The 57320-nt window shown below is 49.2% G+C and overlaps 3 protein-coding genes across 3 annotated transcripts; 1 reads left to right on the top strand and 2 right to left on the bottom strand.

The window, feature by feature from the left end:
* Positions 1-971: 971 nt before the first annotated feature.
* LOC128063164 (carcinoembryonic antigen-related cell adhesion molecule 3-like) lies at positions 972-16588 on the bottom strand. Its single transcript, XM_052655778.1, has 9 exons — positions 16525-16588; positions 15276-15635; positions 13768-14046; positions 12612-12890; positions 3513-3624; positions 2292-2320; positions 1943-1974; positions 1283-1324; positions 972-1037 (listed from the first exon to the last, which is right to left on the bottom strand). The coding sequence occupies exons 1-9, from the start codon at positions 16586-16588 to the stop codon at positions 972-974; spliced, it is 1263 nt and encodes a 420-aa protein (XP_052511738.1).
* Positions 16589-27646: 11058 nt separating this feature from the next.
* On the top strand, positions 27647-35058 carry LOC128063968 (carcinoembryonic antigen-related cell adhesion molecule 8-like). Its single transcript, XM_052656792.1, is given in 8 exon segments — positions 27647-27710; positions 28659-29015; positions 30325-30603; positions 32368-32434; positions 33927-33979; positions 34275-34306; positions 34723-34764; positions 34993-35058. Coding segments are annotated over 8 exon segments (960 nt in total).
* Positions 35059-50067: 15009 nt separating this feature from the next.
* LYPD4 (LY6/PLAUR domain containing 4) lies at positions 50068-51712 on the bottom strand. The gene is made up of 4 exons (XM_052655789.1): positions 51646-51712; positions 51299-51442; positions 50520-50846; positions 50068-50270 (listed from the first exon to the last, which is right to left on the bottom strand). Exons 1-4 carry the CDS (start codon positions 51710-51712, stop codon positions 50068-50070), a joined length of 741 nt encoding a protein of 246 aa, XP_052511749.1.
* Positions 51713-57320: the final 5608 nt, after the last annotated feature.

Below are 57320 nucleotides of genomic sequence, written 5' to 3'. Positions count from 1 at the left end.
GAAACAATGGAAACCCATGGAGAGAAGGCATTCTGGATCCTAGATCTGGGGACAGACAAAAGTTCCTGTGCCATCGCTGACTCAGTGGACATTAGTTGAAGCAAATTCCGGGGGATAGTGAAGGACAGGGAAGCCTGGCGTGCTGTAGTCCATGGGGTCCCAAATACTCAGACACAACTTAGCAACTGAACAACAGAAATTCATTTGAGGCAGCACCAGTTGTGGCCAGCAGGGCCTGGACAGGAGGGCCAGAGGGCTCAGGACACCAAGAGGCTGCAAAGGGGCCTCACCCATAACAGCTGTCTCACCCACGACTCGTCCTTCCTGACTCGAGTTCTAGTGGGTCTCAGATGGTCCCATATTCTGTGCTCCAGAGACCCCATGCCAGGTGAGCAGGCACTGGGAGGTGCCTGGGACCCCAGGACAGTGTGAGGACTGCCGAGTGCCCACGTGGCTGCGAAGGGTCTGGTGACCCTCCTTTCCTGTTAGCATGCCCCCTCCCTCCATTCTCACATTCTTCCCCTTCCTTTCCCCCAGGGAATAGATGGGGAGGCCAGGTACCTAGAGCTATTGCGTTCCCTGAGGAACCATGGAGAGACCGGAGCAGAGATTCAGGTGAATTTCTTGCTGGACAGCACCCAAGGGCAGTACATTTTCCAGCCAGAGGAAAGTGCTCTTTATTCAGATCTCTCTAGTGGTCCGCAGTGGGTCACAGGCCCAGTGCTGCCCTGTTGGGACCCCCCCCCCCTTTGTGTGAATTGCAGCCTGAGTTCTGGTCCATCAGGGCTCAGGGCAGCCTGTCAGGGTGTCCAGGAATCCAGGAGGACCCTGAGCCTGGGCCCAGGCTCCCGAATAGCCTCAGGTCTCAGAGCTGGTTCTCTGCCTCAAGCTCTTCCTCTTGACCTCACTCGGGTCGTGGGTCTCAGGTAAGCTCTTTCCCACAGTCTGTTAAGGAGACGTGTCTGGAGGAACTAAGGACCCACATCTGCTTTGTGGCTGATATGACAGTAAACGTCTGTGTCAGGACGTAGTAATTCCTGCAAAAGAAAACCGACGCCTCCAAGCTCATGTAACCTTCTCAGATGGCTTCCCAGGGACTTCCCAGCCCCGGGTCACCCAGGCTCTGTTTGGGTCAGAGGTTTTTGGTCCAGACCCATCTCACCTTTGTCCCCTTTCCAACTTTCCTGCTATTTCTTGGACCTTCAAACACAGCCAGGTGTGCAGGGGGCATTTCCTATGCCCCTTGGGCTTATGGGACCAGAACCTGGATCCCCACACTCACCTGGTAGATGGGAGCTGGAGGCCTGGCATCAGGTAGGGAGGCCTGGGCATGGAGGAAGCAGGCATCAGAGGAGAGGGAAGGAGAGTCATTTCTACCAAGCAGCCATCTCCAAGCCTGCAGCCCCCACCCCAAATCCTGTCTGGCTCTGTTTCCCACCCTGGTTAGCCTGGCTCCCCTGGCTGATGATCCAGTGCCCACTCTCCTCCTGGCTCGACTCCAAGGTTCTCCTGAGGTCAAGTCAGGGGACCAGGGAAGGCTCTGGATAAGGTGGTGGGTGGTCACGTTCCTGAAGTGGATCCAGCTCCCAGCTTGGTGGGGCTTGCTATATCCTAACTACTCTTACGAGCTTCCCTGGTGGCTCAGAAGACAAAGAATCTGCCTGCAATGCAGGAGACCCCAGCTCGATCCCTGGGTCAGGGAGATCCCCTGGAGAAGGCAATGGGAACCCATTCCAGAATTCTTGCCTGGAGAAATCCATGGACAGAGGAGCCTGGCAGTCTACAGTCCATGGGGTCACAAAGGCTGGACACGACTGAGCGACTTTCAACTACCCTCGAGTGAAAGGGGTCTGCACAATGTGTCAGGGTTGGACAGTCCCCCTGCCCTGAGCCTGTGAAGCGGGGATGCTGGGAAGAAGAGACAAGGAAGGAATGTACTCACCTGGGAGACAGAGCTGCCAGAGGGACCACGTCCTGGGAGGAGACAGGAGTTACCACTGAGCATGTGAGGAAGCTTAGCCCATTCTCTCAGGAGAGGCTGAGAGTCTACCTTCTGGAGAACCATGGGAGAAAGAGCCCCACCAAGGGAGAGACACTGGCAATTTCAGGCCCCAGTGAGGGCGAGGGAGCCTCCCAGGATTATAAGCCACAGGACAAGCAGACTAGCCAGTTGGGGTCCCCTGTGCTGAAGCCCCAGAGAAAGGGCCAGAGACCCTGGGGGCGGCAGGCAGGAACAGACAGGGCAGGGCTTGCCCGGGCGGCCTGCTGTCCTGGGCTGAACAGACACTCACCTGAGGTGGACGCTGGGGGCCAGTTCCCTCTGTTGTGCAGGCAGCCGGGGTTAGGAAAGAAAAACATGCATATTTGTGAGGAGTGTAGGCTTTGGTGAGGTCAAGGCTTTGGTGTTAGAACATGGGAGAGGAGAATCCCCACATCCAAGCAGGGGCTGGACACCTCCTTTCTCCACCAAGGCCACTTAGAGGGGAGGGCCCAGCAAGGACGCTGAGGAAAGTCCTTAAGAAGCCGTATCTGCCCTGAGTCCAGAGGGACAGGACCATAGCCTAATAGGGTTCAGAAGAAAGTGGCAACCGAAGGGACCGGTGCTCTGGGAAAGGCATGCATCCATCCAGAGCTGTGTCTGAATGGACGCATCACGCTTATGGGGACAGCAGGGCCAGTGTGTGGGGAGGAAAGGGAAGCCAGCGACTCTGGGGTCTCACTGAGGGCAGTGTCGCTGCTGTGGGCCCCTGCCCTCACCCAGGAGATGCTGAAATGTGACAGCGGCCTTCTCCTTTCCCTCCATCACCTGGACCTGAAGTGTAAAGACATCCCACCACCTGCTGATCTGGCACGATGTTCTGTCTCATCATCCGGGGCTGTTGTTAACGCATCTGCCAGCTGGGGGCATTTGACCCCACCTGGCCTGTCCAGACTTCCACTCTCTGGCCAAGCGTGACCTTGGTCAGGATGCCCCTCAGATCCTGGCCCATTGACTGCCCCTCATAGAGTAGCTGGATTTAAATATACAGGAAGAGATACCTTTTTCTGAGTACTTACTACCTGCCAGCCTACATATAGGGAACTAGGACATGGAGGGGTCTTAATTCTGTTAACTGATAAATGAGGCTTCCTTGGTGGCTCAGAGGTAAAGAACCCGCTTGCCAATGCAGGAGACGCAGGTTCGATCCCTAGGTCAGTAAGATTCCCTGGAGAAGCAAATGGCAACCCACTCCAGTATTCCTGCCTGGAAATCCATGGACACAGGAGTCCATGCAGTGGCAAAAGAGATGGACCCAACTTCGCGACTAAATAACAAAATAAATGAGGACGGTGTTAAGGAAGCTGCCACAGGTCAATACCAGGTGAGGCAGGAACTGAAGGACGAGAGAGAATATCTGTGGGGAAGTGGGGAGGTCCTGGAGATCCAGGCCGGAAATTGGAGGATGGGGTGTCCTTCCTCTAGGACTAGGGTCAACCTGGGGCAGGAGCAGCATCTGGGAATGCCACTGTACCTGTGAAGGAAAATGAAACACCCCAGGCCAGCCAGCGGCGTCAGCACAAGCAGGACCCCAATCACGATGCCAGTTATGGCCCCCACACCGAGGGCTCGGCTGTTTTCTTGCCCTGAAAGCAGAAGAGGAAGAGAGAGGGGAAATGGGGTCCAAGTTCACTGGAGGCAACACCCGGAGGAGTCTGACGGTTGGGCCTGGTTAGTAGGAAGGAAATGCTCTGAGCCCCGTGTGGTTGTGTGTTTTGTCATCACGGTGTCCTCCTGACTCTCCCACCAAACGTGGTTGCATCATTTTCCTCTTATTCAGATTTGAAACCCTGGGCTTGCGCTAACTCTCCATTCTCTCACTGTAGCCATTTCCATGTCCTGTTCACTTTCCTCTGAAGGACTCTTTTCTTCTCACACTATGCCCCCGCCCTCTGATTTTTTCTTTCCATCACTATTGTGGGTGGTGGAGGGCAGGTCCTCGCCAGTCCACTAACACTGTCTGGTTAATCATATGAGCCAATGTTTCCAGCTCCTCCTGTGCGACTGGCACAGGGCGAAATCCTTCACACCCAGCTCTTTCCGTCCGCATGAGGGAGGGGCTGTCATCCCCACTGTACACACAGATCTGAGACACACAGTAGTTCAGTAGATCACCGGAAGCCACAGAACTAGTAGCGGGTGCAACAAAATGCAAGCAAGTTGTTCGGCTTTACAATCAAAAACCACCGTGTTGAAAACCAAAATATCACCAGTGAAAATGTTTCTTGCATGCTGACTCTGTGGAGGGACCCGGGGAAGGATTTTAATCTCATCAACTTCCTGGTGAACAGCCTGTAAACAGCCCTAACATCCAGGTTCTTCTCCAGGTTTACAGATGAGGAAACTGAGGCACAAGATCCAGTGTGCTGCCCACAGTCCAACAACTCTCACCAATAGTAACCAAACTACGACAAGATGAGCTAAGTTTTGAACAATTAATTGGACACATTGTTCTACAGGCTCTGAAAGGAGACCACAGCCTCATTATTTGCATTCATTACACACCCACTTCCTGTGAAATCACCAGGGAAGGTGTAGAGGTGCTGAGGGTCACTTAGAGTGCTCAGCTGAGGAGCTGGGGTCTCATCTGCAGACTCTGATGGTGGGGAGACTCTACACTGATGGGATCCTGCATCCTCTGTCCTGACACTGTTGATTGTGTGGGGCAGCATTGCCTTCTCAGTGAGCCGTAAACTCTGCTCATCAATTCACTGACCAGTGGATGCATGTCCCCATGTCACCTGATCTGTTTGCACCTGGACTGGAATGCTCATGGGATTTCTAAGAGGTAGGGACTGACTACCGAACAGCATGACCTTCGCCTGTGTTTCCAGATCTCTTGGACGGATGCCTATGTCCATGGAATTCTCCAGGTAAGAATACTGGAGTGAGTTGCCATTTCCTCCTCCAGGGGATCTTCCCGACCCAGGGATCGAACCTGCATCTCTTAGTCTCTGGGATTAGCACTGGCAGGCAGGTTCTTTGGTTCTTTACCACTAGCCCCACCTGCGAAGCCCCTAGAGAGGGAAGAGGGAACATCAAACTTGAGGACAAGTCCAGTTCCTTGGCTGATCCCACCTGAGAGCTCCGTGGGATGAGCCTTCCTTCTCAGGGTCCAAAACTAGCCTCCTCTCTATTCTGGTTTTCTATTCCTAATGTGCTTGTCTGACATTGACTCAGCTAGCTATATAATCAAGGTCCATGTCTAAAGTACTGGAGTCCTCAGTGTGAGGGGATGGCTGTCTCCATACTGGGCAGGTCTAAGGAGAACCTGCTTCTCAAGAAAGATGTTTTCTTCCTTGTTGTTAAATTATTTAAACAGGGTTGAAGAAAATTTGGAGCTGAAGTATAAGAAGTGAAAACAATAACTTGGAAGGGTGATTCCTCAGCACATTTGAGCAGGTAGAAGAAAGAATCCATGAACGTGTAGGAAAAAAAAAAAAAAAAAACAAAAGAAATTATTCAGACTGGGGATTAGAAAGGAAAAAAAAAATGAGGACTGGTGACTCCAGGCAAACTATTATGCAGAACTCCATCAAGTGGACAAACGTGCAGAATGGCAGTTTTTGAAGTAGAAGACAGAGAGAAAAGCAGTGAAAAAAATGTTTAAAATTAATGGCTTAAAACTTTCCAAGCTAGATGAGAGATTACCTATCAAGGGTGGTTTAGAACTCCACAAAAGAATCTTTCACGATACAGATGTTGTGACACAATTTAGTCAAATTGCTGAAATACTGAGGGAAAGAGGAAATGATTAAAGCTGCAAGAGAGAAGTGGCTCATCACTTACAATGGATCTTCAACAAGGTGAAAGCAAATTTCACATCAGAGACCGGGGGCCAGAAGATATTGGGATGACTGAATTAAGTCCTACATGGAAGATTTCAACCAGGAAAGCAATGTACAGAAAAAGTCTTCTTCAATGAAGCTCAAATTAAGACTGCCGTGGATAAACAATAGTCAAAGGAGTTTATTCCTTGGAGACGTGCCTCATATGAAACGTAAAGAGGATCCTTTAAGATGACTGTTCAAACACTGGACAGTAACTCAAAGCCATAGGAATGTATAAAGAACAGAGGTCAGGAGAAGACCAAGGTGGGGGACGTGGAGTACGTCTCTCTCCACAGATGCATCAGGAACACACCTTCAGAGACAGAAGTGCATGCAGAACACCAGCTGAGAGTGGAGAGGAGGACCTGACCAGCGGAAAAGAATATACAGATCCATGCAGAACACGGATGGCGGACAGCGAAACAGCTGATCGGTGGCAGCCCCAACCAAAAGACACACTGGCTGAATGGATACAAACACAAGACCCACATATACGCGGTCCACCAGAAACCCACTTCAGACCCCAAGACACAGGCAGACTGAAAGCGAGAGGATGGAAAAATACATTCCAGTGAGAGCTTTACTTCCTTTCCCATCTGGATTCCTTTTATTGCTTTCTCTTCTGTGATTGCTGTAGCTAGGACTTCTAGATCGATGCTGAATAATAGTGGTGGAAATGGACACCCTTGTCTTGGTTCTGATCTTAGGGGGAACGCTTTCAGTTTTTCACCATTGACAATAATGTTTGCTGTAGGCTTCTCATATATGGCCTTTACTATGTTGAGGTAGGTTCCTTCTATGCCCATTTTCTGAAGAGTTGTCTTCATAAATGGGTGCTGAATTTTGTCAAAGGCTTCTTCTGCATCTATTGAGATGATCATATGGTTTTTATCTTTCAATTTGTTAATATGATATATCACATGATTGCTTAGCGTATATTGAAGAATCCTTGCATCACTGGAATAAACCCAACCTGATCATGGCTTACGAACTTCTTGATGTGTTGCTGAATTCTGTTTGCTAAAATCTTGTTGAGGAATTCTGCATCTCTGTCCGTCAGTGATATTGGCCCATAGTGTTCTTTTTTAGTGTTGTCTTTGTCTGGTTTTGGTATCGGAGTAATGGTAGCCTCATAGAATGAGTTTGAAAGTGTTCCTTCCTCTGCAATTTTTTGAATAAGTTTTAGAAGGATAGGCATTAGCTCTTCTCTAAATGTTTGATAGAATGCTCTTGTGAAGCCATTTGGTCCTGGACTTTTCTTATTGGGGAGATTTTTGATCACAGCTTCAATTTCAGTGCTTGTAATGAGGTTGTTTGTGATTTCTATTTCTTCCTGGTTCAGTCCAAGACTGAACTTTTCTAAGAATCTGTCCATTTCTCCCAGGCTATCCATTTTATTGCCATATAGTTTTCATAATAGTCTCATAATCCAAAAGCTGTTCTCAGAGGGAAGTTTACAGCAATACAATCCTACCTCAAGAAACAAGAAAAACATTGAATAGACTACTTCACTTTACACCTAAAACAACTGGAAAAAGAAGAACAAAAAACCTCAAAATTAGTAGAAGGAAATAAATCAACAAGATCTGAGCAGAAATAAATGAAAAAGAAATGAAGGAAACAATAGTAAAGAAGAATAAAACTAAAAGGTAGTTCTTTGAGAAAATAAACAAAATTGACAAACCTTTATCCAGACTCATCAAGAAAAAAAGAGAAGACTCAAATCAACAAAATTAGAAATGAAAGAGGAGAGGTTAAAACAGACAATACAGATGGGAAAAGAAGTAAAGCTCTCACTGTTTGCAGATGACAGGATAATGTACATAGCAAACCCTAAAGACACTATCAGAAAATTACTAGAGTTAATTATGAATTTAGCAAAGTTTCAAATAAAAAATCAATACACAGAAACCACTTGCATTTCTATAAACTAACATTGAAAAATCAGAAAGAGAAATTAAGGAATCAATCCCTTTCATCTTAGTAACAAAAGGAATTAAATATCTAGGAATAAACTTACATAAGGAGAGAAAAGAACTGTACACAGAAAAGTATAAGACACTAATGAAGGAAATCAAAGATGACAGAAACAGATGGAGAGATACTCCATGTTCCTGGGTAGGAAGAACCAATACTGTGAAAATGACGAAACTACCAAATGCAATCTACAGATTCCATGTGATCCCTATCAAACTACCAATGACATTTTCCACAGAACTAGAACAAAAAAATTCACAATTCATATGGAAACACAAAAGACCCCAAATAGCCAAAGCAGTCTTGAGAAAGAAGAATGGAGCAGGAGGAATCAACCTTCCTGAATTCAGATTATACTACAAAGCTACAGTCATCAAGACACTATGGTACTGGCACAAAAACACATAATTTTTTGTGTGCCAGGACCATACACAGAAAGAAACATAGGCCAATGAAAGAAGACAGAAAGCCCCCAAATAAACCCAGGCACCCATGGGTACCCTTTTTTTTTTTTTTTTACAAAGAAGGAAAGAATATCGAATGGGGCAAAGACAGCCTCTTCAATAAACGCTGCTGGGAAAACTGGACAGCTACAGGTAAAAGAATGAAATTAGAACAATTCCCAACACCATACACAAACTCAAAATGGATTAAAGACCTTAATATAAGACCAGAAACTATAAAATTCTTAGAGTAAAATATAAGCAGAACACTCGATGACATAAACCAAAGCAAGATCCTCTATGACCCACCTCCTAGAGTCATGGAAATAAAAACAAAAGCAAAAAAGTGGGACCTGATTAAACTTAAAAGCTTTTACACAGCAAAGGAAACTATCAGTTCAGTTCAGTTCAGTTGCTCAGTCATGTCCGACTCTTTGCGACCCCATGAATCACAGCACGCCAGGCCTCCCTGTAAATCACCAACTCCCGGAGTTCACTTAGACTCACGTCCATCGAGTCTGTGATGCCATCCAGCCATCTCATCCTCTGTCGTCCCCTGTTCCTCCTGACCCCAATCCCTCCCAGCATCAGAGTCTTTTCCAATGAGTCAACTCTTCGCATGAGGTGGCCAAAGTACTGGAGTTTCAGCTTTAGCATCATTCCTTCCAAAGAAATCCCAGTTCTGATCTCCTTCAGAATGGACTGGTTGGATCTCCTTGCAGTCCAAGGGACCCTCAAGAAGTCTTCTCCAGCACCACAGTTCAAAAGCATCAATTCTTCAGCGCTCAGCCTTCTTCACAGTCCAACTCTCACATCCATACATGACCACTGGAAAAACCATAGCCTTGACTAGACGGACCTTTGATGGCAAGGTGAAAATACAGCTCTCAGAATGGGAGAAAATAATAGCAAATTAAATAACTGACAAAGGGTTAATTTCCAAAATATACAAGCAGCTCATACAACTCAATACCAGAAAAAAAAACAAACCCAACCCAATCAAAAAGTGGGAAAAAGACCCAAACAGACACTTCTCCAAAGAAGACATCAGTCAGTCAGTTCAGTTGCTCAGTCGTCTCCGACTCTTTGCGACCCCATGAATTGCAGCATGCCAGGCCTCCCTGTCCATCACCAACTCCTAGAGTTCACTCAGACTCACGCCCATCGAGTCGGTGTTGCCATCCAATCATCTCATCCTCTGTTGTCCCCTTCTCCTCCTGCCCCCAATCCCTCCCAGCATCAGAGTCTTTTCCAATGAGTCAACTCTTCTCATGAGGTGGCCAAAGTACTGGAGTTTCAGCTTTAGCATCATTTCTTCCAAAGAAATCCCAGGACTGATCTCCTTTAGAATGGACTGGTTGGATCTCCTTGCAGTCCAAGGGACTCTCAAGAGTCTTCTCCAGCACCATAGTTCAAAAGCATCAATTCTTCGGCGCTCAGCCTTCTTCACAGTCCAACTCTCACATCCATACATGACCACTGGAAAAACCATAGCCTTGACTAGATAGACCTTAGTCAGCAAGGTAATGTCCCTGCTTTTGAATATGCTATCTAGGTTGCATAGAGATGGCTAACAAACACATGAAAAGAAGCTCAACATGGCTCATTCTTAGAGAAATCCAAATCAAAACTACAATGAGATATCACTTCACACCAGTCAGAATGGCCATCATCAAAAAGTTGACAAACAATAAATGTTGGAGAGGGTGTGGAGAAAAGGGAATGCTCTTGTACTGTTGGTGGGAATGTAAATTGATACAGCCACTATGGAAAATAGAATGGAGACTCCTTAAAAAACTAGGAATAAAACCACCATATGACCCAATAATCCCACAGCTGGGCACATACCCCGAGGAAACCAAAACTGAAAAAGACACCGGTAACCCATTGTTCATTGCAGCACTATTTACAAGAGCTGGAACATGGAAGCAACCTAGATGTCCATTGACAGATGAATGGATAAAGAAATTGTGGTACATAGACACAATGGACTATTACTCAACCACAAAATGGAACGCCTTTGAGTCAGTTCTAATGAGGTGGATGAACCTAGAACCTATTATACAGAGTGATGTAACCCAGAAAAAGAAAGATAAATACCGTATTCTAACGCATATATACGGAATCTAGAAACATGGTCCTGAAGAATTTACTTACAGGGCAGCAATGGAGAAACAGACACAGAGAATCGACTTATGGACACGGGGAGAGAGGAGGAGAGGGTGAGATGCCTGGAAAGAGTAACATGGAAACTTACATTACCATATGTAAAACAGACAGCCAACGGGAAATTGCTGTATGGCTCAGGAAACTCAGACCGTGGCTGTGTATCAGCTTAGAGGGGATGGGGAGGGAGGTTCCAAAGGGAGGGGTAAATGTACGCCTACGGCTGATTCATATTGAGGTTTGACGGAAACAACAGAATTCTGTAAAGCGATTATCCTCCAATAAAAAATTAATTAAAGAAAAAAGGATAGTGCTAAGAGTGATCCAAGGTAGCTATCTCATTTAAGCCAATATTTCTGTCTTTCTTGCAATCACTTGCTTTTATTTCTCCTTTCAAAGGTATTTCTTGGAACAATGTTTATAAATCTATATAATGGACACACATTGTATAAGGATGACTGAAATTAATGAAAATAGGTGTATAATATCGGGGGGATGGAGATGTACAGGAGCACCTCATCTGTTTTATACATGATAGAATCTAGTTGATATTTCAACTAGATAGATACCTGTTTAAGATATTAATTGTATCTTCAAGTTAGCCCCTAAGAAAAGAACTGAAATATATGTGGAAAGGGAAAGATAGAATCAAAACGAAACCTAAGAAAGGAAATCACTTAACTACCAAAGAGGAAGAAATAGAGGAATTCATAGGACAAATACCAAGTAGCGAGATGGCAGAAGCTCTTTCCCGTCTGGAAGTATCTGACTCATAGATAGCCTCAACCTTGAAATTAAAGGCACAGAATCAAAGAATGGATTAAAATTATGACCCATCTCTATACTCTCTTCAAGGGACTCACTTTAGATACAAAGACATAGAAGGTTGAAGTCAGGTTGGAAAAAGATATTCTATGCAAATAGTAATAAAAAGAGAATTGTGGTGGCTGTATGAATGTCTGATACAATAATCTCTAAATCAAAAAAGCCTATAAGAGACAAAGTAAGACCTTACATATCGAGAAAAGTTTCATTCACCAAGGAACTAGAACAATCATAAGCATCATGCACCTAACACCACCAGATTTGTGAATCAAAATGGACAGTCGAGGGGAGAAACAGCTCGGTCACAACAGCGACACAACAACACCCAGCTTTCAGTGACGGATGCGGCAGTCAGAGGGAATTTCAGTGAGAAACTAGAGGCCGTGAGAGCACTGCAAACCAGAGACCTAACCGGCCAACAGACAACACACAGTCGTAGGCGTTTATGTTGCACAAATTACAGTCCTCAAGGCCCCCATCTCTCACCACACACGACCACCGCCCATCCTGGGGAGAAATGGCGCCACTTCCACTGTAGAGACGACAGCGCAACTAAGAAAGACAGGGGGAGGGACGTGGAGTCGAGTGTGCTGGCAAGCCGGCAATCACAGCATTGCCAGCTAGCATACAGACACTTCCTGCCTGAATGCGTCTGCTGTGATCCCACCTTCACTGGGGCGCGTATTCACAAAGCTCTATAGAGTGCATACCACACACCACGTGACACAAAAGATAAAGGAGATTTAGCCTTTGTGACTCACCGGGGCTTCCCAGCAGGCACTAGTGGTAAAGATCCACCTGCTAATCAGGAGACATAGGACACAGGGACCCAGTCCCCAGTGGGGAAGATCCCCTGGAGGAGGTCACGGCAACCTCTGCTGTGGAAGGTGGGGTCTTCACTGCTGGGCTGCCCAGGAAGTCCCAGCGACTGATTTTAGCGCTGCTTCCAGCGGTCTTGGCAACGAGGCTTCACAGCAGAGGGCCAGGAGAAATCAGGGGGTGAGGAGGGGAGAGACAGCACACGTTCCAATGGCTTGAAGTGAAGGAAATGAGATGATAGGCTAATTGTTGGTGGAATTAATAAAGGAAGGTTATCCAGGTTAAAATGGGCTTCCCTGGTGGCCTATACGGGAAGAGCGCCTGCAGTGCAGTAGACTCGGGCTTGATCCTTGGGTCAGGATGATCCCCTGGAGTAGCGAATGGCACCCCACTCCAGGACTCTTGCCTGGGAAATCCCATGGACAGAGTAGCCTAGGGAGCTCAAGTCCGTGGTGTCACAGAAAGTCGGACACCACTGAACGACTAAGACAGGAGGCGATGATGGCCACTCACAGGTCACACGCAGCCTGAGGGGGTCGCTTCTGCTGGAGTTGCCCCTGTTGAAGGCCTCACACTGATAATCCCCGGTGTCCTCTCTGCTGACGGGGTCTATGGTGAGGGTGCTCTTGTCTGAGGACAGTGTCATCCTCTCTGCGAGGAGGAGACTCTGACCTTTGAAGAACCAGCGTATGGAGACCCCAGTCTCATCTGCGAGGCAGGTCAGGACCACGGGGCCCTTGTGTTCTGTGACTGTGGCGTTGCTGGCTTGGAGGGAGGGTTTTGCCACAGGGGCTGTGGAGAGAGAGAGGGGTGACTGCTGAGAGTGGGTCACGGGCCTGGGCCATGCTCCCTCCGCAGTCTCGGGGCCCAGTGACCTCTGTAAAGGTGACTGTGAGGAAGGCCCTGGGTCTTTGTTCAGGTGACAATGGGAAAGAGACGAACGCACATCTCCTCTGACCCCCAGATCACGCCAGGGGGACCCTTGCCTGGTTGCTGGGACAACACTCTAGTACTGGACAGCTCTGTGCTATCAGCCCTGGGAACCTTGGTTTTCTGACTGTGGTGCTATCCAGGCCAGTCAGGGAATGTAGGACCTGAGAGTACATGTTGTGATTGGGGATAGAGAGCCTGGGGGCATTGCCGGGTCTCACACTGACAAGCCGGGAGCGCTGTGTGGCTGGGTGAGAGGCTGTGTGGCAGGAGAGCTTGAGGTTCCCCCTCTGGATGGTCAGAGGAGTCTGAGGGGAAGTGGTGGGGTGTCCGGACCATTTGGAGCAAAGAGCAGAAAGCCACACGGGGTGCAACCAGAGGGAAGGGAGGTTCCTGGTCTATACTGGGCCCCTGGGTCCTTCTGAGCTGTTCACACGCTTGTCTGAAAAATTTGCAATCATTAGCTTCATGCTCACTCACTGTGAGTCTGACATTAATTCGTTTCTCGCATCACATTCTGGTGATCCTCAGCCACCAACACAGAGCAGCCCATCCCCTCCCTGGCTTCATTCAAGGTGGACCTGCCTGGACTTGCCTGGGACAGGAAGTCATGTCCAGTCTGGGTGTCCAGGGGTGATGGCCCATGTACTCGGACCTGAGAGGGATGGGTGTCAATTGGCCTCTGGCAACATGCATTTGGGTGGGCAGCTCAGGTCACCTAGGAACAGAGGTTACTCACAGAGGACATCCAGGGTGAATGGGTCACTGCGGCTGACACTCACTGGGTTCCGGGCTTCACACACATAGGGTCCTGTGTCATTCCTTGTCACGGTGACTACTGTGAGAGTCCTCTTGTCCTCGGACAGTTCCAGCCTGGTGCTCTTGGGAAGGCTCTGACTGTTGATCCACCACATGTAGGAGGTGTTCTGGGTCTCAGATCCACATGTTAACACCACAGTGTCCTCGTGCTCCCTGGGGTTGGAGAGGTTGCTGGTGATGACGGGTGAGGGTAGCACCGCTGTGCAGATAACAGAGAGAACATTGCCCTGAGCCTCCCTGGCGGCTCAGAGAGTAAAGAATCTGCCTGCCAGTGTAGGAGCCCTGGGCTCAATCCCTGGGTTGGGAAGATCCCCTGGAGATGGGAATTGCTACCCAGTCAGCATTCTTGCCTGGAGAGTTCCAAGGACAGCGGAACTTGCTGGGCTATAGCACACGGGGTAGCAAAGAGTGGGACGTGATTGAGCGACTAACAGTTTCCCTTTCTTTATACCTTAGCCTCCTGTAGAAACACCTTTAACAAAACTGGCATCCTTCGCCTCTCAGCCAGACAGAGTCTTTAAAGATAAGGCATGTTGTGCATGGCAAGACAAATGCATGGGGACCTTAGCTCAGAGTGTGAGGCCACCTGCTCTATGTCTGGGAGAAGCACAGGCTTCCTCGGGGGTCTACTGTGCAGCAGCGTTTAGTGGTGGACAGACCTGGGTGGGATTCAGAGACCACCTGGTGTCTCTCCTGGTTTCATCAACCAGCCTGGGGAGAGAGCTCCCTGGGCGGCACCCTGGGGTCGAGGAGCTGCCAGGAGTGTCTTCCTTCCTCTGTTCCTCTCTGGGGGTGCTGAGATTTCTCTGGAGTCTCCAAGTCCCCCAGGGCATTTGGTTGATTCCTGGAGACCTTGTACCTGTGTGCTCTCCATGCCGAGTCTCAGGAGTAGGACCAGGCTGTGCCCCTGAGCGGACGTGGCTCTCAGGGCTGAGCCCTGGCTGGTGACCAGCTTAGGAGCCTAGGGATTTGTCACAGGCTTCCCAGTGTCACTGGAGGCAGGAGCCCTGGGACAGGGTCTGGGAGGGGCTTCCTGGGGCTGAGCTTCTCTGTGAGGATCCCTGGGGCCCTCAGGCCAGGGTCTTCCCTGAGTCCTGCACGGTCTTCCTCAGGGTCCTGGTCACAGGGAGGGGCCCAGAGGGCTGGACTGAGAGTGCTGTCCCTCTGCTGAGTCCCTCCATCAGCCCGCCCTTCTCTCTGCACAGTGTCTGCAGGGCTGGCTTCCTGGAAGCATTTCTGACCCTTTGGAGTTTGTCTCCACAGTGTGTGTCCTGCACTGAATGCTCAAACTGCAACCCGGGACATAGTGCAGAGGGGCATGGGGGCAACTTCCGGGGCTGTCAGTCCTTCGAGTGTGAACAGAATTCACCACCACCGTCACCCCTGCCCCGCCTGCCGAACACCCCAGGTCAGAGAGGAAGCACTCACGGTGCACGTGGAGGTGTCCAGCCTGTCTTTCTGTCTGTAAATCCTCCTTTGTAACGAGCAGGGTGTAGGATCCTGTGTCTTTCTGGGTGACGTTCCGGATCAGCAGGGTTCCGTTGGGGTAAAGTGTCTCCCGTCTGCTGTACACAGGCCCATTGGTAGTTGCATTATTACCTACCCTATACGATGCAATTAGCTGGGCATTGTCTACCCTTTCTCCTCTGTGCCAGGCATAGGCTAGAGGATTCTTTGTCACGTTGTGGGCAAGTAGAAGAACATCCAACCCTTCTGCAGCAAGAGAGGGCGCCGTTTCAACAGTGAGCTGGGCAGTGGTGGGCGGGGTCCAGAAAGTTAAGAGTGAGACTGGGAGGGAAGAGAGAGAAATCGTTAATATTGTGACCTGCGTGGGGGATGGGAAAATGGTGCTCTGGGTCCTGAGTTGGTCTCTTTATCCCTCAGCCTTAGTGTGGGTGTGTATGTGTGTATGTTTGTGTGTGTGTGGTTAAGGTCAGCAGCATGACCCCCGTCACATCTGCCCCTCTGGGCTGTATTTCCCTCTGCTCCCCCAGCTGTCCCTGGCTCACCCCCTCGCTGCCCTCACACGCCTGCTCACATTCAGGGCCTCTTGGGAGATGCCCCTCCCTCCGACCGGCTGCTGTAAAGACCCTCCGTGCTCACTGCTGACCCTTCCCCGCTCGGGTTCCTGCGTGACGCCTGGAGCACCCGCCAGCACACTCTCCATCTCTCTGCTTGTGTGTCTTCCTCCCCACAGAGCGCGGGCTCCGTGAGGGCAGGGGCTTGTCTGATCCTGCTTGAAACCCAGGGCCTGGACCAGGCTCCAGACATTAGTACCTGGGGATGAAGGAAGGAGAGTTCCCAGGAATTCCACAGCCTGCTTTTATTTGTCAGTTTCTAAGGGTGCCAGGTAAGGACAGTGTTTACTGTGCTGGTTATCTTTTTCTGTAGTGACACCCAGATATAAATTGTTATTATCATCATCAGTCTTCAACAGTTACTGCTCAGTGAAGAATTACACATAAAACCTACAGCTGTTGAGTCCTCCCGCCCCTCGCCAGCTCTAGCTCATGCAGAGTCCCCTGTGGCTGAGCCCCTCCCTCCCCGGTCCACTCCGCTCGGCCCTCAGTCTGAACAGAAGCCCCCTGTCCCCTCTCAGAGCCCCGTCTCCCCCAGGGACCAGCCAGTCTCTCGTTCTCCAGTCTCCGCCTCCTCCCTGAACACTGTCCCCTCTCACCTGCCAGCAGGAGCCTGCTCCAGGGGACATGCCGCCTGCTTGCAGGGCCTGACAGGGGCTCCATGGTGCCTGCGGTCTGCTGTGTCCCTCTCTCTGTGAGGAGAACTTCCTCTCCAGAAACGCTCACAAGCCCTGCAGTCCTTGCAGGAGCTCTGCTGTCCTTCCCGCTCTGTGCTCTGTGCTGGGCCTGCCCGGGAGCAGAAGAAGTTCGCTGGGTCACGTGCCCTGGGGGCGGGGTCTCTGCCCAGGCTCCGCCCCCTGCCTCCCCTCCCCTCCTTCCCTCCCTAGTGGCCCCCCTCCCCCTTCCCCCTCTGTCTGTATTTCTATTCCCTGAACTCTGCTGAGTCCTCTGCCTTCTAGAGCAGTGATTCTCCACCTACACACACACACACACACACACACACACCCCTACACACACACACCTCTACTCACACATACCTACACACACAGCTACATACAGATACCTAGATACCCACACATCTATACACACACACATGCACACACACACCCTTGTCTGGAAAAGCACAACCTTGGAGTGTCCGGGTCCGGGGTCCCCACTGGTCTGGATCAGATGCACACTCAGCTTCCCCGACGGCGCTCCCTCATCCTCTCTGTCTTTCCCTTCAGAGGAGGAGCCTGAGGGTGGGGGGTGCATTAGGAACGCTTGTCTCAGGGACGTCCTCCCCACGGTGTGTGGGAATCACCTGTGGAGCTTCATGAAGACTACGAACCCCCAGGTGACACCTTAGAAATGCTGTTTCAGCAGCCGCCAGGTCACACGCTTGCCCAGCCTGACTGAGACCCCAGAAGAGCGGTTAAGCCGCCCCACCCACCCCAGTGTTGGCCTCTGCTGTGTTTTGGTCTGGGGTCTCTCGGCACAGTCACAGATCCAGGGGTTTCCAAATTTTGGTGGTAATTGTTCCTGTGACACAGAAACCCAGCTCGATGCCCAGGGTCTTCCTGTTGTTCTCAAATATCTGAGAAGATTGCAGATATTTGACCCGCCTGAAGGTCACACTGACTCTGGAGGAGAGAAAGGGGTCACGTGAGTGATGCCTGGAGAGGGGACCAGATCTCTACCTTAGCTTGTCACCAGCCTGGCGTCTGTTCTCAGGGACTGCTGCTGTTGCTGCTGCTAAGACACTTCAGTCGTGTCTGACTCTGTGCGACCCCATAGACAGCAGCCCAGCAGGATCCTCCCTCCCTGGGACTCTCCAGGCAAGAGTACTGGAGTGGGTTGCCCTTTCCTTCTCCAATGCATGCATGTGTGCTAATTCTCTTCAGTTGTGTCCGACTCTGTGCGACCCTATGGGCAGCAGCCCACCAGGCTCCTCCGCCCACAGGAATCTCCAGGCAAGAATACTGAAGTGGGTTGCCATTGCCTTCTCCAGGAACAGAGACCCAGAACCGGGTGTCAGGAGGAGCTGCAGTTGGCAGGTGAGAAGGGAAAGGTTTCCTGTGTGTCCTGGGAAGAGAGGAACCTGGTGCTGAGGGTGGGCTGACTGTGGGCTCCCTGGTCCTGGGGTCAAGTTCTGGGAGACTCTCCCTCTGTGTGTCTGTTGCCTGAGCCTTGGTTCGGAAACTGTCCAGGTCCTCCTTGCCATTCCAGGGCCTCCTCTGTCAGCCTGGCTGATCTTTGTGAGGTCGCTGTGATCTTTCCCATGGGTGGCTGCAGGCAGGGATGGGAGCTGGCATGGGTGCCCATAGGCCCCTAGAAGGTTGGGCAGGGTAGTGTGGGCACCCAGGAGGGGCTCTGAGGGTCTGTTAGAGGAGGGGTCCCCTGGGGCCTAACACCTAATGACCCGAAGTGAAGCTGATGTAATAATAGGTATAAGTGCACAGTAATTGTAATGCACTTGAATTATCCCAAAATCATCTCCACCACTCCGCAATTGTCTTCCATGAGACCGGTCCCTGGTTCCCTTAAGGTTGGAGACCGCTATTTAGAAGGAGGGATGGAAATCAGGCTCCTTCTCCACTTCCTTAGGCAAAAGGATATTCACCTGTTAATTTCCTGTTAATTTTCTGTTTGGCCCAATGTTGCCCCCTGCAGGTCATGAACAGACCCAGGGACAATGTAACAGGCTGTACAGGGGTGCAAAGGCCAAAGGGTGTGAGCTGGCTGTGCGCCCTGGGCAGAGGTGGGCGCTGACCTCCAGACTAGAGGCTATCAGCCGGAGTTCAGGTCACTGTGGGTCCCCAGGCTTCCCGACCTCATCCCAGTGCAGGGTGAGCCCAGGGAGACGATGGGCATTGTTCAGTGGCAGGAGAACCATCCATCCAGGTGGACGTGTGCTCAGGAGGAGCTCTCAGTCCCTGCGGCTTCAAAGGAAGGGCCGGCGGGGGGTCTCTGAGGCTTTGGGGAGAGGGTGGCGGCCTGTGGGCTGGACCCCAGAAGGCCCTGTCCTCCGCCTCACGGCACTGGGCCTGCACCCTAGTTCTCTGTGTCCCCATCAGTGGTCGGCTCTCAGCCTCCCCACAGTGCCAGGACCTGGGGCAGCTCCACCTGGAGACGCTGTCAGGGGAGGGGAGACCCCCATGGGACCTCAGTCCCCCTGAGATGGAGCAACTGCAGAAGCTGGTTCCTCTGTTCTGGAAGTTCCCCTCGTTTCCCAGGACGCCTTAGGGGGAGGGGCTGAGATGTCTCCAGGGACCAGACCCAGGTGTCCCCAGAGATGAGGGGGCGTGGTATGAGGAGCTGCTCCCCAAATCCTTAGTTCAGCTGGGGCTCCCCCCTCCCCATGGCGACTCCCTTGGGATGGAGGATCGGGAGTCTGAGCCAGCTCAGGTCTCTGAGAGCAGGGGAAGGACTCAAGCTGCCAGCCTAGGCCCTCCAGGGAGACTACAAGATTCTCCTGAGAGGAGATGGGAGGGGGTGTGATTATCTGGGAATGAGCAGAGGTCTGACTCGTCACAGATAAGAGGCCCCTGTCCTCACTCCTGACTCCAGGAGAAATAACGTCCCGCCCTGGAGCAGCTGTGGGCTCTTCAAGGTCTCCCCCTAGTCTGAAGCCAGGGCCCCTGTGTCCACAAGGAATATTCTCTGACCCCTTGGTGGCACACTGGGTGGGGGGTGGGGTGGTTTCTGTTATGTAGATTCCCTTATCTATTTCAGTTCAGTTCAGTTCAGTTCAGTTGCTCAGTCGTGTCCGGCTCTTTGCAACCCCATAAACCGCAGCACGCCAGGTCTCCCTGTCCATCACCAACTCCCTGAGTTTACCCAAATGTCCATTGAGTTCGTGATGCTATCCAGTCATTTCATCCTCTGTTGTCCCCTTCTCCTCCTGCCCTCAATCTTTCCCAGCATTAGGGTCTTTTCAAATGAGTCAGCTCTTTGCATCAGGTGGTCAAAGTACTGGAGTTTCAGCTTCAAAATCAGTCCTTCCAATGAACACCCAGGACTGATTTCCTTTAGGATAGACTGGTTGGATCTCCTTGCAGTCCAAGGGACTCTCAAGAGTCTTCTCCAGCACCACAGTTCAAAAGCATCAATTCTTCGGCACTCAGCTTTCACAGTCCAACTCTCACATCCATACATGACTACTGGAAAAATCATAGCCTTGACGAGACAGACCTTTGTTGACAAAGTAATGTCTCTGCTTTTTAACATGCTGTCTCGGTTGGTCATAACTTTCCTTCCAAAGAGGGAGTGTCTTTTAATTTCATGGCTGCAATCACCATCTGCAGTGATTTTGGAGCCCCCGAAAATAAGGAGTATTTATTGAGCATGTGTGACCTGTCAGCCCTGGGTTGTGTCCTGGTCTCCAGAGAATAGGGTAGACTTGGACTCTGGCTCACACACCTGACCTTGTGACGGGGAGACAGACACTCAGAGAAAATTCTGGAAATAAGGAGCTGATTATCATGGAGGGATGGACTAAAGGGGCAGCGTCTGGTGCATCCGGAGTGTGTCACGGAATCTCAGCTGGACTGCGTGTCATGGAAGGCACCCCTGAGAAAGTGATCTTTTGACTGAGATGTGAAGGGTCAGCAGACCCTCAGCAGAGAGGGACAGGGGGCTCAGAGGGCAGAGCTACCTGAGGGGAGTCTGGCCTTCAGGTGGGCCTGGCTGGGAGGAGCGGCTGACAGAGACCAGTGTGGGGAACTGGGAGAGTGGGGAGGACTGTGGACGGAGTCGGTTGGTGAGGGTCAGAGGCTGCTGGGCGGTGGGCGCTGCTAAGTGGGAAAGAGGTGGGCAGCCCTGTGGAGGCTCCAGACTGTGGAGGAGCTCTGCCGCCCTCTGGTGGCCATGGCTGGGAGTGACGAAGGAAAAGTACCTCCAGGAGGTTTTCTCCTATGACAACTCAAGCATATGTCAAGAGTTTACATATGATTATACGAATCCCAGGGACAGAGGGTGCTGGCAGGTACAGACATGAGGTCGCGAAGGATCGTATACGACCTAGCGACTCACCCTTTCCACACTGCCTATCATTCGTGCTGAATCGTGTCCCACTCTGCATTTCCAATGCCTCTCATCCAAGATCTCCTCTTATACACCCCGCTCCAAGATTTCATCCGGTTGAGATCTGTGTTGACACCAGGCCTGTTTCTCTCTGTCGAAGAGGATCCAGATGCAACATTCTGAGTCCTTGGGCAGGACTGGAGCATCTGTGAGTAGGAGGAGGGTGCGGAATGTCCAGTGTCCTGCCTGTGCCGGAGGGTCCATGTGGACAGGAAAAGGCTGCATTTCCTTTCCTCCTGTGCCCCCTTATTGTCTTCATGGGGCAGGGCCAGATGGAATCGGAAGACCAGGGTGGTGCAGTGATTCTGAACCTCGTCTTCCCTCCTTCTCTGTCTCTGCCCCCATCAGGGGACCTGGCCTTCATGGAGGGAAGGAAGGTGGGGCGGCTCCATAGGCCCCTGATCAGAGATTCTTCCAGCAAAAGGGACACTAGGGTCAAGCCCGCTAGCTCTGCACTCAGTGTCCCTGACACCCCGTGACTGTAGGAACGGAATTATTAGGGTCTAATGGCCTCTTTTGTATTCTAATTTATTAGATTGCTTTTACTTCTTTTCACCTTTTGATATTGAAGTTTCAAAGGTGAATCTCCATCTTTCTTGAGCATGAGCAGGGTTGGTGCCAGGGCGGTTCAGTTGTCTTAAAGGTTATTTTTTATAGTAGCTTCAGTTTCACAGCAAAAGTGAGGGAAGGTACAGAGTTTTCCTAGATACCTGCCGCCCACAAGTGTAGGGCCTCCTCACTATTCAACATTCCACCCCCGAGGTGTGCATTTTATCAATTGATGAACCCACGTGAATACATGAACATGACCCAGCTTCCATAGCTTCCATTAGGCTCACACTTGGTACCGTAACTTGTGAGGTTTCAGCAAGTGATCATCAGCAGCATGGGCTTCCCGGTGGCGCCGTGGAAAAGAATCCTCCTGCCCGTTCAGGAGACCCAGGTGTGATTTCTGGCTCAGTAAGATCTCCTGGAGAAGAAATGGCAACCCACCCCAGTGTTCTTGCCTGGGAAATCCATGGATAGAGGAGCCTGGCGGGCTCCAGTCCATGGGGTCACGGAAGAGTTACACATGACTTAGCAACTAGAACAACCACAATGTCAGTAACAGTCCTGCTGGGCAAGTCACACCAGCAGGGCTAGTGAGCCCAGAGCAGGTGGTTGTGAGTCTGCAGGGCTAGTGAGCACAGAGCAGATGGTTGTGAGTCTGCAGGGCTGGTGAGCCCAGAGCAGGTGGTTGTGAGTCTGCAGGGCTGGTGAGCACAGAGCAGGTGGTGTGAGTCTGCAGGGCTAGTGAGCACAGAGCAGGTGGTTGTGAGTTAGCAGGGCTAGTGAGCGCAGAGCAGGTGGTTGTGTGTCTGTAAATTCAAAAAGGATGACACACATCGCTTGTTTATTTACCCATGCTCAAATATGGAAACCTCGTGTGTGCGGTGGCCGTGATGAACCAGTGGCTCCTACAAGTTCAGCATTGTTTAGAGGACTTTCCCGATGGCTCAGTGAATAGGAATCTGCCTACCAAAGCCCGGGACATGGGTTTCATCCCTTACCCTCACTTTTGATGTGAAACCGAAGGTACTATAAAAAGTAACCTTTAAGACAACTGAGCTACCCTGGCACCAATCCTGCTCAGGCTTAAGGAAGATGGAGATTCACCTTTGAAACTTCAGATATCAAAACATAAAAAGAAGTAAAAGCAATCTAATAAATCAGAAAACAAAAGAGGCCATTAGACCCTAATAATTCAGTTCCTACAGTCACACAGGGTGTCAGGGACACTGAGTGCAGAGCTAGCGGGCTTGACCCCTGTGTCCCTTTTGCTGAAAGAATCTCTGATAAGGGGCACACAGAGCCGCCCCACCTTCCTTCCCTCCATGAAGACCAGGTTCCCTGATGGGGACACAGACAGAGAAGGAAGGAAGACGAGGTTCAGAATCACTGCACCACCCTGGTCTTCCTGCCCCATGTGGAAGACACTGACGGGGCATGGGGGGAACAGAAATGCAGCCTTTTCCTGTCCACGTGGACCCTCCGGCACAGGCAGGACACACGGACGTTCCGCACCCTCCTCCTACTTACAGATGCTCCAGTCCTGCCCAAGGACTGAGAATGTTGCATCTGGATCTTCTTCGACAGAGAGAAACAGGCCTGGTGTCAACACAGATCTCAACCGGATGAAATCTTGGAGCGGGGTGTATAAGAGGAGATCTTGGATGAGAGGCATTGGAAATGCAGAGTGGGACACGATTCAGCATGAATGATATGCAGTTGGAAAGGGTGAGTCGCTAGGTCATATACGATCCTTCGCGACCTCATGTCTGTACCTGCCAGAATCCTCTGTCCCTGGGATTCGTAAAATCATATGTAAACTCTTGACTTATGCTTGAGTTGTCTTAGGAGAAAACCTCCTGGAGTACTTTCCCTTCGACACTCCCCTCCATGGCCACCAGAGGGCGGCAGAGCTCCTCCACAGTCTGGAGCCTCCACAGGGCTGCCCACCTCCTTCCCACTGAGCAGCTCCCACCACCCAGCAGCCTCTGACCCTCACCAACCGACTCCGTCCACAGTCCTCCCCACTCTCCCAGTTCCCCACACTGGTCTCTGTCAGCCGCTTCTCCCAGCCAGGCCCACCTGAAGGCCAGACTCCCCTCAGGTAGCTCTGCCCTCTGAGCCCCCTGTCCCTCTCTGCTGAGGGTCTGCTCACCCTTCACATCTCAGTCAAAGGATCACTTTCTCAGGGGTGCCTTCCATGACACCCAGTCCAGCTGAGATTCCGTGACAGACTCCGGATGCACCAGACCCTTCCCTTTCAGGCCATCCCTCCATGATAATCAGCTCCTTATTTCCAGGATTTTCTCTGAGTGTCCTTCTCCCTGTCACAAGGTCAGGTGTGTGAGCCCGGAGTCCAAGTCTACCCTATTCTCTGGAGACCAGGACACAACCCAGGGCTGACATGTCACACATGCTCAATAAATACTCTTTACTTTGCCGACTAAGGTCCGTCTAGTCAAGGCTATGGTTTTTCCTGTGGTCATGTATGGATGTGAGAGTTGGACTGTGAAGAAGGCTGAGCGCTGAAGAATTGATGCTTTTGAACTGTGGTGTTGGAGAAGACTCTTGAGAGTCCCCTGGACTGCAAGGAGGTCCAACCAGTCCATTCTGAAGGAGATCAGCCCTGGGATTTCTTTGGAAGGAATGATGCTAAAGCTGAAACTCCAGTACTTTGGCCACCTGATGTGAAGAGTTGACTCATTGGAAAAGACTCTGATGCTGGGAGGGATTGGGGGCAGGAGAAGAAGGGGACGACCGAGGATGAGATGGCTGGATGGCATCACGGACTCGATGGACGTGAGTCTGAGTGAACTCCGGGAGATGCTGATGGACAGGGAGGCCTGGCGTGCTGTGATTCATGGGGTCGCAAAGAGTCGGACAGGACTGAGCAACTGAACTGAACTGAACTGAAATAGATAAGGGAATCTACATAACAGAAGCCAGAACTCACACCCCCCACACAGTGTGACACCGAGGGGTCAGAGAATATTCCTTGTGGACACAGGGGCCCTGGCTTCAGACTGGGAGGAGACTTGCAAGAGCCCACAGCTGCTCCAGGGCGGGACGTTATTCCTCATGGAGTCAGGAGTGAGGACAGGGGCCTCTTAACCCTGACGGGTCAGACCTCTGCTCATTCCCAGATAATCACACCCCCTCCTGTCTCTACTCAGGAGAGTCTTGTAGTCTCCCTGGAGGGCCTAGGCTGGCAGCTTGAGTCCTTCCCCTGCTCTCAGAGACCTGAGCTGGCTCAGACTCCCGATCCTCCATCCCAAGGGAGTCGCTACAGGGGAGGGGGGAGCCCCAGCTGAACTCAGGAATTGGGGAGCAGCTCCTCATCCCAAGGTCCCTCATCTGTGGGGACATGTGGGTCTGGTCCCTGGAGACATTTCAGCCCCTCCCCCTAAGGCTTCCTGGGAAAGGAGGGGAACTTCCGGAACAGAGGAACCAGCTGCCGCAGTTGCTCCATCTCAGGGGGACTGGGGTCCCATGGGGGTCTCCCCTCCCCTGACAGCGTCTCCAGGTGGAGCTGCCCCAGGTCCTGGCACTGTGGGGAGGCTGAGAGCCGACCACTGATGGGGACACAGAGAACTAGGGTGCAGGCCCAGTGCCGTGAGGCGGAGAAGGACAGGGCCTTCTGGGGTCCAGCCCACAGGCCGCCACCCTCTCCCCAAAGCCCCAGAGACCCCCCGCCAGCCCTTCCTTTGAAGCCTCAGGGACTGAGAGCTCCTCCTGAGCACACGTCCACCTGGATGGATGGTTCTCCTGCCACTGAACAATGCCCATCGTCTCCCTGGGCTCACCCTGCACTGGGATGAGGTCGGGAAGCCTGGGGACCCACAGTGACCTGAACTCCGGCTGATAGCCTCTAGTCTGGAGGTCAGCGTCCACCTCTGCCCAGGGCGCAGAGCCAGCTCACACCCTTTGGCCTTTGCACCCCTGTGCAGCCCATTATACTGTCCCTAGATCTGCTCATGACCTGCAGGGGGCAACATTGGGCCAAACAGAAAATTAACAGCAAATTAACAGGTGAACTTTGTTTTGCCTAAGGAAGTGGAAAAGCAGACTGATTTCCATCCCTCCTTCTAAACAGAGGTCTCCAACCTTAAGGGCACCAGGGACCGGTCTCATGGAAGACAATTGCGGAGTGGTGGAGATGATTTTGGGATAATTCAAGTGCATTACAATTACTGTGCACTTATACCTATTATTACATCAGCTTCACCTCAGGTCATTAAGCGTTAGACCCCAGGGGACCCCTCCTCTAACAGACCCTCAGAGCCCTTCCTGGGTGCCCACACTACCCTGCCCAGCCTTCTAGGGGCCTATGGGTACCCATGCCAGCTCCCATCCCTGCCTGCAACCACCCATGGGAAAGATCACAGCGACCTCACAAAGATCAGCCAGGCTGACAGAGGAGGCCCTGGAATGGCAAGGAGCACCTGGACAGTTTCCGAACCAAGGCTCAGGCAACAGACACACAGAGGGAGAGTCTCCCAGAACTTGACCCCAGGACCAGGGAGCCCACAGTCAGCCCACCCTCAGCACCAGGTTCCTCTCTTCCCAGGACACACAGGAAACCTTTCCCTTCTCACCTGCCAACTGCAGCTCCTCCTGACACCCGGTTCTGGGTCTCTGTTCCTGGAGAAGGCAATGGCAACCCACTTTAGTATTCTTGCCTGGAGATTCCTGTGGGCGGAGGAGCCTGGTGGGCTGCTGCCCATAGGGTCGCACAGAGTCGGACACAACTGAAGAGAATTAGCACACATGCATGCATTGGAGAAGGAAAGGGCAACCCACTCCAGTACTCTTGCCTGGAGAGTCCCAGGGAGGGAGGATCCTGCTGGGCTGCTGTCTATGGGGTCGCACAGAGTCAGACACGACTGAAGTGTCTTAGCAGCAGCAACAGCAGCAGTCCCTGAAAACAGACGCCAGGCTGGTGACAAGCTAAGGTAGAGACCAGGTTCCCTCTCAAGTCATCACTCACGTGACCCCTTTCTCTCCTCCAGAGTCAGTGTGACCTTCAGGCAGGTCAAATATCTGCAATCTTCCCAGATATTTGAGAACAACAGGAAGACCCTGGGCATCGAGCTGGGTTTCTGTGTCACAGGAACAATTACCACCAAAATTTGGAAACCCCTGGATCTGTGACTGTGCGGAGAGACCCCAGACCAAAGCACAGCAGGGGCCAACACTGGGGTGGGTGGGGCAGCCTAACTGCTGTTCTGGGGTCTCAGCCAGGCTGGGCAAGCGTGTGACCTGGCAGCTGCTGAAACAGCATTTCTAAGGTGTCACCTGGGGGTTCGCAGTCTTCATGAAGCTCCACAGGTGATTCCCATGCACCGTGGGGAGGACGTCCCTGTGACTAGCATTCCTGATGCACCCCTCACCCGCAGACTCCTCCTCTGAAGGGAAAAGCCAGAAGGGGATGAGGGAGGGCTGTCGGGGAGGCTGAGTGTGCATCTGATCCAGAGCAGTGGGGACCCCGGACCCGGACACTCCAAGGTTGTGCTTTTCCAGGCAAGGGTGTGTGTGTGTGTGTGTGTAGATGTGTGTGTATCTAGATGTCTGTGTGTAGCTGAGATGTAGGTATGTGTGAGTAGGGGTGTGTGTCAGGGGGTGTTGTGTGTAGGTGTGTGTAGTGGTGTGTGTGTGTGTGTGTGTGTGTGTAGATGTGTGTGTATCTAGGTGTCTGTGTGTAGCTGAGATGTAGGTATGTGTGAGTAGGGGTGTGTGTCAGGGGGTGTTGTGTGTAGGTGTGTGTAGTGGTGTGTGTGTGTGTGTGTGTGTGTGTGTGTGTGTAGGTGGAGAATCACTGCTCTAGAAGGCAGAGGACTCAGCAAAGTTCAGGGAATAGAAATACAGACAGAGGGGGAAGGGGGAGGGGGGCCACTAGGGAGGGAAGGAGGAGAGGGGAGACAGGGGGCGGGGCCTAGGCAGAGACCCCACCCCTGGGCCACGTGACCCAGCGAAGTGCTCCTGCCCCCAGAGGAAACCCAGCACACAGGGGGAAGGACAGCAGAGTTCATGCAAGGACGCAGGGCTTGTGAGCGTTTCTGGAGCAGAAGTTCTCCTCACAGAGAGAGGGACACAGCAGACGCAGGCACCATGGAGCCCCCGTCAGGCCCTGCAAGCAGGTGGCATGTCCCCTGGAACAGGTTCCTGCTGGCAGGTGAGAGGGGACAGTGTTCAGGGAAGGGGTGGAGACTGGAGAACGAGAGCCTGGCTGGTCCCTGGGGGAGATGGGGCTCTGAGAGGGGACGGGGGCTTCTGTTCAGACTGAGGGCAGAGGGGAGCGGACCGGGGAGGGAGGGGCTCAGCCACAGGGGACTCTGCATGAGCTAGAACTGGCGAGGGGCGGGAGGACTCAACAGCTGTAGCTTTTATCAGTTATTCTTCATTGAGCAGTTTGTTGACAACTGATGACGATAATAACAATTTATTGTGTCACTACAGATAAAGACATAACCAGGACAGTAAACACTGTCCTTACCCGGCACCCTTAGAAACTGACAAATAAACACCAGGCTGTGGAATTGCTGGGAACTCTCCTTCCTTCATCCCCAGGTACTAATGTCTGGAGCCTGGTCCAGGCCCTGGGTTTCAAGCAGGATCAGACACGCCCCTGCCCTCACGGAGCCCGCGCTCTGTGGGGAGGAAGACACACAAGCAGAGAGATGGAGAGTGTGCTGGCGGGTGCTCCAGGCGTCACGCAGGAACCCGAGCGGGGAAGGGTCAGCAGTGAGCACGGAGGGTCTTTACAGCAGCTGGTCGAGGGGAGAGGCATTTCCCAAGAGGCCCTGAGTGTGAGCAGGCGTGTGAGGGCAGCGAGGGGGTGAGCCAGGGACAGCTGGGGAAGCAGAGGAAATACTGAGCCCAGAGGGGCTGAAGTGACGGGGGTCATGCTGCTGACCTTGAACCAGTAGGACATACACACATACATATACCCAGATACCATACACATATGCACACACCATACACATACGCACACACACATGCACACACATGCACACACACACCAAGGCTGAGGGATGAAGAGACCTGCTCAGGACCCAGGGCACCATTTTCCCATCCCCCACACAGGTCAGAAATTAACTGGTTTCTCTCTCTTCCCTCTTAGTCTCACTCTCAACTTTCTGGACCCCACCCACCACTGCCCAGCTCGCTGTTGAAACGGTGCCCCCCCTTGCTGCAGAAGGGTTGAATGTTCTACTTGCCCACAACATGTCAGAGAATCCTCTAGGTTATGCCTGGTACAGAGGAGAGAGTGTAGACAACACCCAGCTAATTGCATCATATAGGGTAGACACTAATGCAACTACCAATGGGCCTGTGTACAGCAGACGGGAGACACTTTACCCCAACGGAACCCTGCTGATCCAGAACGTCGCCCAGAAAGACACAGGATCCTACACCCTGCTCGTTACAAAGAAGGATTTATAGACAGAAAGACTAACTGGACATCTCTGCATATACAGTGAGTGCTTCCTCTCTGACCTGGGCGTATTGGGTGGGAAAGTGAAAGTGAAAGTTGCTCAGTCGTGTCCAGCTCTTTGTGACCCCATGGACTACACAGTCCATGGAATTCTCCAGGCCAGAGTACTGGAGTGGGTAGCCTTTCACTTCTCCAGTAGATCTTCCCAACCCAGGAATCAAACCCAGGTCTCCCACACTGTAGGCAGATTCTTTACCAGCTGAACCACCAGGGAAGCCCAAGAATACTGGAGTGGGTAGCTCATCCCTTCTCCAGCAGATCTTTCTGATCCAGGAATTGAACCAGGGTCTCCTGCATTGCAGGCGGACTCTTTACCAACTGAGCTATGGGTCGGGATGAATTCTGTTCACCCTCGCAGGACTGACAACCCCGGAAGTTGCCCCCATCCCCCTCTGCATTATGTCCCGTGTTGGGGTTTGAACATTCAGTGCAGGACACACGCTGTGGAAACAAACTCCAAAGGGTCAGAAATGCTTCCAGGAAGCCAGGCCCTGCAGACACTGTAGAGAGAAGGACGGGCTGATGGAGGGACTCAGCAGAGGGACAGCACTCTCAGTCCAGCCCCCTGGCCCCTCCCCGTGACCAGGACCCTGAGGAAGACCGTGCAGGACTCAGGGAAGACCCTGGCCTGAGGGCCCCAGGGATCCTCACAGAGAAGCTCAGCCCCAGGAAGCCCCTCCCAGACCCTGTCCCAGGGCTCCTGCCTCCAGTGACACTGGGAAGCCTGTGCCAAATCCCTAGGCTCCCAAGCTGGTCACCAGCCAGGGCTCAGCCCTGAGAGCCACATCGGTGCAGGGGCACAGCCTGGTCCTACTCCTGAGACTCGGCATGGGGAGCACACAGGTACAAGGTCCCCAGGAATCAACCAAATGCCCTGGGGGACTTGGAGACGCCAGAGAAATCTCAGCACCCCCAGAGAGGAACAGAGGAAGGAAGACACTCCTGGCAGCTCCTCGACCCCAGGGTGCCGCCCAGGGAGCTCTCTCCCGAGGCTGGTTGATAAAAACCAGGACAGACGCCAGGTGGTCTCTGAATCCCACCCAGGTCTGTCCACCACTAAACGCTGCTGCACAATCGACCCCTGAGGAAGCCTGTGCTTCTCCCAGACATAGAGCACGTGGCCTCACGCTCTCTGGGCTCAGGTCCCCATGCATTCGTCTTCGATGCACAGACCTGCCTTATTGAAGGGCTCAGTCCGGCTGAGAGGTGAGAGACGCCAATTCTGATTGAAGATGCTTGTAGAGAAGCCAAAGGTAGAAAAGGGGCAATGTTCTCTCTGTTATCTGCACAGCGCTGTTGCCTACACCCGTCATCACCAGCAACAACTCCAACCCCGGGCAGCACGAGGACACTGTGGTGTTAACGTGTAGATTTGAGACTTGGGACGTCTTCTACAAGTGTTCAGTCAACAATCAGAGCCTCCCTAACAGCATGGAGCTGGAACTGTGCAAGGGAAACAGGACTCTCACTGTGTTCAATGTGACAAGGCATGACACAGGACCCTATGTGCGTGAAGCTGGGGATCCAGAGAATGTCACCCATGATGACCCATCCACCCAGAATGGCCTCTGTGAGTAACCTCTGTTCCTACATGGTCCAGGCCTCCTGGCTGAATCTGCAGTGCCGGAGGCCAGGCCATACCCATCCCTCTCAGGTCCAAGTACATGGACCCTCACCTTTGGACACCCAGGCTGGCCATGACTTCCTATCCCAGGCAAGCCCAGGCAGGCCCACCTTGAACCAAGACTAGGAGGGGATGGGCTGCTGTGTCTTGAGAGGCTCAGGGTTACCAGCCTGTGACGGAAGAAACAGGTTAATATCTCAGACTCAGGATGAGTGAACATGAGAGGTAATGGTTGCGACTTTCTACAACAAGGCTGTGATCCAGGCAGAAGGACGCTGGGGCCCTAATACAGACCAGGAATTTCCCTTCCCTCTGATTGCATCACGTGTGGCTTTATGCTCTTTGCTTCAGGTGGCCCGGACACCCCCACCACTTCCCGTCAGGCTCCTGTTACTATCCAGAGGCAAACCTCAACCTCTCCCACCACACAGCCTCTAACCCCAGCCACACCGTGTCCCTGGCTTATCACCGGGAGGCCCCCACAATCCATACAGGAGCTCTTTATCCCCGATATCACTGCAGATAAGAGTAGACCCTGGAACTGCCTTGTCCATAACTTCATCACTGGTCCCAGTAAAACCACAGTCAAGGCTATGACAGTCTCTGGTAAGTGGCCCCTGGCCCATCAGTACCAAGCTTTGTGGTAGAGCCTGTAGGTTTTCAGAAACAAACCTGAAAGAGGTTACCTCCCAACTTTGCAGAAGTTGCAAGCAAATCCCAAGTCGGCCCCTGAGCCCTCCCGCTGCATCTCAGCAGACCCTGCTTCCTCCTGCTGCCTGGCTTCTCCTGGCAGACCTGGGGTCCAGCCTGGAACGCGGGGAGAGCATTCTCTGAGCTCCTGACAGCCTCATGTAGGGGGAGATAAGAGACAAAGAGGGGCCCCCAGGGCCAAGTGCTTGTTGTTGTTGAACGGAAGAAATGGGTGTTAACCTCTCGCCAGATGAGATATGCTACGTACTCAGTCGCTCAGTGGTGTCCGACTCTTTGCAACCCCGTGGACTGTAGCCCACCAGCCTCCTCTGTCTATGGAATTTTCCAGGCAAGAATACTGAAATGAATTGCCATTCTCTTCTCCGGGGATCTTCCCCAACCCAGGGATCAAAGCCGGGTCTCCTGAATTGCAGGCAGATTCTTTACTATCTGAGCCAGCAGGGAAGTTCTGTGAACTCCGTTGATTTATTTAAGCACCATGGGTCTCAGATGTATGTACACACAGCAAGGATGACACCCCCTCCGTCATGGGGAGGGAAGGATCCGAACAGATGGACGTAAAGGATTTTCCCACAGTGCCAGCCACACAGAATGAGCTGGAAACAGTTGGCTAATATTATTATTACTGGGCAGGAGTTGAGCAGACCTTCCCTCTAAGACTGACAATAGGGGTGGGAAGGAAAAACAAGGGCGGGGGTGCATAATGTAAGAGGAACGAGTCCTTAACAGGAACACGAATAGGACACGGAGCTGGCTACAGTGAGAGAATGTCGAGTTAGAGAAAGTCCGAGGTTTCAAACGTGATTAAAATAGAGAGAGAGATGCAACCACCTGCAGCAGGAGGGTTGAGAAGATACTGTGATGACCAAACACACAGCCACACAGGCCTCAAAGCATCCCCTTCCTCCCTAACAGGCCCTCTCCCCTGTGAGACCTCTTGTGATTTTCCTGGTCAGGTGAACTCAGGCCTTCATCTCCCCCTCTATCTTCTCCTTTCAGGCCAAGAAAACAGCCCAGCCCTCAATAGGGAGATCGTTATCATCATCATGATTGGGATCCTGGTTAGGTTGGCACTGGTGACCATTCTGGGGTGCTTTGTTTTCCTCAAGATGACTAGAAGGTACAAATGGCAATGCCCGATGCTAATCCTGTCCCCCAGGCTGATGCCAAGCCAGGAAGAGAGACACCCTACCCTTGGATTCTGGGCCTGGCTCTCCACAGCCTCTCCACGTCCCCCAAGGGCATTCCCTCTCATCCATCGGCCCCTCCTTCACCAGATGCTGACCTGGGGTAGCTTCCCAACACCTTCTGCATCAGTAAATTAGACACTCCCCACTGCTGTTGTCCAGGGTTTCCCCGCTGGCTCAGTGGTAAAGAATCGGCCTGCTATGCAGAAGATGTGGGTTTAATCCCTGGGTCGGGAAGATCCCCTGGAGAAGGAAATGGGCACCCCCTCCAGTATTCTTGCCTGGGAAATCCCACGGGCAGAGGAGCCTGGCGGGCTACAGCCCATGGGGTCACAAAGCGTCGGACGCGACTGAACGACAAGAACAGCCCACTGCTGTCCTAGTTCCCGGAGCAGACCTGCAGCCGTGCTGGCAGGCGGTAAATGCTCTGTAAGCAGTATATCCTGCAGTTTATTTAAATCCAGTCACCCTGAAAGGAGAGGTTGACAGCCTCAGAACCTGAGCGTCATCGTGGCCAAAGAGACTGAAGCCACCTGGACAGGCCAGGTCGGGTCAGAGTCTCCCAGGAGGCAGATGCGTTAACCACAGCCCGCGATGTGTGAGATGGGAGAACGTGGACCCGGCCAGGACAGCAGGTCGGGAGATGAGCTTTACGCCTCTTTCCAGGCAGATGAAGGTAGAGAAAGAGGCCATTGTCTAATTTCAGCATCTCTCAGCCTGAGGGGCTGGGCTGGCCACCGCAGAGCCCCCAGTCACGGGACCCAAGATGCACCGGCTCTCCAGGCATCCTCCGTGTGTTCTGGCCCTGCTCTCCTCTGAGGACCTGACCCTTCTGCTCAAAGCCTTTGGGCTGATTCCTTTACTGGGTCCTTTGTCCCTTCCCAAGTCACTTTCTCCCGGACTGCCACTGACCTGCACGTCCTTCCTCTCAGCCCAGGATGGATGTGGCTTCTTAAGGACTTTCCCTAGCTCCTCTCTGCTGGGCCCTCTCCCCCTAAACAGCATTGGTGGAGAATGGAGGTCTCTCCATTCCCTGATTGGGCTTCCCTGGTGGCTCTGTAGTAACGAGTCCACCTGCAATGCAGGAGACGAAGAAGACGCAGGTTTGATCCCTGAGTCAGGAAGATTCCCCTGGAGAAGGAAATGGCAACCCACTCCAGTATTCTTGCCTGGAGAACCCCATGGACAGAGAAGCCTGGAGGGCCACAGTCCACGAGATCCCAAAGAGCTGGACGCGACTGTGCATCTGACCGCACATGTACGCACTCCCTGTTTAGAAAAGGGAACCCTCCTTGTTCCCTGTTTTGACACCAAAGCTGTGACCTCCTCCTGCCTCCTGCAACCCTCAAAAATAATCTTGACCTTTTCTAGGGCCAGTGGCCAGAATGACCTCAGAGAGCACCGGCGTCCAGCAACCACCCTGGGTGAGTATCTTCTCAGCCTGGGCGCAGCTGGGACACCCTGGTCCTATCCTCCAGCATCTGCTCCAGCCAGCCGCCCGCTGGGGCTTCACCACAGGGGATCCGCACTGACTGGTCTGCTAGACGTGCGAGTTCTGAGTCACGGGTCACCTCACTGAACCCTAAATGCCCAGAAGGTCTCTCCCTGATGATGCCCCTTCTCCCATGGTTCTCTGGAAGCTGAGGACCCCCAGCCTCTCCTGGAGGGTGGGCTAAGCTTCCTCACACCCCTGGTGCTAACTGCTGTCTCTGCTCCTAGGACATGGTCCCTCTGGCATCTCTGTCTCCCCGGTAAGCACATTCTTTCCTTGTCTCTTCTCCCTGGGGTCCCAGCTGTGCAGACTCAGGGCAGTGAGACTGTCCAACATTTCACAGTACAGACACCCTTCACTCCAGGGTAGCCAGCAACATGAACCCCATCCTGGTCAGGACTGGGACTCACTTCAGGGGCAGGACACCCCCACGCCCTGCCCTGAGCCTGCCTGGTCCCTTCACAGTTAACCCTGGAGTCCAGCCAGGAATAGAGTGGGCACTGGGAGCTTCAGACAGGGGTCTCAGGCTATCGAGGGTGGAGCATGCAGCCAGATGGGGACTGAAGTGAGGGCTTTAGGCTTGGAGGTGGCTGCTTGGGAGGCAGGGCTGGTCACTTCTGAGGAGAAATGACTCTCTTCCCTGTCCCCCTGACACCCACTTTCTCCCCTACCCAGGCCTCCCTACCCAGCCCCAAGCCAGCTGTTCCCATCTATGAGGTGAGTGTTGGGGATGAATGGTCTGATCCTGCACTTTTAAGGGTACTTTCCAGGAAACAGCAGCAAAAATGGGAAAATGGATGAAGAGGAGTGATGTATCTGGACCCAGAAAGCCTCCAGCACAGCCGGGCCCCCCACGAAGCAGCCCTGTGGACCCTGGGCCAGGGAGATCCTGGGACCTGTTCTGAGAAGTTTATAGGGGCTCAAAGGCCTCTTCTTTCTCTACAGGAATTACTCTATCCCAACACAGATATCTACTGCCAGATCAACCCCAAAGTAGATGTGGTTTCTTAGTTTGCTCCAGGAACTTCCCCTTAAGGGGTGTGGAGAAGAGCCCACCTGAGACCCCAGAGTCTGAGTGCGGTCAGACACCCGAAGCAGAGAAACAGCTGTGACCCCTGAAGATACTGGGGGGCCAGGGCTCAGCCTTAGTGTCCCTCCTGGCCTTCTGGAGGCCCTGACAAGGCTGCCCTGAGCCCTGGATGGATGAAGACAAGGACTTCCATTCCCCAAGGAACTGAGGGCTTCCAAGGAAAGTGGCTGGGCCTGTGACCCACTGTGGACCACCTGAGAGGTCTGAATAAAGAGGACTTTCCTCTCGTTTGCTCTTTTTGTGCACGTGGGCTCCTCCCACCTAAACTCACCCAGGTTCCACAGCAGTGGGACAAACTGTCTCCTCCTTGATGTGGCCCACGGGCCTCCTCCCACCTGGGCCTCATCTGCAGCCCCCTCCACACACCTGAAGAACTGAGGTCACCTGGGGAGGGTGATCTTCCCATGTAAGGTCACATGGGTCAGTTTGCCCACATTCACCCAAACAAAAGTGGTCTGTGCACTAAGGCACAGAGCCCAGAGTTCGGGAGGATGTCTGGCCATTGCCTGAGTGTTGTTTGTTATGAGATAAGAGACAGTTACAAAACCTGCTAAGTTTCACATCCTGATTTGGCTCTAAGATACTCCTTATCTCGTATGCACACAATGTTGGGTTAGAGAAGGTGACACCTCTTGTTGTTTCCTATTGCTGCTGTAGCAACTTATCACAAACCTGTGGTATAAAACAACACAAATCAAGATGTCAACACAGCTCTGTTCTTTCTGGATAGTCTAGGAGAGAGTTTGTTTCCTTGCCTTTCCAAGCTGTGAAAGGCTACCTGTTTTCCTTGGCTTGTGGCCCCTTCCTCCATCTTCAAAAGTCAGCAGTGGAGTATCTTAAAGTCATGCTCTGCTCCCATCATCACATGTCTTTCTCTGGCTCTGCCTCTCCTGCCTTCCTTTTTCTTTATAAAGACCACCCTTGTGATTATGTTGGGCCCAATCAGATAACTCACCATAATCTCCTAATCACATGATCCTTAATTTATAAATTCCCTTTATCTTGGGACATCTGCAAAGATTCTGGGTATTAAGATGTGGACAGGGACTTCCCTGGTGGTCCAGTTGATTTAGAATCTGCCTTGCAATGCAAAGGACATGGGTTCAATCCCTGGTTGGGAAACTTAAGATCCCACTTAAGCCACCTAAGCCTGCATGCCTCAACTACTGAGCCCACACACCACAACTAGAGAGTCTGTGCACTGCAACAAAAGATCCTGCATGTTGCAACTAAGACTCAATGCAGCCAAATAAATAAAATTTTTAAAAATATGTGTCAACTTTGAGGGGCCATTGTTCTCTCTATCACATCTCTCAAGGTTGTGGTCATCATCTCTCACTGCAAACTCCTCATCGTGGTTTAGTCAATAAGTTGTGTCTGACTCTTGCGACCCGGTGGACTGGGAACCTACCAGGCTTCTCTGTTCATGGGATTCTCCAGGCAAGAATACTAGAACAGGTTGCCATTTCCTTCTCCAGGGGGTCTTCCCAACCCAGGAATCAAACCTGGGTCTCCTGCATTGCAGGGAGATTCTTTACCAACTGATCTACAAAACCACTACTCGTGGGCAATCTGGAATTGATCTTCCTGACTGTGGGGTTAGTTCCTGATTTGATGTGCACAGCACCCTCACTGTCCTTTAGCCATGGAACAGAAGCCAGTCAACACTCCCTGAAGCCCTCTCCACCTCTTTCTTGTTAGAACGCTGTGTTAAGAATGTAAAGAAAGTAGATGCAGCTCCTTTGGGTAGCCAGTGATGGTCAGCACCATGGACAGGGACTTCACTGTGGTCATCCCAGGGGCTGCACAGAAAGGACCCAATGAAAAGGAACGACCAGAAATCCAGCCCATTTCTATTCTTTCTATGAGAAAGATGCAACGAGGCAGAACAGTTAAGGGATAGCCTGCTTTGCTCCAGTTTATAAGTTGTGAACATTTTGCGCATGTCTGGACAGTACTTATTGGCACATCTTTTACAACTTGCCACAATGCTGCTGACCCCTGCACCCACAGTATGGCCCTGAGGAGGCTGAGAACTTGACTCTGGCATCTCAGGGAATCTTCCCACCCCTGAGAGTCAGGCAACTGTCTTGCCTACAATATTAAGGGAATATTTCATGATTAACTTCTGAACCTTGGTGCCTGACCTTGGAAACACACCCATCCATCACCCAGCCTGGAGCACCACCTGAGCACAGCCTTCTGTTCCCAGCTGAGCTCCCCAGACAGCAGGCTGAGCAGAGCTCTAGGCTACTTTCCCAGCTCCTCCAGGCTGAGAGCCCTGTGCCGGGTGTCCTTCCCAGCAGAGCAAACATTTTTCCTGAGGAAACAGTGGAGCATGAAGACATATTTTCCAGGGCAGAACACCAAAGAACTGTTCTATCTGCCACAACCCTCAGATGAAGAGAGAAGACTGGGACCCTCACAGTCATCCCATCTCCTTGTTCCCATCCACCTCACACTCACAAAACTAAATCTGACCCTCCAGACTCAGCCCTGCCCTTCCCAGTGGCTCTGGTCCAAGCCATCCATTCACAGAACCTAGTGTAAGGATCACGGGTGCTCTTATTTTTATTAATTCTTCTGCTTTGAGTTGGATTCTTTTTGCTGTCATTTTTCTAGTTTCTTGTCATAGAATCTTAGATTATTAATTTAGGTGGTGTTTCCTGTTTGCTAATATAAGCATTTTGTTGCATAAGTACCCTTCTCAGCATTACATAAGCTGCATTCTACAAATGGTTGGAGGTTTTTTAATTCAGTATTTAACTCAATTCTTTTTTTTTAATTTCCTTTGAGGTTTCATCTGTGGCCATAGATTATTCAGAAATATGTTGTTTATTTTCTATATATTTCAGAGATTTTCGTGTTGTCTTTCTATCTCTGATTTCTACCGTGACTGTATTATTGTCAGAGAACATACTCTGTTGGATTTATTTTATTTTTATTTATTATTTTTATTTTATTTTACATTTGGTTAGAGTTTAGATATGATAACAAGCCTAAGCAATGAAAGAGGATGAACTGGACATTCTTCTCTTTGGCCAGTCTTTGAAAGGTCAGTTAGCAGCAAATCCTCATAGTTTTCCTTCATCAGAGAATTTCCTGATTCTCCTTTCATTCCCAAAGGATAAATTTGCCAGATGTAGAATTCTTAGTTGACAGTTCTTTCCTTTCAGCACTTGAAAAATACGCCACTTCCTTCCATATTTTCAGGTACAAAATCTACTGTCATTTAAATTAGAGTTTCTGGGATTTCCCTGGTGGTCCAGTGGCTAAGAGTCTGAGTTTCCACTGCAAGGGGCAGGGTTTCAATCCCTGGTCAGGGAACTAAGATCCTCCATGCCTCGTGGCCAAGAAAAAAAAAATCCTGAATAGGAAATGGGTTGTTTCTCTGGATTTTTTTAAATTGAAGGATGATTGCTTTACTGTATTGTATTGGTTTCTGCCATGAATCAGCCATAGGTATCCCTATGTCCCCTCCCTCTGATCTTCCCTCTCGCCTCCCTCCCCAACCCACCCCTCTAGGCTGTAAAGACAGTTTTCCTTTGGCGTCAGTTCTCACGAGTTAACCATGTATCGGAGTGTGAATTTGTTTAGACTGGTCCTGCTTTGAGTTCACTCAGCTTCGTGAGCCATTATTGTTTCATTTTTTCAGTCCCTGTTTTCTTCTCCTCTGCTTCTGGAATTTCAATGGTACAAAAGTTACATCTTTTTATTAGTGCCCCCAAAGGCTCTGGGACTCTGTTCACACGTCAAATTCTTCCACAGAATAGAAAAAGATACAGTTCCCAACTCATTCTGAGATTAAAACCAGAACCAAAAGGAGAATGTCAGGCCAGTCACACTTATGAACAGAGAGGCAAAAATCCTAAACAAGGTTTTAGCAAACCAAATCCAGCAGTATGTGAAAACAGATGACACACCATGACTAAGTTTTGTTGGCCCCAGAAAAGTAGAGGTTATTTAGCATTATAAATCTGTAAATGGAAGTGCTCAGGAGCTTCTAGGGTGCAAGCAATGTTTTGTTTCCTGATCTAACTGCTAGATACATGGGTGTGTCGAATTTTTTAGAAGTTATTAAGCAATACACTTATCACTTGTACATGTCTTTGCATGTAATACATCAGTTTTTTAAAGTTTTAAAAAATCTACATTGTGTGCCATATTAATATCAAAGGGAAAACTCTTGATTATCTCAACAGATATAGAAAAATAATTTGATAATATCTGCCATCAGCTTATATTTGTAAACTGTTGCACTAGGAACACAAGGGAAACTCCTTAATCTGATTAAGAATACCTAACAACATCTACCTTCTCGTGTTTTTTGCAGCATTATTCACAATAGCCAAGACTTGGAAACAAGCTAAGTGTCCATCGGTGGATGACTGGATAAAGTTAGAAAGAGGATGTGAGACAGAAAGGTAAAATATCATTCAGCTCTGCAAAAGAAAGCAAGCTTGCCATTTGCAAGAACTCAAAAAAAAGGTTGATGGACTTTGATGGCATTATGGCAACCCACTCCAGTCTTCTTGCCTGGAGAATCCCAGGGACGGTGGAGCCTGGTGGGCTGCCGTCTGTGGGGTCGCATGGAGTCAGATAGTCATGAAGTGACTATGGAGAAGGCAATGGTACCCCACTCCAGTACTCTTGCCTGGAAAATCCTATGGACGGAGGAGCCTGGTAGGCTGCAGTCCATGGGGTTGCTAAGAGTCAGATACGACTGAGCGACTTCACTTTCACTTTTCATTTTCATGCATTGGGGAAGGAAATGGCAACCCACTCCAGTGTTCTTGCCTGGAGAATCCCAGGGACGGGGGAGCCTGGTGGGCTGCCGTGTATGGGGTCGCACAGAGTCGGGCACGACTGAAGTGACTTAGCAGTAGCAGCATGCTAACAGAAATAAGTCAGACAGGCAAAGATACATACTATATGACAGTGGCCCCAACCTTCTTTAGCACCAGGGACTGGTTTCATGGAAGACAATTTTTCCACAGATGGGGGCTGGGGGATAATTTCAGAATGATTCAAACACATTACATCTTTTGTGCATGTTATTTCTATTATTACATCAACTCCACCTCAGCATCAGGCATTAGATCTCAGAGTTTGGGGGGCCCATGCTATATGATATCACTTACATGTGGAGTACCAAAAAAAGCCAATGCATAGAAACAGAAAGTAGGATGGCAGTTACCAGGAGTTGAGGGGTAGGGGAAATGAGGAAATGTTGCTCAAAGAGCACAAACTTCCAGTGGTGAAATAAACAGGTTCTAGGAATCTTACGTACAGCACGCTGATTATAGTTAATAAAACCATTTCGTATACTTGCAAGTGCTAAGAGAGAAGACTTTAAATGGTCTCACCACAAACAAGAAATGGTAATTATGTGGTGAGATAGACGTGTTAGCTAATGCTATGGTAGCAACCATTTTGCAATACACTTGTGTTTCAAATCACCACAGTGTGCAACCTAAATAAGCGTCGCATCTCCATTATATGGGGTTTCCCTGGTGGCTCAGTGGTAAAGAATCTGCCTTCCAATGCAGGAGACGCAAGAGACTCAGCTTCCATCCCTGGTCTGGGAAGATCCCCTGGAGGAGGAAATGGCAACCCACTCCAGAATTCTTGCCTGGTGAATCCCATGGACAGAGGAGCCTGGCGGGCTACCGTCCATAGGGTTGCAAAGAGTCGGCCATGACTGAGCAACTGAGACATATCTCAAAAGGGCTGGAAAAAAAATTTTTTTTAATCTGTCCCCTTCAAAAAAGCAAGCAAACAAGACACAGCAACATTGTTTTCTAGAAAAATGGCAGTATTGCACTGAAAGTCAAGAACAACCCAAGAGTGCCCAGCGCCGTCACTGCTGTACTGGGATGTCCCAACCAGCACAGATCGACTGTCATTATCCACAGATGCTTTTTATCTACACAGAAAGCTCTGCCCAAAACCCTGTAAACAAATTATTAGAAGTAATAATATAGTCTAGCAAAGTGTCTATCTTTAAGATCAATAAACTGTACAAAAATTTATTGCATTTCCACATTAGAAACAAATAGAAAATGTAACTTTTAAATGACATCATTTATAACAATGAACACTATAGATTATTTTGGAATAAATTAACAAAAGATGTGCAAGATCCTAATGCAAAAAATTTTAAGCTTCCCTGAAAAATATTAAGGAAGACCTAAATAAAGAGATGTCCCATGTTCATGGATAGAAGGGTTCAGCTTCGTAAAGATATAGACTCTCCCCTAAATTAGCAGTTAGTCAATGAAATTCCAACCAAAATCCCAACAAGAATTCCTTGGAACTTGACAAGTTGGTCCAAATTTACAGGGAAGTGCAAAAAGTCCAAGAATAACCAAGGTTCTCCTGAAGATGAAGAACAAGTCGGGAGGGGGAATGACTTGCCTTATCAGGTAAAACGACTTATTAAAAAGCTATAAAAATAAATACAGTGAACTGTTGGCACAAAAGTAGATAAATTGATCGATGGGAAGATAGGAATTCCAGAAATAGACTCACGCAAATATGAAACTTTGAAATACAACCAAGATGCCATTGCAGATAAATGGGGAAAGAAAGAATTATTCAATAAAAGGAGCTGGGCAATTAATTGTCTATATGAAAAAAATGCAAATATCTTAAAGACATACAAAAATCAATTCTAAATAAAGAACATAAATGCAAAAATTCAAACTTACTTTTTTGGAGGAAATAAAGGAGAGCATTTTTTGGATTCTGGGATAAATAAGAATCTCTTTTTTTAATGTTCTTTCATAATGAGATAGTTAATAAGACACAGTGTATCTTATTGTGGAAGACAGTCTGAAACAAGAATGGAATCAGACTGTCAAGGGCTGTACTGTCATATTAAGCATGCAGCCTTTATTTTGTTTTTTTTTTTTGGGGGGGGGAGGTGGTGTCCCACTCTGTGTCTTACAGGATCTTAGTTCCGTGATCAGGGATTGAACCTGGGTCCTGGCAGTGAAAGTACTGAGTACTAACCAATGGACCACTGGGGAATCACCAAGAAGGATCTCTTAAGCAAAGCACAAAAAGAATCACCATAAAACTGGAAGGTTGATAAGTTCAACATTAAAATCCTTTTCTTCAAAACAGACCATAAGATATAAAGACAAATCATCTGACTGACAAAGAATTAGTACATAAGATATATGCATACCTAAGGAAATCCTATGTATCCAGAAGAAAAAGTTAAACGATCATATAGAAAAAGAATCCAAAAAATAAAATAAATAAGCATTTTACAGATGAAGCACAGGCAATACACATCTGAAAAAATGCTCAACCTACTTGAGAGTACCTTAGATAGCAAGGAGATCAAACCAGTCATTCCTAAAGGAAATTAGCCCTGAATATTCATTGGAAGGACTGATGCTGAAGCTGCAGCTCTGATACTTTGGCCACCTGATATGAAGAGCCAAGTCACTGGAAAAGACCCTGATGCTGGGAAAGATTGAGGGCAGGAGGAGAAGGGGACGACAGAGGATGAGATGGTTGGATGCTGGGAAAGATTGAGGGCAGGAGGAGAAGGGGACGACAGAGGATGAGATGGTTGGATGGTATCACCAACTCAATGGACATGAATTTGAGCAAACTCGGGGAGACAGTGAGGGACCGGGCAGCCTGGCGTGCTGCAGTCCACCTGAACAATAACAGCTTAGTAATCAGGGAGATATAAATTCAGACCACAGTGAGATGCCATTTTACATCCACCAGATTGGCAAAAGTTTTAAAGTTGGAAAAGTCGGAGGTCATGTGGATGAACAAGAATTCTTTACTCTCTACCAGTAATGTGTAATTGCTACAAACACTTGGGAAAACAATTTGGCATTATTTTCCAAAGCCAAACAAACCTACAGCCCAGTATTTCCATACCTGGCTGTACACCCAGGAGAATCTTACACATAAGCACTAGGGGACGTGTACAAGAACATTTATAGCACCAATAAGTGTCCCAAAACTGGGAGGGTGGGGAGAGGGGAAATCCAAGCATAATTGACAAGAATTAAATTGTGATACAAACAGCACAACAGGAGATGATACATCAGTGAAAATGCAGGAACAAAACCACACACTGGAACATGGATGAATATTAGATATATGCATCATTTAAAGTTCCAGAAAACTACAGATAATAAACCATTTTACAAAAGGAAACAATTCTAACAACATTTGTTGTTTAAATATATTATTCTTGAACTTCCTTGGTGCTCCAGTGGTTAAAAATCCATCTGCCAATGCAGGAGACATAGGTTCAATCCCTGGTCTGAGAATATTCCGCATACTACTGGGCAGCTAAGGCTGTGCCCATGCTCTAGTGCCTGTGAGCAGCAACTACTGAGCCTCAGCACCCTACAGCCCATGCTCCGCAACAAGAGAAGCCGCTGCAATGAGAAGCTTGCACACTGCAATTAGAGAGTAGCCCCTGCTTGTGGCAACTAGAGAAAGCCCTCACACAGCAACAAAGACACAGTGCAGCTAAAAATTAAATAAATATTTTAAAATAAATATATATTATGCATATATGATCAAAGTATATAAAAACCCAAGCCAAGTGAAATGTAGGGTGGTGGTTACTTCATGAGAGAAGGCAAAGAGACGTGATCGGAAGCGCTATATAGGTAAGATGCAAGTTCCTCTTGATAGCCTATTTCTTAGGTTGAGTGATATGTTTGTGGGGTTCATTAAATCACACTCCATAGCCAGTCATCTTGTTACATATAATCTTCTGTACACGGTAAATATGGCCCATCTCTCACATCGTGATTGGCCTCCCATCCACCTAAAGATACCATGCTTTTGACTCACCAGTCCCCTTTGAAGGTTACTGATGTTCTCAAGCCATTTGGCCTAATGAAATAAGAGAATCTATGGGGGTTTCCCTGGTGGCTCAGTGATAAAGAATCTGCCTGCCAGTGCAGGAGACACAGGTTCAGTCCCTGGTCCAGGAAGATCTCACATGCCACAGAGCAGCTAAGCCCATGAGCCACAACTACTGAGCCTGTGCTCTAGAGCCCAGGAGCTGCAACTACTGAGGCTGCTTGCTGCCACAACGGAAGCCTGCAAAGCCTAGAGCCCATGCTCTGCAACAAGAGAGTAGCCCCTGCTCACCACAACTAGAGAAAAACCCTGGCAGCAACAAAGACCCAGCACAGCCAAAAATAAATAAAATCATTTTTAAAAAGAGAGAGGGAATATACCCACATATGCCTTGGCCCACCCACGCCCTGGCTCAGCCCTCTAAAATGATCTACTAGCTCCGCTGGTCAGAAGTACCGACGAGGAGAAGCCCAGGGATAAATTTCACCTCGCAGCCTCTTGCCACAGGCTCTCTCTCATCTCCATTCAGACCTGACTCACTTCCCATGACCTCCTTTGGCTCCCCAACCACCCTTCCAAAACTCATTCATAGTCATCAAGGTCCTCATGACAGTCCAACTTCTGAGGTCAATGGCAGGCATTTCAGATCTCACTTCTCCAAGTCATTAACAGAGGTAGGATTTGAGGCCTCAGGTAGTTAAACCTATTTCTTCCACTGCAAAATGGAAACACAGAAGTGACAATATCTTCTTCATAGTATTGTACTAAGAATGAATGAGGTAAGGCACAGAAAATGCTTAATGCCAAAGTCTTTGACTGTGTGTATCACAACAAACTGGAAAATTCTTAAAGAGATGGGAATACCAGACCACCTGACCTCCCTCCTGAGAAATCTGTACACAGGTCAAGAAGCAATATTTAGAACCGGACATGGAACAACAGACTGGTTCCAAATCAGGGAAGGAGTATGTCAAGATTGTATATTATCACCCTGCTTATTTAACTTATATGCAGAGTATATCATGTAAAATGCTGGGCTGGATGAAGCACAAGCTGGCATCAAGATTGCCAGGAGAAATATCAGTAACCTCAGATACACAGATGACACCACCCTTATGGCAGAAAGCGAAGAACTAAAAAGTCTCTCAGTGAAAGTGAAAGAGGACAGTGAAAAAGTTGGCTTAAAACTCAACATTCAAAAAACTAAGATCATGGCATCTGGTCCCATCACTTCATGGCCAATAGATGCGGAAACAATGGAAACAGTGACAGACTTTATTTGGGGGGGGGGGGCTCCAAAATCACTGCAGATGGTGACCGCAGCCAGGAAATTAAAAGACACTTGCTCCTTCAAAGAGCAAGTGTCCAACCTAGACAGCATATTAAAAAGCAGAGACATTACTTTGCCAACAAAGGTCCGTCTAGTCAAAGCTGTGGTTTTTCCAGTAGTCATGTATGGATGTGAGAGTTGGACTATAAAGAAAGCTGAGTGCCAAAGAACTGATGCTTTTGAACTGTGGTGTTGGAGAAGACTCTTGAGAGTCCCTTGGACTGCAAGGAGATCCAACCAGTCACTCCTAAAGGAGATCAGTCCTGAATATTCATTGAAAGGACTGATGCTAAAGCTGCAACTCCAATACATTGGCCACCTGATGTAAAGAACTGACTCATTTGAAAAGACCCTGATGCTGGGAAACATTGAAGGCAGGAGGAGAAGGGGATGACAGAGGATGAGATGGTTGGGTGGCATCACTGACTCGATGGACATGAGTTTGAGCAGGCTCAGGGAATTGGTGATGGACAGGGAAGCCTGGAGTGCTGCCGTCTATGGGGTCGCAAAGAGTCAGATACGACTGAGCCACTGAACAGAACAGAACAGTAAAAGTACCCTAAGTGTCTACTTCCCCACCTCATAACAGAGTGTAGAGTTGCACTGAGATTCCACAGGTAAATAGCCTAGCACAGTCTCCCATCAGTATTCCTTACCTGTACTCAGTCACGTCTGCAACCCCATGGATGGCAGCCCCTCCAGGCTCCTCTGTCTGTGGAATTTTCCAGGCAAGAATACTGGAGCAGGTTGCCATTTCCTCCTCCAGGGGATCTATCTGACTCAGGAATCGAGTCTGCATCTCCTGTGTCTCCAGCATTGCAGACGGACTCTTTATTCCTCAGCTTCCTCGGACACCCGCTTCCTCATCTACAAAACCCTACCCTATTTTGAAGGCCCGAAGTTGCAGGGTCTGGTGTATCTGCCGCCCCCTTATGGCCAGAAAGGGGAGTTACATGGTCCTCTCCTAGGAGCCTACACTTGAACCTTAGGTGAGAACTAGCCACCCCCAGCACTCTTTCCTCCTATCTGCCAGCTTGCACACACAAAAAAGCAACTAGCTGGCAGAGGAAGTCTTCCCAGATCTCCAAATGTCTCAACAAAATCCCCTCAGTAGGGACAGAGATCTTCCCAGGAGGCAAGAGGGATTCTACGCTGGACAGGTCGTTTAACCTTCCAGAGCCAGTTTCTTCTTTGCAAAATGGGGATAAAACCGATCTCACTGGGCTCTTGTGAGAGTTGAATGAAATCCTGTATTTAAAACCCTAGCCTCAGATAAAACTCTAATTCAAAAACATACATGTACCCCTATGTTCATACCAGCACTATTTACAATAGCCAGGACATGGAAACAGGCTAAATGTCCATCAAAGATAAATGGATAAAAATGGTGGCACTAGAGGTAAAGAACCCACCTGTGAATACAGGAGACACCGTAGGAGACGCAGGTTCGATGCCTGGCTCAGGAAGATCCCTGGAGGAGGGCATGGCAACCCACTCCAGTATTCTTGCCTGGAGAATCTCATGGAAAGAGGAGCCTGGTGGGCCACAGTTCATGGGATCAAAAAGAATAGGACATGACTGAAGCGACTTAGCACAGGACGGCACAGTGATACATGTATACAATGGAATACTCCTCAGCCACAGAAAAAGAATGAAATTATGCCATCTGCAGTGACATGGATGCAACTAGAAATTAGCAGACTAAGTGAGGTAAATCACAAAGAGGAAAACAAATACCATATGGTATCACTTTTACATGGAAGCGAAAACATGACACAGATGACCCTATCTATGAAACAGAATATAGATAACAGACTGGTGGTTGCCAAGGGGGACGGGGTTAGGGGAGGAATGGAGTTGGGGTTAGCTGATGTAAACTTTAATAGACAGAATGGATAAACAACAAGGTCCTGCTATATAGAACACAGACCCGTATTCAATGTCCTATGATAGACCAAATGGAAAAGAATATTTTTAAAAGAACATATATATGTGTATATATATATGCATATATGTGTGTGTATCATGTCCAACTCTTTGCCACCCCATGGACTGTAGTCTGTAGCCCGCCAGGCTCCTCTGTCCGTGGGATTCTCTAGGCAAGAATACTGGAGTGGGTTGCCATTTCCTCCTCAGGGCATCTTTCCGACCCAGGGGTTGAACCCGTGTCTCTTACCTCTCTTGCACTGGCAGGTGGGTTCTTTACCACTAGGGCCACCCGAGAAGCGATGTGTAAGTAAATCACTTCGCGGTACAGCAGTAACTAACACACGATTGTAAACCAACTTTACTTCAATTAAAAAAGAAAAAAGGCAACAACAACAACAAAAAATACTGCCTGATATCACTTGTGAAATTCTAAAAATAGCTGAACTTGTAGAAACAGAGATTCAAAAAGGGGTTGCCAGGGGCTAGGGTTGGAGGAAATAGGGAAAACTTGGTAAAAGAATACAAACTTTCATTTATACGATGAATAGGTTCTGAGGAGCTAATGTATAATATATTGACTATTGCTGATAATACTGTATTGTATAATTGCAGTTTGCTAAGAAAATAGAGGGGCTTCGCAGGCGGTGCTAGTGGTAAAGAACCCATCTGCCAAAACAAGAGACATAAGACACAGCTTTCATCCCTGGGTCGGGACGGACCGCTGGAGGAGGGCATGGCAACCCACTCCAGTATTCTTGCCTTGAGAATCCCATAGACAGAGGAGCCTGGCAGGCTATGGTCCATAGAATCGCAAAGACTCGGACATGACTGAAGCAACTTAGCATGTATGCACACAAGAGAGTAGAGCTTGTGTTCTCACCAGAAAAAGAAAAAAAGGTACATATGTAAGGTGGTAAATAAATGTGTTAGTTAATACAATGGTAGGAGTCCTTTTACGATATATATGTATATCAAATCTTCATGTTGTACACTTTAAATATATTGCAGTTTTGTCAGTTACATCTCACTAAAACTGGGAAAAAAAAGTGACCTTGCAGCATGAGTTTAGCTGGCTCAAAACATATCTCACCCATGTCCCACACACCCTTTGTATATAAGTCCATTTTAATAAATTTTTTGCATCAAAAGAAAAAAGAAACCCTAGCAGACACTAACGCAATATCTGACACATACCAAATAGACTGTATTTAAAAATCACCCTGTTAAAGTAAAAATAAAAAAATTTTTTTAAATAAAGAAATAAATAAAATTCACCCTGAAAGCTGCAGTTTGAATTCATAAAGTCTTCATTTTATTGTCTTTAATGGAAACAAGTCTTTATTAAGTCACTTTTAATATCAGAAAAATGAAACTCTTAAAATTCTCTTTATAATAAATTGATAACCATGCTATGTCTATCTCTTTTTAATATTTAAATATATATTTATTTGGCTGCCTCAGGTCTTCCCTGGTGTTGTTGTTCGGTCGCCCCAGTCATGTCTGACTCTTTGTGACCTCATGGACTGCTCCATGCTCTCTGCCCCTCACCATCTCCCAAAGTTTGCCCAAGTTCATGTCCATTGCATCAGTGATGGCTCAGCGGTAAAGAGCCACTGAGTGGCTTCCCCTATGGCTCAGTGGTAAAGAATCTGCCAGCTGCCAATGCAGGAGACGTGTGTTCTATCCCTGGATCAGGAAGGTCCCCTGGAGAAGGAAATGGCAACCCACTCCAGTGTCCTTACCTGGGGAATCCCATGGACAGCGAGCCTGGCAGGCTACAGTCCATGTGTCCAGCGTTGGACACGACTGAAGCAACTCAGCAGCACGCACCCTCCAGTCTTAGTTGTGGCACACAAGCTCCAGAGCTCACGGGCAATAGTTGTGGCATGTGGGCTTAGTTGCTTCCTGGCCTGTGGGACTCTTAGTTCCCCCACCAGGGATTGAACCCGTGTCCCCTGCATTGCTAGATGGATTCTTAACCACTGGACCAGGGAAGTCCCTTTTTTAAAAATTATATTTCCTTTTTAAAAAATATTTATTTGGCTACATCAGGCCTTAGTTGTGGCCAGTGGAATCTAGTTCCCTGAGCAAGGGTTGAACCCAGGCCCTGCTTTGGGAGCACAGGGTCTTAGCCACTGGACCACCAGGAAGTCCTTGGCCATCTTAAGTCCAAGGCCCTTTGCCATTAAATGTGTGGTTTTAAACTTTACTCAAATTGAATCCATAATCCCTATGGCTTCCCTGCAAGGCCTTCGTTTTAAATACTGATCTGGCTGCACCGGGTTTAGCTGCAGCACGCGAGATTCTCAATTTTTGCTGTGGCTTGTGGGATCTTCAGTAGCAACATGTGAACTCTTAGTTACGGCAAGTGAGATCCAGTTCCCCGACCAGGAATCAAAGCCAGGCCTCTGAATTGTGAACACAGTGTCGCAGCCATTGGACGGCCAGGGAGGTCCCAAGCCTTAATTTTAAAGGGGAGGAAATGGAGGCCCAGAAAATGGAGGAGATTTGGCCAGGTTCTCAGTCAATGGCTGAACCCAAGCTAGAAAACTAATGCTTCCAGCAGGAAAAGGGGAGCGTTTGGGTTCCTCCAGCACGCTGGCCATGATTCTATCACTTTGCCAATGATCCTCCTCCCGGAGCACCCTTCACAGCGAGCACTGCACATTGCCTGTCCCTCCCCTCTGCCTGCCACCCCTCTTCCGCTCTTTCACAACCCCACAACCCTCAAGGCCCACAAGACAAGGCAGAAATGCAACTCTGTAACTTTATTTGGCTCTGTGAAAAGGGAGGGGTGTTGGTCTGTCCAGCTAGATCCTCAGCCCTTGAAGGCAAAGAGGAGGCCTAAGAGGATGCCCCAAGAAGGACTCCGACAAGGGGTCCCTGCACCAGTAAACAGGGCCTTCTCTATGATGTTGACGACCTCAGTCACTCTGATGCTCCCAATATGGTGAAAATGGGCTAAAACACTGGTATGTTCACGAGCACAGCCCATGAGGAGGAAGGTGGTATTGAGAAGCCCTGCAAGGAAGAGAGAGGGCAGTCAGAGACACTTTCAAAAAGCAAGTGCCCTGCCCCTCCTTCCAGACACACCTCACCAACCAGGACACCTGCTCGCCCCTCAAAGACCCGGAATCAGGCACCTTCCCCTGTTCCCCCTGGAATTCTGTGCCACGACCCCAGCACCTCTCCAAGCCCCACCCGCCTCCCTCAGGGATGGAGAGGCAGTAGGCATGGAGCAGACATCTGAGAAAGTCTGTGTCCTCTCACCTGCCTGGAATTTCACTGTGGAACTGTAACACTTAGTAGCATCTCTGGGGCAAGACTCACTGGAGACAAAATTTGGGAGGCAGCTCTTAGAGTGCTCGCCCACACAAGTCGGGCAACTGTGGGAAGAAGATGTTAAAGTCTTGGGAGTCCTGGCCTTGAGGTGCAATATAGCATCCATGTCGGTGAGGTTATTGCAGAGATAGGTCCGGCAGACCCGGCTATAGGAGGCGATGGACAATCCAGGTGGCGGAACCAGGTAGGAGACTTGCGGGGGGTAAGATGAGGCTGGGCTGCAGCCTTTAAAACCCAGGATTCCCCTTCTGGTCCCTGCGGAGCAGAAGATTGGGGAGCTCTGATCAGTGTCATTGGCCACACCCAGTCCAACCTCCCACCCCCGCTCCACCCCACCCCACCCTGCCCTTGCTGCTCACCCTGCCTCACCACCAGCTTTGCGTCTCCCCTACTGTCCACTCGCTGCTCAGATCTCCCAGGTTTTATCTGCCTCTCCTCACCCCTCTCTCCACAGGAGGAGCCCCTCTGCTCCTCTCTCCCGTGTGTCCCAAACTTGTCTTCTCTCCCACCTCCATTCTGCCCTCTTATCCAGCCCACAGCACAACCAGCTGGGTCCTGCCCCTCTCCTGCTGGTGTCTGGAAGTTGTTCCCAAAAATACCACGGGGTAAATATCTGGAACTGAAGTCCAGAGTCCCTGGGTGCTGGGAAGGGAGGTACGGGTCAGAAGAGCAAGCCAAAACAATGTAGCAAAGTCACCCCCGCCCACCTGCCTCGATGAACACCAGCGTCTCCTCACAGCCCTCATTCAGTTTACACACCATGCTCCTCAACAGAAACCATTGCCACCTATGGAGACCTACAGCTCTGAAGAGTGAAGATGTCGCTTCATAGCACAGAAGAGCTTCAGCCCCTAAAGAGAGAATCTTTATCTGGTCAACTGCTCCTCACATTGCTTTCTCAACCCTTGAGCTGCCAATCAAGAGCTCAGCCGCCACAGATCTTGTCCCCCAAGGGACCCAGATAGTCAGGTTTCCCTCCCCCAGTGGCAGGAATCCAGGCCCCCATCCTCCCCAGCCAAGAGGGTCCCAAAGCATCCAGCCCCACAGGACATACAAGGCAGAGAGGAAATGGCCCCCAGGAGACAGAGCAGTTGCATGGGGCTGAGATGCTGGGGCCCCATGGTCCTGTGTTTGGGTCCTGGATTCTGGAAGCAATTTCAATCTAGGTCTCAAACTCCGTTCTTGTTGGCCTCTAGATCACTGTTTCTGAAGCAGAAAGTTGATGATCAGTTCCTGTGACATAGGCTCCCTGAAACCTTCAGGGACACAGGTCTTCATCTCCATGGTCTTTCCTCCAGTCTAACCTGAACCCACTCCATGAGCTTCTCAAATCCTGACTCACTCTGCCGCTTAGTTTCTGCTGTTGGAAATGGTGCTGAGCAGAGAAAGCTGGCTTATTCAAAGGATCACTATTTATACAGGCTGTTCTCCATCCAGAGACAAGGAGATCAGAACAACAAATGTGTGAAAGTCAACTGATGTATTACTAAGTAACCCCTGACTTAAAAAAAGAAATGAGAAAGTATTTAGTACTGAATAATAGCAAACATGCTACATGTCACACACACACACACACACACACACACACACACACACAGGTGCATGTAAAATCTGATGAAAACTGAACAAGGTCTGTAATTTAGTTAAAAGTGTTGTTGTTGTTGTTTAGTCACTCAGTCGTGTCAGATTCTTTTGCAACTCTGTGAACTATAGATGGACAGGGAAGCCTGGTGTGCTGCAGTCCATGGGGTCGCAAAGAGTCCGACCCGACCGAGTGACTGACTGAACTGAACTAAACTGATGGACTGTAGCCCTCCCAGGCTCCTCTGGGAGAGGAGTCCATGGGATTTCTCGGGTAAGAATACCGGCGGTTGCCATTTCCTTCTCCAATGGATCTTCCCAACCCAGGGATCGAACCCATATCTCCTGCATTGTGGCAGGATTGTTTACCACTGAGCAACCAGAGAAGCCCCAACAGTACTGTACCAATGTTAATTTCCTGCTCATTTACTACAGTCATACAGAATGTCCCTATGGGGAACCAGAAGAAGCGTTTTATGGATTCTATACACAATTTTTGCAACTTCTTGTGAGCTAATACTCATTTCAAAATCAAAGTTTTTTTAATTGGACAGTGATTTCTAAATCAATATTTAGAAGTAAATTTATAATTTAAGTACATTTATCAAGAAACAATAAGGATTATAAAATATGCTTATGAATTAACTCAAGAAGTTAAACAAGGGACAACAAAGCAACCTCCCCAGAAAGGAATAAAAATGATGACCAGAAATCAATGAAATTGATTACAAAAAAACTATTTACAAAAAACTAACATTCATTCTTTGACAATATTACTAAGATAATCCTCCAGCAAACCTACTCAAGAAAAAAAAAAAGAGAAGATGCAAATAAAATGCAGAATGAAAAATAGGAACTGAAAGACATTATACGTTCTAAGAATAATAAAACTGTCATTAACAACTCCACATTTGGGACTTCCCTGGTGGTCCAATGGTTGGACGAATGGTCCAATGGTCCAGAGGTTTGATCTCTGGCTAGGGAACTAAGACCCCACATGCCACAGAGCTACTGAGCCCATGCACTCTAGTGCCCAAGCACTACAACTAGAGAGAAGCCACAAAATGAAGAACCCTCATGTTGCAACAAAGACCCAATGCAGCCAAAAATAATTTTCTTAAAATATATATTTAAAAAATAAGTCTACACTTACAAATTTGAAATTTATCCACTTCATAAGTGAATAAATTTCTAAAATAATATGAAATGCCAAAATGGTCATAAGAAGAGTGTATGCGAAGTCTTAAACCAATAAGACTGGACAAAGATCACAGGCAAATTGATAAGAAAAAGAGAGAAATTTCAGTAGGGAAATAGGCCAAGTATATGAAAAGGCAATTCTCAATTCTCAGAAAAGCAAACCAGAACGGCTAACAAGCACATGAAGAAACACTTGTGCTCAACAATAATCATAGAAATTCAGTGTATCCAAATGAGCATCTACAAGAGATCAGACTGACAAGACTGACAAGAGATCAGAAAGCTGGAAAAATATGAATGTTGGTAGAACTATGGGGCTGGAGAGGCCCTTGTGCATTGATGCTCATGGGGTAGTTGTGGCCAGGGATAGGATCCTCTTCTGGACCCTGAAGAATGGAGGCGCCAAGGGTTCTGATCAGTGTCTCAAGCCCAAAGTATCATTCATCGTAAGAAGTCTGGCAATACTTAGCCAAATTAGTTTTCAGTTCAGTTCAGTTAAGTTCAGTCGCTCGTCGTGTCTGACTCTTTGCGACCCCATGAACCGCAGCACGCCAGGTCTCCCTGTCCAATACCAACTCCCAGAGTTTACCCAAACTCATGCCCATCGAGTCAGTGATGCCATCCAGCCATCTCATCCTCTGTTGTCCCCTTCTCCTCCTGCCCCTAATCCTTCCCAGCAGCAGGGTCCTTTCCAATGAGTCAACTCTTTAGATGAGGTGGCCAAAGTATTGGAGTTTCAGCCTCAGCATCAGTCCTTCCAATGAACACCCAGGACTGATCTCCTTTAGGATGGACTGCTTGGATCCCCTTGCAGTCCAAGGAACTCTCAAGAGTCTTCTCCAACACCACAGTTCAAAAGCATCAATTCTTCGGCACTCAGCTTTCTTCACAGTCCAACTCTCACATCCATATATGACTACTGGAAAAACAATGGCCTTGACTACACGGACCTTTGTTGGCAAAGTAATGTCTCTGCTTTTTAATATGCTGTCTAGGTTGGTCATAACTTTTCTTCCAAGGAGTAAGCGTCTTTTAATTTCATGGCTGCAATCACCATCTGTAGTGATTTTGGAGCCCAAAAAAATAAAGTCTGACACTGTTTCCACTGTTTCCCCGTCTGTTTCCCATGAAGTGATGAGACCAGATGCCATGATCTTCGTTTTCTGAATGTTGAGCTTTAAGCCAACTTTTTCACTTTCCTCTTTCACTTTCATCAAGAGGCTTTTTAGCTCCTCTTCACTTTCTGTCATAAGGGTGGTGTCATGTGCATATCTGAGGTGATTGGTATTTCTCCCGGCAATCTTGATTCCAGTTTGTGTTTCTTCCAGCCCAGTGTTTCTCATGATGTACTCTGCATATAAGTTAAATAAGCAGGGTGACAGTATACAGTCTTGACGTACTCCTTTTCCTATTTGGAACCGGTCTGTTGTTCCATGTCCAGTTCTAACTGTTGCTTCCTGACTTGCATATAGGTTTCTCAAGAGACAGGTCAAGTGGTCTGGTATTCCCATCTCTTTCAGAATTTTCCACAGTTTATAGTGATCCACACAGTCAAAGGCTTTGGCATAGTCAATAAAGCAGAAATAGATGTTTTTCTGGAACTCTCTTGCTTTTGCCATGATCCAGTGGATGTTGGCAATTTGATCTCTGGTTCCTCTGCCTTTTCTAAAACCAGCTTGAACATCTGGAAGTTCATGATTCACGTATTGCTGAAGTCTGGCTTGGAGAATTTTGAGCATTACTTTACTAGGGTGTGAGATGAGTGCAATTGTGTGGTAGTTTGAGCATTCTTTGGCATTGCCTTTCTTTGGGATTGGAATGAAAACTGACCTTTTCCAGTCCTGTGGCCACTGCTGAGTTTTCCAAATTTGATGGCATATTGAGTGCAGCACTGTCACAGCATCATTTTTCAGGATTTGAAATAGCTCAACTGGAATTCCATCACCTCCACTAGCTTTGTTCGTAGTGTTGACTTCACATTCCAGGATGTCTGGCTCTAGGTGAGTGATCACACCATCGTGATTATCTGGGTCATGAAGATCTTTTTATTTTTTTAATATATATTTATTTATTTGGCTACATGGGGTCTTAGTTGTAGCATGTAGGATCTGGTTCCCTGACCAGGGATCGAACGCAGGCCTCCTACATTAGGAGCTCAGAGTCTTAGCCTCTGGACCACCAGGGAAGTCCCGAAGATCTTTTTTGTACAGTTCTTCTGTGTATTCTTGCCACCTCTGTTTAATATCTTCTGCTTCTGTTAGGTCCAGACCATTTCTGTCCTTTATCAAGCTTATCTTTGCATGAAATATTCCCATGGTATCTCTAATTTTCTTGAAGAGATCTCTAGTCTTTCCCATTCTGTTGTTTTCTTCTATTTCTTTGCCTTGATCGCTAAGGAAGTCTTTCTTATCTCTCTTGGCTATTCTTTGGAACTCTGCATTCAAATGGGAATATCTTTCCTTTTCTCCTTTGCTTTTCGCTTCTCTTCTTTTCACAGCTATTTGTAAGGCCTCCCCAGACAGCCATTTTGCTTTTTTGCATTTCTTTTCCATGGGGATGGTCTTGATCTCTGTCTCCTGTACAATGCCACGAACCTCATTCCATAGTTCATCAGGCACTCTATCAGATCTAGTCCCTTAAATCTATTTCTCACTTCCACTGTATAATCATAAGGGATTTGATTTAGGTCATACCTGAATGGTCTAGCGGTTTTCCCTACTTTCTTCAATTTAAGTCTGAATTTGGCAATAAGGAGTTCATGATCTGAGCCACAGTCAGCTCTGGGTCTTGTTTTTGTCGACTGTATAGAGCTTCTCCATTGTTGGCTGGAAAGAATATAATCAATCTGATTTCGGTGTTGACCATCTGGTGATGTCCATGTGTAGAGTCCTCTCTTGTGTTGTTGGAAGAGGGTGTTTGCTATGACCAATGCGTTCTCTTGGCAAAATGCTATTAGCCTTTGGCCTGCTTCATTCTGTACTCCAAGGCCAAATTTGCCTGTTACTCCAGGTGTTTCTTGACTTCCTACTTTTGCATTCCAGTCCCCTATAATGAAAAGGACATCTTTTGGGGGTGTTACTTTTAAAAGCTCTTGTAGGTTTTCATAGAACTGTTCAACTTAAGCTTCTTCAGCATTACTGGTTGGGGCATAGGCTTGGATCACCGTGATATTGAATGGTTTGCCTTGGAAATGAACAGAGATCATTCTGTCGTTTTTGAGACTGCGTCCAAGTACTGCATTTCAGACTCTTTTTTTGACCATAATGGCTACTCCATTTCTTCTAAGGGATTCCTGCCCACAGTAGTCATCTGAGTTAAATTCACCCATTCCAGTCCATACAGCATCAGACCTTGTTTCCATCACCAGTCACATCCACAACTGGGTGTTGTTTTTGCTTTGGCTCCACCCCTTCATTCTTTCTGGAGTTATTTCTCCACTGATCTCCAGTAGCATATTGGGCACCTACTGACCTGGGGAGTTCCTCTTTCAGTATCCTATCATTTTGCCTTGAGCAGCAGCCACTTGGGCACAGGAGGGCTGACAGGAGCTACTCCATGTTCAAGGTCAGGAGGGGCAACCATGAGGAGATACCCCTCATCCAAGGTAAGGAGCAGTGGCTGCACTTTGCTGGAGCAGCCATGAAGAGATACCCCACATCCAAGGTAAGAGAAACCCAAGTAAGATGGTAGGTGTTGCGAGAGGGCATCAGAAGGCTGATACACTGAAACCACAATCAAGGAAACTAGCCAATCTAATCACATGGACCACAGCGTTGTCTATCAGTGAAATTAAGCCATGCCTTGTGGGGCCACCCAAGACAGATGGGTCATGGTGGAGAGGTCTGACAGAATGTGGTTCACTGGAGAAGGGAATGGAAAACCACTTCAGTGTTCTTGCCTTGAGAACCCCATGAACAGTATGAAATTAGGTTTACAGATAGCTATTTC

The sequence above is a fragment of the Budorcas taxicolor genome, chromosome 18, assembly GCF_023091745.1.
Source record: "Budorcas taxicolor isolate Tak-1 chromosome 18, Takin1.1, whole genome shotgun sequence".
Taxonomy (NCBI): Eukaryota; Metazoa; Chordata; class Mammalia; order Artiodactyla; family Bovidae; genus Budorcas; species Budorcas taxicolor.
The sequence above is the reverse complement of the archived record's forward strand: the minus strand, read 5'-3'. Positions and strand labels throughout refer to the sequence as shown.

Excerpts from the sequence above, each read along its gene's own strand:
- LOC128063164 (XM_052655778.1), bottom strand. The coding sequence starts at position 16,588 with ATGGAGCCCCTGTCAGGCCCTGCAAGCAGGCGGCATGTCCCCTGGAGC. Across the intron at positions 12,891-13,767 it reads ATTCACCCTGGATGTCCTCT|CCCCTGTGGCAAAACCCTCC; the intron begins GTGAGTAACCTC and ends CTCTCTCCACAG. Across the intron at positions 1,325-1,942 it reads CTGGCAGCTCTGTCTCCCAG|GCCTCCCTACCTGATGCCAG; the intron begins GTGAGTACATTC and ends CTCCATGCCCAG.
- LYPD4 (XM_052655789.1), bottom strand. The coding sequence starts at position 51,712 with ATGGGGCCCCAGCATCTCAGCCCCATGCAACTGCTCTGTCTCCTGGGG. Across the intron at positions 50,847-51,298 it reads GCTGGTGTTCATCGAGGCAG|GGACCAGAAGGGGAATCCTG; the intron begins GTGGGCGGGGGT and ends TCTGCTCCGCAG. Across the intron at positions 50,271-50,519 it reads CACAGTGAAATTCCAGGCAG|GGCTTCTCAATACCACCTTC; the intron begins GTGAGAGGACAC and ends TCTTCCTTGCAG.